This window comes from Capsicum annuum, chromosome 2 (genome assembly GCF_002878395.1).
Source record: "Capsicum annuum cultivar UCD-10X-F1 chromosome 2, UCD10Xv1.1, whole genome shotgun sequence".
Lineage (NCBI taxonomy): Eukaryota > Viridiplantae > Streptophyta > Magnoliopsida > Solanales > Solanaceae > Capsicum > Capsicum annuum.
The window spans coordinates 108235496-108301036 of record NC_061112.1 but is presented as its reverse complement, the minus strand read 5'-3'; the positions used below and the strand labels follow the sequence as shown (position 1 = coordinate 108301036).

Genomic DNA, 65541 nt, shown 5'->3' with positions numbered 1-65541 from the left:
ATATATATATATATATATATATATATATATATATATATATATATATATATATATATATGGTTGTACAAAAATGTGATATCATGAATCAAATTCAAACGTGCTTTATCTTCAATCAAGATTTTACCGACTTTGTTTCAATATCATAATATTTTAAAAGTAGATAAAACTTACCAATACTTACCCTTATTTTGTGAGTTTCGTGTTGATAATGTGTTTTAAAATTAAGCCAAAAGATGAATAATATGAATAATAAAATAGACAAAAATATTGAAAAGAGAACACAAAAAATGAAAGTTTTTTATTCTTTCAAGTATCAAGTACACAAATCTTTCAAGTATCTATAATATGAATTTTATGCCTCTATTTATAGTATAACACATAGGCATATTGAAAGGTTGTCATAAACATGACATTAATCATGAAGGTTATGAGGAGGTTAAAAGGTGCAAGAGTTACACCATAAATATGACATTAATCATGAAGGTTATGGGGAGGTTAAAGGTGTAAGAGTTACACCCCATAATGATGTATGAAGTAGTGGATGAGTAAATTCTTGGAGTAATGGATATCCACAAAAATATAAATTATTATATTTTATAATATGGGCAAGTTACTTCCAAATGTATGTTAATATAAAGTTTAACTAATTTCCGCCATTAGTGAAAACTTTATTTTATACAAACAGTAATTTTAATAGGTAATAGATAATCACCACATTATTTTCATAAAATCATTTCCTTAATTACTTAGTCCCCCCCCCCCCCCCCCCTTCCGATTTTAAAACTTGCTAATTTTTGTTATACACGTTTTTTTAAAACTTTTCATCGATTCGAAAAAGATAATTATTATACCCATTTTTATCTCAAAAAATTCTACTACCGATAATTTTACAGTGAATTAAAATCATACTTATAAAATTTTTTTAGTCCCAACTTATTTAATGATGTTTGAATTTCGAGAGTTAAATGATTTAATTTTTTGTTATGATTTTTCTGCATGTCCGTTAAAAAGTGATATATTAAAAAGGGTAGACTGGTGCATTAAAGCTACCGCTATGCGCGGTGTTCGGGGAAGGACCCCACCACAAGGGCGTATCGTACGCAGTCTTACCTTGCATTTCTACTAGAGGCTGTTTTCAAGGCTTGAACCCGTGACCTCCTGATCACATGGTATCAACTTTACCAGTTACTCTAAGGCTCCCCTTCGCATTCCTCATCGATGCCGGCGTCGCATGAGCCCGGCCTGCCCGTAAGGGCGCGGACGGGTTCAAGGCGAGTGCGACCATCGATAAAAAGTGATATATTGTACCGTCAAAATTAAACGGGTTTAATTTTTATTATAACTTTTATAGTCTCAATTGTGCGGTCAAACTTAAAAGTTTGAATCTCAAAAAGTAAAAAGTCTCATAAAAATTGAAACATTGAGAATAGTTTATTATAGAATGGTGATATATTATTTATGTTTATTTTGGTGATTGCTTCTAAAATTGACGCTACTAATTGATCCAAATTAGATGGTGTTGAACAACAATAAATTAGAAATCGACTACCAATAAAAGCAAGATATGATTGATCCTTCTTGATTTTAATAACAAGGTCATAATGCTATAAAAAAAAATTAAAAATTGATTGTAAAAATATAGAGTCCAAGTTTTCTTCCACAACTATTTTTTTTATTTATAATTTTAAGATCAAAAGTTAAAATAATTGAACTTACTTATAATAGTTTCACTTGCGGTGAATACTAGTTAAACTCTATTATATATGAATAAAAATTGTGTATATTTTATGTGGACTCTACGTTAATATACAAAAACGATATAGCATATTTTTGGCTATATATTAATTTGATGAGTGGGTATACTGGGTAAAGTTCCAATTAATAAATTACTATCAAAAGATAAAATTTTATTCTTCTTGCTAGGAAAATAATGAAATTAATATGATTTCTTGGATGCCATTATATTATTTTATTTTTATTTTTTGTGGGGGTGAAATTTGGGTCCATCCTAATTTGCTCCCCAAAAGTTGCACACTCACTCATCTAATAATTCAATTTCCAACTTATCAATAAGAGAGGAATGGTGTAGGGGTCTGGTTTTGTACTCTTTCTTCATTCTATCATGAAGGGAAAAAAAAATACTCACTGTATAATTTACTCAAGTATATTAGTGTAGTGTGATTCTTTTTTGCTTCTCATGTTTAGTGACAAGATATTCATTATTCAACATTGCATTTTGTTTTTGGTCTTTTCATGAAAAAGCAAAAAGATCATGACATTTTAATTGAGGATCCAAAAGAGTGGCTCACTATCTCTCGAATTTAAATATCTTATTTCACCTTACCTATTTTTTTGTACTAGAGATAACATATTATAACAATAATACAAAGCATTACAACACTTGACTTAATCTATTAAACTTGTGGCTACTTTATTTCAATAATGAGAATCCACTTTTGGTTCAGATATGAATAGATTGATCATCAGAAAATTGTATTCAAGAATTGACATTAAAATTTAAATCTTTGGACTGAAAAGGATAAATGATTTAATGTCCTCTAATGCCTACAGAAAAAGCAAGAGAACTACAAGAATATATTTGTTAGGTTATCTGTCCAATGTCAGTACTCATATTGGAGCCTAACGAAGTCAAGTTTGCATTGAAAGTTTCACATGAAATGCTTTCTAACAAGGTCGATTTCAATTAATACATGGAATAATGTTAATTGGTTGTAATTAAGGATTGTGGTGGATTAAGTATCGATTGAACAAAAGTCGTAAAAAAATGATAATTGGTCCATTATCTAGCTAGTCCCAATTATGTCATATACATGTTTATAGATGTCGAAAAAAAGATCATTTTAGATGACAAAGATTAGGGTTTATAAATATAACTCTCCGAGCAGATATCTAAGCTATGGAATCAAGGAATTCTTTTAATTATCAACTAACTCAAGTCGTGGTTGTTGCAGATTCAGTTTCGCTAAGGAGAAACTCACAAATTCAATTTCACTGAGGAGAAACTCATAAGTCTCTTACACTACTATCAACTAACTCAAGTCGTGGTCGCTGCAGATTCGTTTTCGTTAAAGAAAAACTCACAAATCCAATATCACTAAGGAGAAACTCATAAGTTTCTTACACTAGTATTTCTGATTTAAACTGTCTGATTCTTGGATCGAGTCATGCCTCTTTGAAATTACATCCCTATCTCTCGTTGTCGGTCGGGGCGGTGATAAGCTTGCTTCGTCAGAAGCTCATTCCCCCCAAATACCACAGTAAATATCTTTCACACTTAATCAATTTGAAATCCTAAGAATGAAGCACCTATTCTACCCTTACACTTCATACGCAACTCTCAATTATTTGAATCCCAAAATAAATACCGAATATGGTTAATAATAATAATAATAAAAATCTTAATTGGGAGGAAATGCAAAAAAGCACTTTATCTTTTTTCACCTCTATTCTCTCTCTCTAGCACACTTGTCCATTGATATGCTACATCCATTATACCCCTTTACAATGCCTATCATCTATCTATCTATCCCCAATTGTTGCTGGTAGACCTACCTTTTTTGACAAAATTTTCCAATTTCTAGAAGTAGTACAGTAGTCATTAAAACACACAAAAAAAAATAAAACACACACTACCACATCCTTACCACCACACATCACGATGTGGTGTAGTGGAAGAGATTGTTTCTTTTTTAATTAGAGTTCTCGAATTTAAATTTTGGATATAAAAAAAATCTTTGATAGGAAACTTTTGTTTCAATAAGCCCTATTCGATGTGAATCTAAATTAGTCGGACCCCAATACAAACATCGAATATCGTATAAAAAAACAAAAAAAAACACTCTCTCTCTAATTCTCTGTCAAGCAGCTGTCACTATCTTTTCATTATCTACTCATCTTTTATCACTTTCACTTCTTTATGTATCTTTCAATTATCAAATCATTGATCACTCTCCACCCCTCCTAACTTATACTTTCTCCGTTTTAAAATAAGTTAATTGTTGTGGTATTTATTAGTGTTTCAAAATAAGTGAATTATTGAATTATTTTTAAATTTACGCTTATGATTTGACAACTAATTAACTTTTAAAAAGGTATTACAAGATCAACTTTTTTTTTGGGGGGTAAAAATGAAAAGTTGTGTTAAATTTATATCTTTAATGTTTTTTCTTAATTTGTATGCTAAAATCCAACAATTCATTTATTATGAAACGAAGGAAGTACTACTATAATAATAATAATAACCCTCATAAAGTTTTCTAAAGATTTTATTATTATCTTTATATGATTAAACTATGGTATGGATCATCTAACTGAGGAAATCCAACAACCATATTATTTTATTTGTTTTTTGTTCCTTTATCTTTTTGTCTTGCAAAAATTTAATTTTGTAAGTGACGACTTTTATATTAAAAGATGTAGAGGTCGTCTTTCCTTTAATAACAAATGATTAGCGAAATAAAAAGAAAATAAACTTATTGCAAAATATTGCCTTTTGACCACGTAAACAATGACATTTTACTAGATCTTTTTACTTGGAATACAATCGTCATTAGATGAAAGTATTTTTTTTTTTTTTAAAGGAATATATTAAATAATTGGAGTGGGTTCATGGGTCAGATTAAATAAGATGATTGTGTTTTTTTTCAAAAACTAAAAAAAGTTTATTAAGTATCATGTTATTATTAGTAAGTATACTTGATGTACTATAGTAATAGTAAAATGATTTTTGCGTTACAAAATACAAAATAGGTAATTTTATTATACTCTTTTAATAATTGGGTGGCTTTGCTATTTTGTAGTAAAATAATTTTATTACACTATTTTCAATAGTTGAGTAGTTATATAATTAACTATTCATACAATTCCTTCTTTATCGTTGATATCATCACTTCGTTATCACGGTAGGAAAAACAAATACAAAAACAAAGGGTCAAAAATACATGTTAAATATTACAAATAGTTTAAATTTGCGCTCCTTTCATCTATTGCTCTTAACATTAAATTTTGAGTTTAAAATGTCTCTCCTTCCATTTATTGGACCATAATTGTCTTTTATGATTTACAATGCTTCTTTCCATAGCGAAATTATTAGATGACATATGTATGACTTTAATTAACTAGGTCGCACAATTTATTGGTGCACGCATATATCAGATCCAACCTAGCTAAATTATTTTTCGGTAATTACTGGAGATGAGTTTCTAAGAATCCGCCATGGTTAAATGATGAAAAAGTTTGTTAGAACATAAATATGAGAATGAGATTGAAGCTTGTTTGTTTGCACTAATTCTGAGCCAAAAATCACAACTTCAAACGATGTTGTCTTTTAAATCCACTAAATCTCAAAACATGAAACGTCAAAGGAACTAAGTTCCTATTTAATCAAGTCTCGCATGTGTCATCTCATAATTCTATCAAACAAAAAAGCATTTTCATCCCGACTGTTAGTTTAATGTTAAGGATAGTTGAGGTCACATAGGTGAAAGAAGGGTATTTTTAATTCGAAAATAAATTTTAAGAGTAATTGAGATCCAATAAGTAAAAGAATAAGGGCAAACTTAAGTTATTCCGCATACATTATAAACAAAACATTAACTAATTGCTTGTGTTATCTAATTCTGGTAAGATTTACACTCGATTCATCGTTTTTATATGTACAACTAGTGTGCTTGCTTGTGTCTCCTTGGTAGTCTCATTAATGTTTAAAAATTGGGCGTAGAATAATGATGATGATCATGAACTACATGTACATGTCTGTAAGCAAAAGATAGTTGTAGTACATTCTTGATTACAATTTAGAACTTCACTTTTGTTTCCACAAACTCTACAAAGCCAAAATTTAAAAAAAAAAAAAAACAAGAATGGCACCATGTAACAAAATTATTCGATTCATAGTGTCACTTGACCATCATCATAATAACGGCGGCTTGAAATGAACTCTTATCATTCGACCTTTCCTTTGACCCCACCCATAGTGAGAACTTCATGTATCAGACTGCCCACTTGCTCATCAATCATCATGTGCATGCTCTTGAGTTGAAGTAAATATCTCAAATGTCAAGCCAGAATCACCCAACTTCTCTTTCAAGAATTCATCAAAACTTTTAGCCAAAGAAATAGTAAGATGATTAGCCCAATCTCCCATTTGTCCTTTCCTAAAAAAAGAGCTATATTTCACATTCATAAATTCTCCACTTGGGTCCTTGTTAACTTCCAAATTCTTAAGATATTCAAAGCTACAAATCCTTACAATATCTTCAATCATTCCATTTTCCTCTTCCTCTTTTGAAAAACTACATCCCAAAAACTCAGCAATTTTCTTAACATACAATAATGTGTCACCTTTTATATCTTCATATTTCAAAAACAACACCTTCTTAGGGTCCTTTAAACTTGCATACCAATAGCCTAACATATGTTTCCAAAAGGGTCCAAAAGGGTGTATTCCCTTGATGAACATTTCTAATGCTTCTTCAATTGTTGAGGGCTCATTTTCACCCTCAAAATTATTTTCAAGAACGAAAAATCGCGTAGAAATAAATTGGTCTAGAGGATTTCTACATAAATATATAATCTTACTGTGGGATTGTTGAATTGAACTAGGAAGAGCATCATAAGGTGAGTGAGTTGCAAATATTTTTGGAAAAATTATTGAACTTTGAGGAGGAGTTTTGTACATGATATCAAAGTCGAAACGAATTAATTCATGAGGATTAGAAGTAAGTAATTGGCTTTTTTGATGATGATCATGATGATTAATAATGCTAAAAATGAGAGCTTTTAACCAAGTAGTACCTGATTTTGGCAAGGTTGCTAAGATAATGAAGTCAATAATATTCTCATAATCTGATTGGAATTGTTTTTCAATGGAAACTAAAGGTAGAACCAATCTTGTTGGACACCAAAAGCCTTTGTACTTGTGGAGCAAACGACCATCCCAATTCTTTGTTTGTGTCAATTTCTCAAGTAATTCTTCTTCAACCTTTGGTTGATCATCAATAGAAGTTGTTGCAATAAAGATGGTTTCTAAATTTTCTACTTTTTTCATTTGTAATTTTGACTAGAGAAAGAACTTCCAAAAGTTACAATAGAGGGAGGGATTAGTGTAAGTTTAAAAGCAATTAAATGATAAGATTTATTAGAGGAAATTGTCATAAAAATTAGATCACTTACAATTTGAACGAAAAAAAATAATCTTTGAGAATCTGTCGTAAAAAAATATAAATCTAAAAATAAATTTATCTAAAAATAAATTTGCAAAAAGAATAGAATAACCAATGATTAATAGTATGATCCAATAAAAAAAAGACAAGACTCTATAATTGTTTTTAGACAAAAACCAATGATTGATCGGCCATTATAAAATACTGTAGTATAAACAACTTCCTTGGAATTTACAATATTTTCTTTTTTCTTTTTTGTCTACACTTTCAAAAGTTAAATCTAGCCATTCTGGGACTATGCTCCATGATCCCCACCCCCCCACCCCTCCCCGCCCCTCATATAATTGTCATACTCCCTCTTTGATACCTTTGATGGGAATTTATCAAATTTGCATTTTGGTTTAGATTTTAGAACATATATCACAATTCACAAGTATCACACCATATTGAGAGCTTAGATGCAAGGACCAAATTAGTAGTTTGTTATTTTATTATCACTAATCAGTTTGGGGAGGTGGGCTTAGTAGTTAGCGGAGAGGTGGGGTTGGGGGGAGGGTGGGGGGTGGGGTGTTACTGTTTGGCTACAAATACAGAAAAATAAAGGTAGTATTCTTTCTTGAAACTTAGGGAGGAAAGTTTGATGTTACATTATATGATCTCACTAACTATATAATTTCATCACGGGGAAGTGTATGAAATGTGGACCAATTCAAAACTTTGCGTTTATGGGTTTCTCATCTTAAAAAAGAGGGGTTATTCTAAAAAAAAATAGACCCAAATTAGGGTGACTTTCAAATTTTAGCTTCAAATAAAAAGGTTTTGTTAAAATAGTCTTAACTTGTTAACTCATATTTTTTTGGACGAAATTATCCCTACTCCAATAAATTCGCTGTTAAATTTCTTTCTTCCGCTTTTTCTTTCAAATTCACAGAATCGACTTTAGCCGTAAGGTTTCTTCAGGTATGAGTTTCATCATCAAAATTCATTGTGGTAATTTTAGCTTATTGATTCATTGTAGTAATTTTAGCTCGTTATATAATTAACACATTGATTTGATTTTTTGGGAGGCGAACGTAAGCTGAAGTTGGGATATGCTGTTGTTGTAGTAACATATTTACCATTGAGGAATTGTGTCAAACATGTTGTGGGGAGTTTATTATTGCGGTTATAATTATGTTTGAGTAGTTGTGGGGGGTTGGTCTTTGAGGAAAAAGCCGTTAATATGAGAGTTAACGTTGATCGCAACATTTTTTGGAAAGGCCAAACATATAACGTCAAGATGGTACAAGAAATTAGTTTCAAGTATTTCAAACTAGTGGTATAATTAGCATTAGAAGATGATGAGGAATTGTTAGAAGATGATGAGAAATTGTACAGGTTGTGGGGAGTTTGTTATTGTGATTATAATTGTGTTTGAGTAGTTGCGGGAGTTTGGTCTTGGAGGAAAAAACTGTTAATATGGGAGTTAACGTTGATCACAATATTTTTTGGGAAGACCAAACGTATAAGGTCAAGGTGGTACAAAAATAAGTTTGATTGTTTCTATAGCTCGAACACAAACTACAAAGCTACCTTTCTTGCAAGCTTCTTTAGTTGTCTCAGTTTGTTGGACAACCTTGCATTTCTCTCATGCCAAACTGCACATATAAATTCAGTATGTATCAGTTTTCATTCTTGGGATATGTGTCTCTTGCCTTTAATTCTCTGCTTAATCCAATCATACATTGCAACTCATGTAGCAGATAGTGGTTGAGTACTATTTAGCCAGCAAAGCAACCTCTTGTATACTGTATTTGTATAGTTACATTCCATGAACAAATGATCTCTTGTTTCATTCACTTGCTTGCACAAAATACACACAAAGTCAATCTGAATATTCCACTTCACTAATCTATCAGTGGTCACACAATGCTTCACTCATCTAATAAACTTGCAAGGAAAGCCCAAGTCAATCAGGATCTGCTTCAAATAGGGTCAATCTACAGTATCATAAGCCTTTTGTATATCCACTTTTAACATACATCTGACTGAGATAATTTTTTCCACTTAAGCTTTAACCAATTCATGAACAATCATAATATTAATAACTCATTTTCTATCTCGGATGAATTCAACCTATGTTTTAGAGATTAAAGAAGCATTAACTTATTGATTCTAAGAGAGAACACCTTAGCTATTAGCTTGTATAACATAGAGCAACGGGTAATGGGTTTAAACTCTCTAATGGTAGTAGAATTTGGCACTTTAGGTAACAAGGTTACTATTGTACAGTTCACTGCATTATACAACTTTTCATTGTTAAAAAAAATCCTTCATTGTTGAACACGCATCATATTTAATCACTGGCTAAGCTTTTTTACAAAAATAAGGCATTGTAGATATCAACACCTAGAGCTTTATCATCTCCTATATAACAGAGGCTATTATAGATTTCCTTATCAGTGACTGAACGACGTAATTTAACTTGTTGCTGATGACATAAAGAGGGGTCATTCTTCATAAATTTTTTTGTTAACTGCGGTAGTATTGGTTAGTCACACTCCATTAAGATTGGTAAAAAGTAATAATCGCATGCTTAATATCCTCAGGATCCGCCCATTTAACATAATTCAAAGAAATAAGCTCCACTATCTGCTTCTTGTTACCTTTTTTCTTTTATAACTTCACTAAAATACATGGGGTTTGAATCACCTAACTTATACACAAAACCCTGAATTTTTATTGTAACATGCTTTCTTCAATATTGCTCCATTTCTCAAGAATAGTCAGTACATCATTCTCTTTCAAGACCATACTATCATAGTATCGAGTTGATAAACTATGTTGTATCACTTGCAATCTATCTCTGAAGTAAACAACCCTCTCAAAATTACCCCTATAGTGTGTGTTATTCAGTAGTTTCAAGTGCAATTTTAGCATCTTCAGATTCTGTCATACATTTCAAGTTATGCCCCATAGGCAAAAGTTGACACTGCGTTAGTCTGTAATGATTTGGCAGATGACCTATAACTCTTGCCCCAGAGGCAAGACTTAGACAGCTATGCCCCATGGACAAGAGTTGACATTGCCTTAGTCTGTAATGATTTGACAGTTGTCCTATAACTCTTTACCTAGAGGCAAGACTTAGACAGTTATGCTCCATGGGCAATAGTTGACTATGCCTTACTCTTTAATGATTTTACTTGTTGAAGATATATATTCTAAATTAAATTGTTACTAATCTTTTGTTGTTTCATTTTTCACAAGGGTTGTGCTTGAAATGGATGAAAAAGAAATCAGTATTGAGAAATACAATATGGGACAATCAATTGAAAGTATCAATAGAAATAATGAGCTAATGGTTATTGAACCAATATTGGAGGCTGAAATAGCTGAAGAAATGGGGCAACCATCCAAGATTAAGATGGTACGATAAAAAGAGAGGATAATTGATGTCGAGACTACTCTCTTGAGACACAATGCCTCTTTGAATGAGGTAAATGTCAAGTCGATCTTCATTGACAAACTAAATATGGTGACGTGCATGTCAAACATTGTAATTACACACAACATCCAATTTAAGGTTATCAAATCAAGCACAAAAAGATATTCACTGTGATGTTTGGACGACAACTGCATATGACAGTTTCATGCCTTGAAGATTGTCGATTCTTTACTCTTTTAGGTTACTACATATGAAAAGGCTCACAGTTGCTTGGTTGATTTCATAATGTCTGACCACAGGAATGTGACATCAAAGGTCATATGTGACTACATACTAGAGCTGGTGTGTGACTCTAGTAATATAATCACACCAAACTTTGTGGTAGATGAAATGAGAAGGAAATATAGAATAATCAAATCTTACAACAAAGGATGGCGAGCGATACAACATGCTTATACGGTGATAAGAGGAACGACGGAAGAGAACTACAACATATTGCCATCGTATCTTCACATGATGAAAGAAAACAACCCAAGCATGTACACAAACATAAAGAGGGATGATGAGAACAGGTATAAATACTATACTGTTCAAATTAAAAATTTTTGTCCAAGAGGCAAAAGTTTATTCTTTAAATTCACTGGTTAGATTATTAATATATATGCAACTCTTGCCTCATGGGCAAGACTTAGTTTAGAATAGGTACAGATGTTATACTGTTGAGATTGAAAACTTTTGTCCAAGAGGCAAAATTTTATTCTTTAATTGCAGTGATTAGATTAGTAACATATCCTCATGGGCAAGACTTAGTTTAGAATAGGTATAAATACTATACTATTGAAATTAAAAACTTTTGCCCAAGAGGCAAAAGTTAATTCTTTAGTTGCACTAATTAGATTATTAACATATATGCAACTCTTGCCTCATGGGTAAGACTTAGTTTAGAACAGGTATAAATACTATACTGTTCAAATTGAAAATTTTTGTCCAAGAGGCAAAAGTTTATTCTTTAAATGCACTGGTTAGATTATTAACATATATGCAACTCTTGCCTCATAGGCAAGACTTAGTTTAGAATAGGTACAAATATTATACTGTTGAAATTGAAAACTTTTGCCCAAGAGGTAAAAGTTTATTCTTTAGTTGCACTGATTAGATTATTAACATATATGCAACTCTTGCCTCATGGGCAAGACTTAGTTTAAAAAATTATTGTACGGTGATTATAAACATCAAATGCAAATTGTTACTAATATTCTTTTGCTCAACATAGGTTTCAGTATGCATTTTTTGCTTATGGCATTTCAATCATTGGATGGACCAACTGTAAACCGGTAATAATGATAGATGCAATATTTTTGAAGTCAAAATATCGTGGTGTCCTCATGATCGCAGTGTTAAAGGACAGAAACAACAATATATTTTCTTTGGCTTTTGGAATTGCAGAAAATAATGAGTCTTATAACTGGTTCTTCAATCAGTTAAGAAATGCAATTGGGGTACGTAAACAATTGTCTATTCTATCAAATCGTCACCCAGCCATTGCAAATGTCTATCCAGAGTGTCAGCACGGGATATGCATCGATCACATGGAGAAGAATTTAAGAAAAAGATACTTCTCAGATATGGTTCTATCACTCTTCTACAACGCAGCAACAATATAAAAACACACTGAATTTTATACTTTTATGGGTGAGATAGAAAAAGTCAACAAAGTTGCTACGGAGTACTTGAAAGAAGAAAAACCAGAAAGATGGGCTCATTCATTTCATACCAACAGAAGGTACAATATACTTACGACTAACAACGTGGAGTCCATGAATGCGATACTGAGAAAAGTAAGGCAACTGTCAATACTGAAATTGATAAATTACATTGAGAACAAGTTATAAAGATGATTTTATGAAAGAAAAATGAAAGCGCAAGGCAACTTTCATGACATCACACGTTGGGTGGAAGTGGAGGTGATTGACAAGATTCAAGTTGTCTTGAAATTAAAAGTAAGTAATTGATATTGTATTTTGATAATAGAGAAATATACAAAAAAATTAGTAGATAATTGAGAAGAATAACCTCCACATGCTATTAAATATATGATCTTTATAAAAGGATAACCTCCACAACTGACTTGATTGTGCTCATTGGTTGTATTTGATTTGTAATTGGATGTTGTATGCTTGATTGTAGCTATTTTTTGGTTGCCTCAAGATTTATCCTCTATGTATGGTTGATTGCTCTATATGAATGATTCTGCTCATATACTAGATGTTTCACTATCATAGTTGATTCTACTCATAGGTTAGATGCAATATCTGTTTTATCTCAATTTATTTGTAGCTGATTCTCATGCTCATATGTTGGAAGCATCATTATTGGCTCTGTATAATTGGTTCTGCTCCTGTAAATAGATGACTAAATCACTCTTCTCTTTTCTTCTCTTAATCATATTTTATAGCTTTCAAGATTGTAACAAATATAAGTTGTCATTTATTTATCATTTTATTTACAAGTAGACCCTATTGATGCAATAAGATTTGTTGTAAGAGAAGAAAGTATTGAATATATTGTAGACCTGAAGAGTAGGACTTGTCATTGCTTGGTATTACAAACATATGGGATACCATGCACTTATGCAATTACAGCGACAAACAGTAGACATATGAACAAGTCTAGCTATTGTTCTCATTGGTTCTCAAGAAAATCTTGGCTACAAACATACCAGGGAGAAATCCTACCAGTTAGAAGCACAATATCATAGATTATTCTAGATAGCATAAAGAATCTGATCACAAAACCCCCAGATACGAAGGTTATGCTTGGGAGAAGACAAACAACCAGATATCTTTGCAGAACAGAATCTTCAAGAAATAATTATAGATGTTCAAGATGCAAAAGAACCAAGCACAACAGATCAAATTGTCACTACATTCCTATCCCTCATCTGTATGCAAGAGTGTACAAAAAGAAAAAATAAAAAAACATGATTAGTTTTACTTTTCATCCGAGAAGTTGGATCAAAATAACAGTTATAATAGGATTTTTTGATCCCCTATTTTAGTTAGTAATAAGTAATTTTGACTTTCATTCACGAATGTCTTCTTATTTATTTAAAGTTTTAACTTGTGGTGAAGTATTTAACTCAGTACCTTCTTATTGATTATTTATAAAAATTACTTAGCATGTTAAATTTTTTCATATATTGATGTGTAAAAATATATCATATTAACAGAATTCGGGGAAGGACCACACTCCCAAGAGATGTGATGTAAATAATTTCATGGGATACACTTTAAAATTTGCCTTGAAGGCAAGATGCAGAACAAGTTATGCCTCATGGACAAGAGCTGACACTAGATTATTCTGTAATGATTTGGTAGATGATCTACAACACTCGCCCTAGAGGCAAGACTTAAGCCCCAAAGAAATAATTTATGCCCTATGGGCAAGAGTTGACACTAGTTTAGTGTGTAATAACTTGACAGATGATCTACAACACGTGCCCTAGAGGCAAAAATTAATACAACAAACGAACAAATTATGCCCCATGGCCAAGCGTTGATACTAGATTAGTGTGTAATGATTTGGTAGATAATCTATAAGTCTTGCCCAAGAGGCAAGACTTTTAGACCCCAAAGGAGCAAGTTATGCCCCATGAACAAGAGTTGACACTAACATAAGCTATAATGATTTGGCAGATGATCTATAACTCTTACCCTAGAGGTAAGACTTAGACATCAAAGGTAGTTCAACTCATAATTTTTCAAAGAACATTCTTCCCCTACCATACAAAATATGTTTATAAAAATATTGCAATCTTACAACCATATGAGAATCAATCTTCTAGACTAAAAACTAAAATACTATAAGTCAAGAATAAAAGCAATAAATCTTAAAAATTACCAAAAGAAAAGCACGAGAGAGTATTCAATTGTGAGTAGGAAAAAAAATGATACCAATCAACAAAGCAAACATCTAACCAAATAAATAAAAGTGGAGAACCAACTACCGAGGAGGAGTAGATGACCCTTAGATTACAAGGGCTAAACTGTTTCTTATTTTATGCCATTTAATCGAGGATAAATGTGATTGAAAAGTTCACAATGATCAAAATACTCATGTAACAGCCGCACACAAGTAATGATAAGACAATCCCCATAGAAACAAGTTATACCTCATGGGCATGAATTGGCCCTGCCACATTGTCTACTAATTTAGAAGATACTCAATAACTCTTGCCTCAGGGTCAAGACTTACCACAAGGAAAAGAAAAAAAATATTCTTCGATAATAAAACATAAATATATAAGGATACCAACAAATGAATCAGTAGCGATTCTATATTGTATACTTTACGTTATCGCATAAAAAAAAGTTGATTCAATTTTAAAAGACTATTTGAGCTTTACATAATCACATAAAAATAGCTAAAAATCCTTCATGTACTGTGATTTTCAATAACTACTACTCCTTGTGCATCCTCTTTCTCTTTTTCTTTCCAAATAATCTGTCAGCTTTTTTTGTACTGTTGTCTTTTATACCATCTTATAGTTTTCGCTTTTCATAATCCCACAACAAATCTCCATACCTCATGCGAACATAACCAATGTCAATCTCTTTTGGAATATCTCTACCATGAATAAAATATTCAGCAAAGGCACAAACAAATGCTCCACAATTATTGTTATACAAAAGAAATATATTATGTGAATATATGGAAAACAACAAAAAAAGAAGTGAAATAAACATTTAAAAGGGAATGCAATAAGATACCATTGAGTTTGTTGTAAAGTGTCATTTTCAGATTTGTCAATGCCCTTCTCAAGATAGAAATTAACCTTTTGCAGAAAATACAGTATCAATATTTGATAAGGTAACATCACTTTTGGAACAACTTTATCACTGCGCCTGATACGGTTGGACTCGTATACATATATGCATCAATCAGTAAAGTCAAAAACTCCCAAAATCTAGTGTCCAAGTTTAGATTTTTCTTGTGAAACATAAATTGAAAATAACACATAATCAACCTTGTTCCACGGTACGTTTGCATCACAATATAAGCCTCTGATATACTCCTCAACCTCGTGTTCTCAGGGATGACAATTTTTTTTTCATTTTTCACAAAGTCTTGATAAAGAGCATCGATCTTATTTCTAAATACAAAATCAGTTGTAGTGAACTTCACAACATTATTAGGTTCATATTTCGCCTTCTTCCTCATGTAGTAGAATATTGTATCTAAATGCTGAGACAAAATAAAAAGAACACTGAATAAGGGCATTACAACACATTCATTACATAAAGAAGTAACCAAAGTAAGATGATCAAATCCGAAATTTAGGAAATTTTGTTCCTTCTTTTAGTATATTTAACGAATTTAAGTTATATACACAGATTACGGAAAACTTATAGTCAATTTATGGATTATAGCAATAATAATAGTACATCCAGTGTAATCCCAATAAAATACATGGACTATTGTAAGTTATCATGTCATTCTCAAGTATATAATATAAACTCTACTATGAAGAGCTACTTGTTATAGGTCAATTTAACTCGACTTTGTTTAATGTGAACCAAAACTTGGAGGCTGTTTTGTTTAAATCTAGGTGGATTAAAATCAGGACAATTTATCCTACCTTCTATATAGGACAAGTTATCCAGTATGTTATATTGATTCTATACTGATTTTAAATAATACCTCAAACCTATGCTACTCGGACTCTTTAAAAATTTCAATCGGTGAGTGCCGAATTCTTCAAAAATAGTGTATTTTTGAAGAATACGACACGAGTGCGGCATCGAAAGTAAAGAATCTATGCAACTTAGTCTACAACTAAAAATGGGATAACCTATGAACCAAAGGACCCTTGGAATTTTTGTCCACACGTAAATGGCTTGTGGATGCCCTGTCTTGTTAAATTCTTTTGCAATGTTTGCTTTCTGCTTTTATGGACTGCAATAGTTTATAGTTGGTAGGGCTATTGTATAATGTTTTCTAGACTAACTTGTGTAGTTTCTTTAAAAAAAAAATAGGACTGCTCCAGCACTAGTTGTGGGTTGGCCTCCAGTTCGTTCATTTAGGAAGAATTTTGCAAGTAGCAGCTCTGTGAAACCTGCTGCTGAGTCATCACAAAATGTAGTCCCAACTAAGAGTGTCAACAAAAAACCAATGAAAATTTGTTAGAAAGGTTTATTTTCTAAGATCAACATGGGTGATTTGAAGTCATTAAATGCCATTTCAGTCTATACATGGGGAAACCTCTTGGCATTGTGGAATAGGAAGTCTATTTGTCCATACACATTGTGATAGTTTATGTAGTCATTCATAAGCTCTGTATCACTGGAAGGGTCATTACTCCAATGTTCGTGCAAAACCCAAAACAACCTTCATCTATATATTATGCGTAAGAACAAGTGTGTACTGACAATACATAATACTCCTGTTCTCATCTATTCAAATAGAACAACAAACACTTTTTCATGACAGATTTGTTAGATTCAGAAATGTATATATAATATCAAGAATGACCTAATGGAAGATGTAACTGGTGTTTCCAAAAGAGAGACACAGAAAACAACAATTTCAATGGGCTCAAATGAAAGGCAAAAAGTAACTCGTTCTGGCGTAGGAAATCTCGTACTGCAACAAACAAAACTAGTGTCATGAGCCTTAATTGACTCTAAACACTTCAAATCAGAACTTCTCCACACTTTCAAACTCTTACCCCAAGAACCAGAATAAATGTAACCATTACAAACAACCAAACAAGAAATACTGTCAGTGTTCAACCTACTAGAAGAAAGGGGGGTGGGACAAAACAAAAGGACAATCCAAAAGCACATTAACCGCGAATAATCACATATGATATAAAGAACAATAAGGTTAAATAGAACAGCCAGACAGACATTACAAATATAGATTAGGATAGCAAATGATAATACAGTGTTATTCAAAGGTCGACCACAAGTTGCAAGTGAATAAAATCACTTCTTCGAATCCACAGCACAAGAGCCAAACATTAAACATTCGAGAAACACATCTTTTCCTTTAATGTATATATTTTTGGCACTTAAAATACATGAAAAATGAATAAAATCAGAATATATGTATTACCATAAGTACAAAAATGACAAAATGAAAAGCTTAAAGATAGTAAACCTACCATTTCAACGTATTCAATCCACACTCGATGAACGCTCAAAAATCAGTGTTCAAGCTCAACAGATTATCAAATGCTTCAATGTCACAGATGAAAGGATGCTTTTGATATATATGCTAAAATCATAACAAAATAAAATAGATTTTTTACCTCCCACAACAATGTTGTAACATGCAACAGCACAAGTCTGAATAATAGCATTCTCCTATTTAGTAAACGGAGTAGATGTAAAATTATTATTTTTTATAATCTTTGTCCATGACTGCAAGATCACATAAGCAAGAAGAGCAGCCGAGACATTGAGATTTGGAACCATTCCAGTAGTGAGATTAAGCTTTGTCACTTTCACACTATAAATAATTTCAATCAACACACTCACCACAATTCCCCAAAAAGTAGTCTGTTTAGTCCATGGAGGAATTCTCTCCACTTCTTCAGCATGATCTCTCATTTCTTTCGTTTCTTCTCTTTCAATCTCTATTGATTCTACACCAACTCTACTCATTTCCATGTACCATATTTAATCACTACAAATCAAAAACAACAACAACAACAATCATGAAATAGAAGGATAGAGTGTGCACAGACCTTACTATAACAAAGAAGAAAAAACATAATGGACTTAAAAAGATTGAAAAGAGTACCAAAAAATGTAAAAAAGATCACCCTTTTTTCTTTGCTGGATAGAGTTCTTGAAAATCGTGCCTAACAGATATTGAATAAATGGATTTGACAGTTGTTCGTACTGAGTTATTACGATCTCATCAATAACGATAATAATCAACAGTGAATAAATACTATGAAATTCAACAAGATTTGCAGAGAGAGAGAGAGAAAATGAATCCCCCTTGGATCCAATATTACAAAAAAGAAGAATAATGTAAAGAACATGAAGCTAGAGGCTTATAAGCTTAATGGCCGGAGGAAATGATCAACAAGCACAAATAGCCAAGCTAGAATCTTATAGAGATGATTTCTGACCAAAATAAAAAAGAACAAAAGAAATAAAGTAACACACTAACGCCTTTGACAGCACAGTATCTGGGATGCACATAAAAATATGCACAAAACAAGAAAATAAGTTGTAACTGGCCTAACGCAGACACTTTGAAGCTTATTTGAAAAATAGTCCTAATCGTACCTCATTATAAGCTAATTTCTCAAGTCATTTCACTTTACAAAGTTAGAACAAAGTGGTTACATTAAAGTGTTAAACAAACTTAACAGAAAAACCTAATTATTGGCATATTTGACTTCAACATTCATCACTTGTACATAATATTACTAAGTTAGTAGATGATCTATAAATCTTGACATAGACGCAAAGACTGAGCCCCCATAGAAACAAGTAATGCCTCATGAGCAAGAATTGGTCCTGCAACATTGTCTATTAATTAAACAGATGCTCAATAACTCTTGCTCTAGAGGCAAGATTTATCCCATAAAGAAACAACTGCCCCTATGGATAAGAGTGGACACTACTTTGTTCTGTAATGATTTGATAGATCCTCTGTAATTCTTGCCCTAGAGGTAAGAATTAACTTACAATAAATCTATTTAAAGAAAGATAGACTGACAGAGAATTTTTTAGACATTGATATAAAATACATGTAAATGATAAACTGAATTTAGTAGAAACTTACATAAAAAATGATGTCAATTAAGTTTGAAGGCAAAAGTCTGAAGAATTGGAAGCAACATCCACTGAGAGACGCTTTATTTCTTCATCAGAAGCAACATCCATTTTTTTCTATTAATCGAGTTTGAAGATTTGAGAGGTGTTCGATGAAGAGAAAGAGAAGCAAGAGAAAGAGTATTTGAGAAAATGAGGAAAAAAAGATGAACACCGAGAAGAGTATTTCATAAAATCTGAAAAAAAAAAAAAGAGAAATAATAAAAATTCAAAATAAAGGTTAAAGACAAATAAATTTTAAAAAAGAGAAAAAATGAAGAAATAGATAATGGTCGAGAAAAAAGAGAAAAAAATAAAGGTTGAGACAAATAAATTAAAACATGAAAATAAAATTAAAGAAAAAATAAAAAGCAAAAATAATAAAAAATACAATAATAAATTTAAAGAAAAAAATTAAAAACTAAAAAAAGTAGAATAATAAAAGTAAAGAAAAAAATAAAAAAGTGAAAATAATAAAAAATAAAATTTGAGAGATAAATGAGTATGAAAAGTTTAAAAATATATTTGAGGTGTAGAGGGCAAAATAATACTTTTAGTATATTAAAAAGTAAGGAAGACTATTCTTCAAAGACATTCTTATTTGACGTCAAATATCTAAAGCCACAAATATTTGGGTTTATAACATGCAATTTCCTGGAAAAGAAAGAGCTCATTGGTTTTAGATAAATCATTATACATATTTTTTAATAGGGATGTGAAAAAATCTGTTTAACTGATAAACTGAATCAATAAAAATGTTATTGATTTATTGATAGCGGATTATTAGGTTAACAATTTTTAAGTGATTTTATAATTTTTTTATTGGGCTATTGGTTCGGTTTCTAGTTTTAAAGTTTTAGTTATTGGTTAAACCAATAATCCAACAAGATTATATTAAAATTATATTTTTATTATTGATTATTTAATAGTGACTCTGATTTTAAATATATACCCTATTATTTTTTGTATTTTATGTTGTCTTAGTGCTTGTAATTTGTGTAGACTTTATGCATGAAGATAGTGTTGAACAAAAAAAAAAAAAAAGAGAAAGCAAAAAAAAATAAAAAATTAGAGGAACATTTTCTTATTGGTTAAAATCGAAAATCGAATAATTAAGAATCAAAATAATTAACCGAAAATCGATTACAAATATCTTATTGATTTGATTATCAGTTTACCATGTTTACAAATCGAAAATTGATTAATCAAACTAGTAATACTCAAAACTGAATCAATCAGTCGACATGCATCCGTACATTTTTAAAATAGAAATATTAAGTTTTAGCCAAAATTATTGGATTTTTTTTAATATGTAATCGAAACTCTAGCTTTAACCGAGTATGAAATAATATATTTCCTTTTAAACGTCATTAGTGAGATATAAGAAGTTTTGGGATTTTAAATTGTACCTTAGGTATAGAATGTGTAAAAATGATTATTGATTGTAAGGTTTTGATTTTTCTTCTATAAACTTTTTGCTTTCTAGACAAGTCAAAGATTCCCTTCCATCCAACTTTTATGTGACCCTAAATATATCTATTTTTATATTTGTTGTACATAAATAGCAAGTTGGAGGAACTATTGAAATAATAATGGCAAGTGTAATTTTCTGCAGAAGACGTCATATCAAACACTATATATATATATATATTGTTTGTAAAATAATACTAGTATCAAACATTTTTCAAACATCTCAACATTAAAAGACTATCACATAAATTTATTTGAAAAAGCAAAATTCTTTTCCCTTCGCACATTTTGGCAAAATATCTCATAGAATGTATCACCGTCGCTTTAGGCCTAGGTCCACACAAATGTCTTTCGGGCCATGCCACATCAAGTGTCAAAAGTGCGTGCACCATATAAACTAGAATTGTGCATTATGAAGTTCTTTATTTTTTTTCTCCCACTCTGACACCTATAAACTTGACAAAGGGAACACCGACACTGACACCATATTTGTCATGACACGTATAGTTCATTTTGGGCTTAGACCCGCACAAATTTGTACTTCGGTCTAGGCCACATCTAGCCCAAAAAATGCACTAACCATATAAACATGAGCTATACTTTATAAAATTCATTACATTTATCTTCTAATTCATATGTGAAATTCGCCTAAAGTATCACCTGCACCTCATCTTCATAAGTTTACTTTGCTAGTCAGTTTGAATCACCCACATCAGCCGGCCCTCCATCACGGCATCACACAACCTGTTTTTTAGCTGATGCATATTGCCTAATCCAATGTGTTTCCTATATATGAATATTGATGACTTTAATTTTACCTCTTAAAAGAGTTATGTCACCAACCCTAACCAGAAACTCTTTTAAGTAGACCAACCTATCCTGGGATTATAGTCATGAAATTATAATTCCTGAACTAATTTATACCATAAAAAATGGTATAAAATAATCTCATATTGGATGGGATAAAATGAGATATCCCAAGACTAAAATTGGTACCAGATTTATACCATGTTTGGTTGATGATATAAATTAGTCCTGAAATAAATTTATATCTTCAATCAAACATGATATAAATTTAGTACCAAACTTAACCATGGAATATCCCATGTACCAGACGATTTAGAGTTTAGTATTCAGGTACAACATTGGCATCATGCTCTCATGGGTGTTCAAGTTATTATATAGAGCAACTTGACATCAAACAGGTCATCTGATTTATCATGTTACAAGAAGTTGTTTCTTTTCAAGACATCTTTTTCAATTTTCCATGATCTTTAAATTCAAGATTGATTTACTTATATGCAAAAGACTAATGCAGTAAAGGGGATACATAACAGTGTACAGAAAACTTTCACAACTTACATCTCATATTATTAGACAATTTTACACACTATAAAACTGCAGACTCACAAGGCATTAAAAGGTGTAGCAACAACAAACGGCAAATGTAGCAGCAGCTCTTGTTCAACTCCTCACCTTAGAAAAGAACTAGCACAACTACATCTCTGATTATTAGATAATTTTACACTGTAAAAAGCCAAAATATTGAGACAGTACCAACGGTAGCAACTCCACATACTTCTTTAACAGGGGAACAAGATGACCCAACTTCGAAAATGCATGCCAAGATTATGAAGCGTTCCTACTTAGAGAACTTCTCTCGATCATGTGGAGAGGAATAGTCAATATTTGGACCCTGGGGAATGATTCCAAAAGGATTGATGGTGGGATGGCTCCCATAGTAATGCTTTTTGATGTGTTCCATGTTGACGGTACTGCTCATGCCGGGTATTTGAAAAATGTCTTTGGTGTAATTAAACAGATTTGGATATTCACGAAGTAGCTTCTTATTGCACTTGAAGTGGACAACATAGACCTGTAACAATCAAGCACCACATCGATCAATACATGAACATGGAAGGGAAGGGATGAAAGCCCTACATCAGTTCATTTGGCCACAGTAAAGTATTTGTCCCATACTCATGCAATGATGAAATTAAATTTTCACTAACCAACTTCATAGGGAGACAACTTTACTGTTGCTCCAAGGCTCTCTTTCTCAATGGTCATTCTGAATGTTCCTTTTTAAACTTTTTTTTTGGAAAAGAGGTATGTTTGACTATGCTCTCTCTATCGTAGTCATCAATCTTACATCATGAGTAATCTCCTTTTGTCCTGTTGTCAGTAGTACCAACAGAAAAATGCAAGAACTTGAAAGAAATAAACTAAAGATTTCTCTTTTCCGTCCTCTTCCCCCGAGAAATTAAGAATTGAAAGGCAACACAGATAACAAGGAGAGCATCTTAAGCATGTATAAATTCTTCTAAGACAATTCTCTCATCATTTATCCCACGTATGTGTCAGTCATTTCTTATTCTTATCCACTGTTGTATCCGTAACTATATCCATTCACTGATGTTGTGGATTGTTAGCGATAAATCCTGCCACAATAATAATATTTGTGGTAATACAGGCAATAAATACGAAAACAACAATAACACGGTTAATCAACAAGAGCGATAATGACACCAAGACTTTTACACCAACAATAACACTACCGCTTGTTTGGTAAGCAACATAGAGTTTTATTTCAGACATTGTCTGATAGACTGCTTCTCTACTTCTTCGGAGGTAGCAGTATGGACTGCGTACATCTACCCTCCCCCGACCCCACTTTGTGAGAATACACCGGGTATGTTGTTGTTGTTGTATTGTCTGATAGAAAATTTAATGTACTTGATCTGACATATTTTGATATTTATCGTCCAATGGAGGTAGAATCGATGGGCGGTAACAAATATTTTGTTACTTTTATTGATGATGCTTCACGGAATTTGTGGGTTTATATCTTGAAAACCAAAGATCAGGTATTTCAAGTGTTCCAGAAGTTTCATGCTCCGGTGGAAAGAGAGATGGGTCGAAAGCTAAAGCGTCTTCATACTGACAATGGAGGTGAGCACACTTCAAGGGAATTTGAAGAGTATTGTTCAAGTCATGGGATCAGACATGAGAAGACAATTCCTAGAACCCCACAATACGATGGTGTAGCTGAGCGAATGAATCGCACCATTGTTGAGAAGCATGCTCAGAATGGCTAAACTGATACGATAAAAACTTGGGTCGTACCTAAAAACAGTCCACAAACTAGATTAACAAAAACTTGGGTCGTACCTAAAAATTCTCTTATTGGGTTTCCATGTAAAAATCTTGGTGTCATTATTGCTCTTGTTATTCTTGTTGATTAATCGTGTTATTGTTGTTTCCGTATTTATTGTTATTGTCAATATTGCTTTTCACTGAAGATGGGCTTGGACGAGGAGGAGAAAAAGAGATTTTAGGAGGTTTTGAATGAGGTGGTGAGAAGCGTGCCTAGTTCTGAGAAGATTGTCATTGGAAGGAATTTCAATGGGCACATCGGGTTTTGGCGAGGCTATGATGATGTACATGGAGGCTTTAGTTTCGGGGATAGAAATGATGAGGGAGCTGCTCTTTTGGATTTTGCGAGGGCCTTTAGGTTGGTGGTAGTGAACTTGATTTTTTCGAAGAAGGAGGACCACCTGATTACCTTGCGGAGTGCGGTAACCAAGACCCAGATTGACTTTTTGCTGCTTAGGAAGGGGGATAGAACGTTGTGTCAGGACAGTAAGGCCATTCCTGATGAGAATCTTTCGACCCAACATACGCTTCTGGTGATGGATGGACTTGGATATCAAGAAGGGCAAGAAAAGGAGGGGTGGGGAGGATCGACTCAAAATTAAGTGGGGTTGCTCGACTCCGGTTAGTGCTTTGGAGATGGGGGAGAAGTTGACGGCGATGGGGGTGTGGGAGTGTAGGGGGACGTTGATAGTATGTGGAATAGGGCTGCCAGTTGCATTAAGGAGACAGCTAGAGAGACGTTGAGTGTCTCAAGGGGCTGGCCCGGCTAGCATCGGGGGGACTGGTGGTGGAATGAAAAAGTTAAAAAGAAGGCGGAGCCTAAAAATGTGGCTTATGCTAAGTTGGCTGAGAATAAGGATGAAGAGGAAAAACGGGAAAACAGGGAGGAGTACAAGCTAGCGAGGAAGTAAGCTAAGTTAGCGGTTACGGCAGCTAAGACGACAACTTTTGAGAGGTTATATGCAGGTTTAGAGGAGAGAGGCGCGAAGAAGAGGTTGTATAGGCTGTGGCTAAGGCTAGGGAGCAGAAGGTCCCTGACCTTGACCAAGTGAAGTGATGACAAAGTATTGGTGGAGGACATTCACATTAAGAAACGGTGACTGTCGTATTTCCATAGGCTCTTAAATGATGAGGGGGACAATGACATTGTGTTATGGGAGCTGGAACACTCTGAGGGGTGTAATGATTCTGGTTATTGTAGACGTATAAAGGTGGAGGAGGTCTTTGAGGCTACTCGTAGGATGCGTAGGTGTAAGGCGACGGGGCCTGACGAGATCTCGGTGGATTTTTGAAAGTATTCAAGCATGAGGTGGCTGATCGATCTGTTTAATGGGATTTCCAGGACTGCGAAGATGCCTGAGGCTTGGAGATGGAGTACGATGATTGCTCTATACAAGAACAAGGGTGACATTCAGAGTTGCAACAACTACAGGGGCATTACGTTGTTGAGTCACACTATGAAGATGTGGGAGAGAGTGGTTGAGGGGAGTTTGAGGAGGAGCATGTCTATTTCGGAGAACCAGTTCGAATTTATGCCCGATCGCTTAACGACAGAGGCAATTCACTTTGTGCGGAAACTAGTGGAGATGTATAGGGAGAGAAAGAGGGACTTACACATGGTATTCATAGACCTGGAGAAGGCGTACGACAAAGTTCCTAGGGAGGTGCTTTGAAGATGCTTGGAGGCTAGATGGGCCCTTGTGGTGTACAACAGAGCGATTAAGGACATGTGCGAGGGAGCAAAGACTCGAGTGAGGACAGTGGGAGGGGATTCAGAGCATTTTCCTGTTTTGACAGGGTTGCACCAGGGATCAACTCTTAGTCCGTTTCTTTTTGCCCTAGTGATGGATGTTTTGACGCGGCATATTCAAGGGGAGGTGCCTTGGTGTATGCTATTTGCGGATGATGTAGTTTTGATTGACGAGACCCGGAGAGGTGTTAAGGATAAATTTGGAGGTTTGGAGATAAATCCTGAAGTCGAACGGGTTTGGGTCAAGCAGGACCAAGATGGAGTACTTGGAATGTACGTTCAGAGACGTGACACAGAAGGACGAGGTGGTAGTGAAGTTGGATTCGCAGGTTGTTTGTAGAAGGGATGGTTTTACGTATCTTGGATCTATGATCCAGGGAAATAGGAAAGTGGAGAGATTGATGAGGATGTCATGCACCGTATTGGGGTGGAGTGGATGAAATGGAGGCTTGTCTTGAGAGTTTTATGTGATAAGAAGGTGCCTCCTAAGCTTAAAAGTAAAGTCTATAGAGTGGCGGTCCATCCGGCCATGTATGGAATGGAGTGTTGACCAGTCAAGAACTCTCACACCTAAAAGTTGAAGGTGGCGGAAATAAGAATGTTGCATTGGATGTGTGGACTTACTAGGGGAGATAGAGTTAGGAATGAGGTTATTCGAGCGAAAGTGGGAGTGGTTTCGGTGGAGGATAAGATGCGGGAAGCGTGGTTGGGATGGTTTGGGCATGCAAGGAGGAGGGGCACGGATGCCCCGGTTCGGAGGTGCGAAAGATTAGCTTTGGATGGTTTCAGGTGGGGTAAAGGTAAGCCGAAGAAATACTGAAGGGAGGTGATTATACATGACATGGAGCAGTTACAATTTACTGAGGACATGACCCTAGATAGGAAAGAGTGGAGAACACGAATTAGGTTAGAAGGTTAGTACGTGGGGGTGAGTCGTAGCCAGTTGTGCTTTGGGGTGGCCTTGCTAGTTGTGTAGTATTTTTCTTATAGGATGGAGTCTCTAGTTAGGTGGGTTGGGGGAGGTGGGTGCTTGCGGTTTGATAATGTATCGTACTAATTTGTGGGTGCCTTATTTCTATTATTTCATCTTGTCTCATGTTTTATTACGACCTTATTTACTGTCTCTGTGTCTTGAACCGGGGGTCTATCAGAAACAACCTCTATACTTCATTGGAGGTAGAGGTATGGACTGTGTATATTTACCCTCCCCAGACCCCACTAGATGGGAAATCATTGGGTATGTTGTTGTTATTGTTGTATTACCGCAAATATTATTATTGCGGCAGGGTTTATCCCTAATATCTTAGCTCTTAAAGGTTTAACATTCAGTCCATTATTGACAAAGAAATAACAATATAAAACAAAGAGAGTCTCAATACTATTCTATATGACTTGTCTTTCACTTTATTATATGTACTCTTCTTATCATACAAAACTCTAGTCTCAATCTTCTATTTCGATCTCCCAGTAGCATGCCATTCTCTTTAAAGACCGAGCCTAGCTTTCTGAATTGTCTGCATATAGACACTGGAGTCCCATCTAATCTCACTTCACTTTCATCACTATTATGGGGCCTACACTTGCAGCATACATATTCTTACTGCTACTTATCCTAAAACATTATTCTCGAGACTAATTCTCCGTACTCCTTAGTTCCATCACCTTCAAATAGACTCAATAGCTAATATTGTCAATTTAATACTATCCTCTGTAAATAGCATATACCAATGCAACCTCCATATTATTAGTTTACTCTTCCATAATTTGGAAAAAACTAAGTATGAGCTCAATACTATCCCTGGTGGACTTGGGAGTTAGGGCTATGATAAACTATGGTAATCTCAATATGAACGATGAATAATGCGACAGAACCTGATCTAAGAGTTTAAATACTTCAGTATAAGACTAAGTTAATTGCAGCTCTCATTTTTTTCTTAGTTTACGAGTCAGAGTCATCCTCTCACTTAGCTAGGTCATTTTGAAGTGGTAAGGTGTTCATGTTTGGAAATCTTGGATCCTCTCTTAGTGTATGCTAGATTCAATTTTCAAGGGATGAGAGATCCATTATCAGACCAAAGTAAGCAGGTTTGCCATGCGAGGAGATCAACTGGTTTTGATCATATAAATGGACTTCTGAGTTGGTTCAGACTTTTGGGAGAGTAAATATTGATGTGATCTGCTCACCATGAAGGACTGATCTCCACACTAACAAGTTTGGTAGTTGCAGTAGAAAGGAGGGTTCAATATCCATGAGCATAAATTCAAAGGATTAATTCCTAATCTCCAAGTATTTAGATCTTTTATTCTGCATTTTCTTTTTGGTGGAAATAAATGTCTGTTCGAAGATCAATACTTCAAAGGCAACTACCAATTCCTTCCTTAGTTTATGAGTCACCCTCCTACTTGCTAGGTAATTTGAAGTTGTAACGTAATTGTGAAGAAATATAAGAGAAGAATGTTATTGAATTGTTGTATTTACATTATTACACTAAAATCCCATTCATAGACACTACATTCCAATCCTTTTCCTAGTAGGACACTACATTTCCATCCTTTTTTTCATATGTACCGAGATTGTTATAGATGTAATTAATACGACGACCAATGGGGAACTTGGTGGAGATATCTGCATGAAAATTGGTAAGGACTACTCGCGATGTCTGGGCGACCTTGGTTAAAAAGGAACAAACTGAAAAGATGGTCAGAAAAGTAGGAATATCGCCGGAAAGTTCATAGGTGGTCCGACTCAAGAAAATTGCTAGAAATTGGTATAAAATATATGATTCATCTCGAAATCATAAGACGAGTAGATCTTGAACAAGAAAGACACAGAAAAACTGATCGGAACAGGTTTGTGGTCAGATCTCGCTGGAGGTGACGATCTCCTGGGTGGCGCATGGAAGCGCGTGGGAGGTCGATTCACAGCGACGCTGGTTGGGGTTTGGTCATAGGGACACACTGGACCTCCTGGTGGCGCACAACACTGACGAAAAGTAAAATTATGTAAATTAGATCTGACGAGTCACCTGAAAGATGTACGGTGCTACTAAATCATATCTGAGAAAGTAGTCATTGAAAAGATGCATGGTGCTACGCAAATCAAATATGAGAAAGTAGTCATCGAAAAGATGCATGATACTACGCAGTTAAGATATCAGAAAGTAGTCACCAAAAAGATGCACGGTGGTACTCAAATAAGATAAGAGAAAGTAGTCACTGAAAATATGCATGGTAATATGGAAATCAGCTATGAGAAAATAGTCATCTGAGAGATGTGCGGTGCTAAGCAAATCAAATGTAAGAAGTCACGGAAAGAAGCACGGTGACTGCTTTCTTTGTCCTGGATGCTTCTCAAAACAGTCCTTCTCAGCATGATTATTTTTCATGCAAATAGCATTGCCCCAACGTTTGTCACCATAATCATTGGCCAACTGGTGGCCATATGATTTATCACCGCCCGCCGGCAGAAGCTTTTTTTGATTCTCTACCAAGATCACAGAGGGGCCTAACTCAACCCCAAAAGCTAGCTAACGAGGGGAGGATTGTCCAAGTCCATATAAAGAAACAACTGCCCATCCCTTCTCAGCATGATTATTTTTCAAGCATATCTTATTGCCCTAACTTTTGCTAACATAATAACTGGCCAGAAGGGCGGTTAAATGATTTATAACCTCCTGCCAGCTACGGAAACTTTTTTCTTATTCTCTACCAAGATCGTAGAGGTTCTGATACCATGTGAAGAAATATAAGAAACGAATATTACTGAATTGTTGTAATTACATTATTACACAGACCTTATTTATAGACACTACATTCTCATCCTCTTCCATGTATAACATTACATTACAATCCTTTTCCAAATAGGATTCTATACACTATAACACTATCCCTATTCCTCCTCATATTCTAACAAAAATAATGTTTGTAAATCTTGGGTACTCTCACAGTGACTGAAAGATATAATTCTTAGGAAATCGGAGGTCCATTTTCAGACCAATACAAGGGCAACACACTGAAGGCCTATTTTTCAACAACTACCAAGAGCTTAGCATGACTACTTGACAAACAAAAGCCAGTCTTTCATAGATAAGTTGCAGTTATGAGAAGATCAGCTTGTTTTAGTGGTATCGAAGGACTTCAGGGAAAAGAGTTCAGACTTTAGGGACAGTGAGTATTGATGTGATCTTCACAAAGTAAGGGGAAGACTGTCACATTAATAAATTTTGAAGTTGCAGGAAACAGAAATATCTGAGCTTTAGAATTTCAAGCATCTCAAGGTTAAATTTGAATGATAGCTTTCTGGAGCATTGCCATCCCTTCTAACATCTCAAATTAAACTATGTAGCTCAACTAATTGAACCAATGACACTGCAGTAGTAAGACAAGACAAAAAGCATTTTCCTTCCTAAATATTCCCTCTGAATTTGCCCTTTTGGCAGTATTTCTAATATTTCCAAGACTAAATAATTTAGTTTTGGCAGGTATTGGGCCCCCATAAGGAAACATTCACTTACCTCATCAAACCTAATCAGGGTGACAAACAAACGAATATCTGCTTCAGTCACTTGATCTCCACATAAGTATCTCTGCTTGCTCAATATCTCCTCACATTTGTCCAAAGCTTCGTACAGTTCTTGCACTGCCTGCAAGGACACAAAGGTAATCACTTCTAAGATAGAACTGATTGAATACCTTTAAGTTTTAAGATGTTAAGCAAATGGCTCCTCTGAGTTTTGTAGTTTACTTCTAAAGGTAGTAAAATTTACCTCCTCATAAGGCTTTTGCTTCTTCGCAAAACCACATCGATATACTCCGTTGTTTATTCCATTATATATCCAGTCATTTGTTTCATTGATTTGGGATTGCAAATGAGAAGGATAAAGGTCCAAAGCAGCATTCCCAGCTATATCATTGAATTCACTATTAAACATGCGTATTATTTCTGAACTCTCGTTGTTCACGACTGTCTTCAGTTTCTTATCCCAAAGAACCTATTAGAAATAATAAGACCATCAATCAACGGAAATATGAACAGACTAAGAAAATAAATGTTAATAAAGATTCTATTTCTTGATAAACAATACCGGAACTGTGTATTTTCCAGAATAGTTTGTACTTGAAAGCTCATACAGCTCCCTTATGCTTTTGGCTCCATTAACAGGATCAGGATCGGCTCCTGGCTCCTTGGTGCTTGATGAAGCAAAAACCCATCCCATGTGCTCATCAGTGTCCTTCGTCCTCTCCCAAATAGGTTTAACAGACTGCAAGAAAACACAAAGGAATGAGATTGTTAGGAGTCCAAACTTGTGTCCAAGATACAAGTTTATTCAACTGCTTACTGTGAAATCAATGGCTTGGTCAAGGCCTTTAATCTTCAAGTAGGCCAGGCACCTTGATGCCCATGGGCAAGCATATGATATATAGAGGTGGTACCTCCCAGATTCCACTGGAAAGCGGGAACCAGGGTCCCTTGAGATTATATTACGGAAGGTTGAAGCAGTTCTCTCAAAAGCACCAGTTGCTGACATCTCATCCAGAGCGGAACGAGCCATTTGTATACTGTGCTGGAAAAGACCACTAAGTTCAAAGAGTTAGTATAACCTTTCATCCTCTTTTACCTGAAGCATAATTGAGCAAGACAACACATCTAAAGATGTCATTTTTTTAACAAAGAACTTGAGATTTTAGAGAACTTGAATGAAGCAGTCAGCATATCAAATTGAATAGGATTAGCATGTGCTTGATATTCCTATTAGTTCAGAGAAATATACCAATATGCAAAAAATACACAATACAGTCAACATTTCATTAGATTAGTTAGAGCTTGCTTATTGTACTTATCTTTTCTGTTTATTTTTCCAATAAATTGGGTAGGCTAGCAAAATTCCCTCTCATTCTTGCTCAGATACGGATACAAAATTCATAGTGTATATCAAGAACTTATAATCTAGAAAAACACTGTAAATTTAGACTTACAATTCTTCATAAGCTGATTCGAGTTCTCTTTACCTATCTTTATCTCTGGAACCGTGCTCGATTTGCTGAAAAGGGAACCTAGACTCTAACAAAATTAACTACCAGCTAAAACCCTGAATCAGAATCACTAATTACATCCTCTTTTACCAGAAGCCTAATTGAGCATGATACCTCATCTAAAGAAGATGCCATTTTTTCAACAAAGCCGTGATACGTTCACTAATTTTTTTAGAGAAAATACAAACGATGCAGTCAATATATCCAATTGAATGGCACCGACATATGCTCCATCTTCTAGTTAGTACAGAGAAATATACCTACTGTGCAGAAAATACACAACAATCTCTTTTTCGTTAGATTAATTACAGCACTGCTTGTTATATTTCATCTTTTCTGTTTAGCAAAATTCCTTCTCATTTGTGCTCATACATGATTCTTAGTTCATCTCATGAACTTATTAAAAAAAAAGGCAGCCTGGTGCACTAAAGTTACCGCTATGTGGTGTCTGGGGAAGGGCCCCACCACAAGGGTGTATTGTACGCAGCCTTACCTTGCATTTCTGCCAGAGGTTGTTTCCAAGGCTTGAACCCGTGACCTCCTGGTCACATGGCAACAACTTTACTAGTTACTCCAAGGCTCCCTTCTATCTCATGAACTTATAATATGGTAAAACACTACACACTCAGAATCCCAATTCCCTTTACTTATCCTTTTCTCATTGTGAAACCCTGCTCAATTTGCTTAAAGGGCACCAAGAAATTCAAGAAAAGTAAACCCTTTCACACACTAACAAAATAAACTATCAGCTAAAACTCCGAACCAGTATCACGGGAAATCTTAGTAGCTCAGTTGGTTGGTTGGCTACCTAACCTTCCACCTCGTTGGTGAGGATTTGACTCCCCACATTATAATCCCCTTCCCCATTTCCATTTCCCCTACCCCCAATTTTTCTTTTATAAGAAAAGAACCAGAATCACAAGTTACACAAAAGAATATAGAAATCCTGTCTTTTTTCATTTTTCTTGATCACCATGCAAACCCACCTGAGACTAGTAAACCACAAACTCTAGAATTCTATCAAGATCAAGAACTAACCACCTTGTATAAAGAGTTTCAAAATCATAAAACCCACAAACACACAAAAAAAGCACAAACACCCACTTTTCCCATAAATCCAAATTACACAAAAGAACATAAAAAATCCTATCTTTTTTCATTTTTCTTGATCACCATGCAAACCCATCTGAGATCACCAATCCACAAACTCAATTATTCCATTAAGATCAAGAATTAATCATCTTGTATAGAGAGTATCAAAATCACAAAACCCTCAAACACACACACACACACACACACCAACTTTTCCCATAACTCCAATCATCAACACATTAAAAATTGCATAAAAACACATTCACCCCATGTAGGGGTGGTTAGAAAAAGATTTAACAAGTGGAATTAAGTTGGTTACCTTGAAAGAAAGCTGTTGCAATCCACAAGTGTGTGTCAGTGTTTGTGCTTGGATTGATCTGTTTATAAAAGGAAAATTCATACTACTTAAGTACATACTAGTTACTAATACCCGTGAAAGCCGTCCAACAAATATTTTTTGAAAATTTATTTTAATTATTAGTATGATTTATAATATTTATTTACAGATTTTATAAAAATATATAGCAAATTATTTTTTTTAGATATTTTAATTTGTTAACAATTATAATTTATAATACTTTTTATGCAAATTTTAAATATTTAAATGATCATAATAATTAATTATAGGTTATATAATAAAGTTACGATTGAAATAGCGAAACACACATATCTTAATGACTCACAATAACTAATTAGATGTGATATATCAAAATTATTATAAAAAATATTTGTGAAAATCTTTTAAATGATCATAATAATTAATTAGGAGTGATACAGTAAAATCACAAGTGAAACAACAAAGTAGATATGTCTAATTAAAAGTGATATAACAAAATTACTGTATAAAAATATTTGGGTGAAGCAGCTGAAATAGACTTATTATAAATATCTATTTTAATTTTTTATAAAATATTATTAATTTTATAATATATAAATAAAATTATAATAATTAATTAAAGATAATATAATAAAATGACGAAAAAAATAACTTATGAAGCAAGCAGGCAGAAAAAACAATCATGTTGACGACTTTTTCCTCTTATTAGATATAAAATATAAATAATAATAATAATATAATATATAATTATTAGATATAATAATATAATATATATAGAGGAAAAATGATCAAATAAAAATTGCAAAGTAATACCTGTGTTAGTCTATTTTATTTGCTACTCGTATTATCGTTGATAGTTGAATACTTTGAATCTTGAAAAGAGCACCTATAGTCACCATTTTTGTCTCTATACATAAAGTGGGAACTTATGTTGTTTTTTTTTTTTTTCTATTCTCTTTGTTGGTGACATAATTTCACCATCATATTTATTTAATTTTAATTTGATACGAACTAAAAAAAAATTAAGGTGTTAAATTAGAGGTACATAAAGATATAAAAATATTCCGTCATCGGTCTTAAACATGTATATAAAAGTTAAAATTTAAAAGTTAATAAAAATAATAATATATTCTTTTTAATTGAATTAAAAAAGGTAAAATAAATAAATTAAAACACACAAATGTATATATTGAATCAAGGATTGGGAATATTGATCTTTTGTCAAAACGAGTGTATACAATTGCACATTATAGTATTTTGTTTCATATTTAAAATTTTATTTTGAGAAGTAAGTTAATCATATATTTCAATTTATTGTATCTGCATGTTAATCAGGATTGTAGATTTTATATCTGATGCTATAAAATAGATTGCACATTATCCATCTTTGATCTAGTTACGATTTGAATAATATTTGAACGGCTACTATTTCTAAACAGAAAAAATATTTTGAAGAATTAGTAGGACTTAGACTTGAAATATTAGGGAGTTTTGAAATTCGTATTGAGAAAAATGATTAATTTATTAGCAAACTCGAAATCATGAAGAATTTCTTTCTTTATTTGACTTTGGTCAAAGTTGATGGCAAATTAGTTGGTGATAAATAATGATGTTAGGCAAATGTATGTGATGATGTAAAGGGCATTGTGTTGAACTTGTTTATTTAAGTTTGGAACAATAATGGAGTATGTTTTAAGTTGGAGCATAAGGTATGGAATCCCAAAGTTCTATTTTGCTATATACTTAACTCATCGGTTGTTCCGAAAATTTACTTAAACTCCTCAACTTAAATATGTACCTATCAGATCCTTAACCCCCATCCAAATTTGATCAAATCAGGCCTTTTTTACCTATATGGCACTCCACGTGTATTTTACTCAATGGGGAGCGCGTGAGGAATGATTTTTTGACTAAATTACGAATTAAAACGTGTCAAGTAGCACTGAGGTCCCAAAAAATTATTAATAAAATAATTTTTTTAAAAAAAGGCTCCCCACCCCCATTCGATACCCCCTCGCCCCTCTTCATCTTCTTCCTCATTTTATTTCTTAAACTTAATTCTCCTCCCATTTTTTCTACTTTTTCTCCTTTTTTATTCTTAGTTTTGAATTTATATTTGAATTTGATTTGAAATTTTTTGTTCTTAATTCGATCTTATTCTTAATTCTTTCCCGCCATTAGTTTGCCGGAAAAGATGAAAGTTTACCGGAAAAAATGAAAGCTTGCCGGAAAAATGTAAATATATTGCGTATATTATGATAAGGATAGAATCAATAGAATATAATAAAATCTTCTTCATGTCATAAAAGAGATAATTAAATTGAAACAAATACATTTTCTATCAAAAAAAGGATAATTAAATTGAAACAAATACTTTTAGAAAATGTCAAATACTTTGAAATGGGGAGAATAGTAATCAATTATACTTTAAAAATATAAATTTGAGTATATTATGATAAGGATAGAATCAAAAGAATATAATAAAATCTTCTCCATGTCATAAAATGGATAATTAAATTGAAACAAATACATTTTCTGTCAAAAAAGGGACAATTAAATTGAAACAAATACTTTTAGAAAATGTCAAATACTTTGAAATGGGGAGAATAGTAATCAATGTCAACCTCAAACGAGATGAAATTTAATTAGAAAATGTCAAATACTTTGAAATGGGGAGAATAGTAATCAATGTCAACCTCAAACGAGATGAAATTTAATTAGAAATAAGTTGATAAAGTTACATTTAATTTTCTAAAAGTGACTAGTTTATTAAAGATATCTGAATAATTGCATTCATACTCCGCAATCCTGTTTAATCTCACTTCACCTTTGTCCAAAATCCTAATTCATGTTCAAGCATCTCAAGAGTGTATATCAACAATGTTGGCCACATTGCAATCAAATTTCACAATTCACATGCACACACCTCTTTATGACATTACATTACAACCTTTACACTCCCACAAAGCTTTGTGACCCAATGGTGCCTAATAACTTCATCAAAGATCAAGCCTCCCCTCGTCGAAAAAGTGATACGTGATGTTCTTAACAGTATCGAAAAGGAAGAAAGAAATGAACAAAGATAAAGCAATACAGCTGCCACGCATTTTAGAGTGAGCTCAAAATAGGCATTTTCCAGATAGTCGAGTTTAGGAGCCTGAGTAGCATAACCATCAGCCTACCTAGGAACAACCGCATATGACCTTCATGACAGCATGTCAACAACAGCAACATTTATACGCAGTGCCATCTTTTATATACACTCCTAGTACCTTTTGCTAGCATTTTTCCCAGTACCATGATTGAGAGGCTCAACAAGTCGGAACCTTTTTCATTTATGGCATACAATTGATAGTCGCCACTCTTGGTAAACTTTATTGTTCAAAAATTCAGTTAGAAACAGAGCGAACTCAAGATTGCATTGTCAGTTCAGCAATGGAGGCAAAGATTGAGATGTCATGAGCATGCTAAGGAGTGTTGGACTAGAAATATTTCATGTATTGACACGTGGGATGACAGTTTGATGTAGCCTGTAATGCATACCACCTCTGTAAACAAAAATGTGCATGTCACTCTGTAAAGTCTGATCTCAAGAATCAGCAACGATGACACCATGATCTTGTGGAAGAGGTTTATGCATCAAAATATAAATGACGAGAAACCAAAACCACCTTCTGTACAAGCAGCTATTTCGTGATGACTTGTGCTACGGTCCTGGATCTCCTTCCATTACATATGACTTGACAGCTGCATAGTGAGCAAGCCAACAACTTCTTCTATTAAGAAGAAAGGACATAATAAGGTGATTGGTATTTGCTGTTAAATAACTGTCCCCACCAACCCCCCCCCCCCCCCCCCATATAACAGTTTCTGACAAGTTTTGTCCCCTCCCAATCTTGTGTGAACAATGATTATGTGACTATCAAAGGAAAAGAAAGACACCTGATTTTCTTACTACGAACATTTTTGTAGTTGTCAACTTCCTTAATATGAAGGGATGTTTATTGGAGCTTGTCTCTCGAGCAAATTATCACAGTAAATTCATCGAAAGAGTTTCATTCTACAACTTGCCTTGAAGAATCTTCCTCAGCTTGGCCATCTGCTTCAGACAAGATCTACAAGATCAAAAATAAAGACACACTACAAATTAGTTCATGTCTGTTGGAGCTAGGTTTCATTTCTTTAACCACAACCCAGCTGGGCCAAAATTGCAGCATACTGGTATGTCCAACTTTTCAACATTTTATTGTTTACGATACAAGTTGGAGTACTCAATAATAAGAAAAAGTTAGTCTCATCATACTGCTCATGAAATGGTTGCAAATCTGCATCCTGGATGAGCATAATTATATGTCCAACTTTTCTACTTTTTTTTGTACTCCAACTTTTGTTAGGGTCTCTCTCTCACTAGCCCCTCTCTCTCTCTAATGGCTCTCTCTCTCACTAGCCCCTCTCTCTCTCTCTCGCCTCGCCCCGGTCCACGGCCTTCGGCGCCGTCGCCGACCGTCGGCGCCGACCCGACCCGACCACCGCCGTCGCCGGTCTCCGGCTCCGTCGCCGACCTACGGCGCCGACCCGACTGCCGGTCACCGACGTACCCTCTCTCTCTTCCGCGCCCCGGTCTGCGGCCCCGTCGCCGTCGCCGACCCCCGGCCCCGACCCCCGTCGCCGAACGCCGGTTCCCCTCCCGCTGTACCCCCCACCCCCACCCCCCCTCCTCCGGCGCCGTTACAACAGTGCAACAGCCGAAGCTCGGTCTTCAGCCGCAACCGCCGCTCCATCGCCAGCAGCCGCAGATCCATCTCAGCAGCGATCCCCCGGTAGCAGGTCGACGCGGGGCTTGGTTGCCGACTTGGTCTACAAGTGAAATCTGGTGACTTCTAACCTTTGCTTATTTCATTCTTCATTCTGCATTCTTTCATTCTTCGTATTATACTAGTAATTGAGTATAGTTTGGTTGCTGGAATATTTCTTTGAATTTGTGTGAGCCTTGTATTACTTGCTGCTGCTTTACTATTACCATCGTTTATGTCTTTATATCTTTATATTCTCTTATACTTTCGCCTAGTTGTGGCTGTGGGCAGTAATGGGTGGATAGGGTCATGTTCGAGAGGGTTGGGGCGGGGGGCAGTGGTGGGGGCGGGGGATGAGGAAAGGGCGGGAGTGGGAGGGAGGCCAAGGTTTGGCCGCGGGGGGAGTAGTGGAGGGCGTGCGGGTAGTGACGGTAGGCTGAGGGTTGGGTCTTGGAATATAGGGACCCTGCAGGGCAAGGCCATAGAGCTTGTGAAGACCCTTAGGAAGAGAAGGATCAACATTGCGTGTGTTCAGGAGACCAAGTGGGTAGGGTCTAAGGCTAGGGATGTGGATGGTTACAAGCTGTGGTACTCTGGGAGCGAGAGGCGTAGGAATGGAGTTGGCATCTTAGTGGATGAAGAGCTTAGAGGTCAGGTAGTAGAGGTGAAGAGGATCAACGATAGGTTGATGACTATTAAGTTGGTCATTCGGGGGTTTACCCTGAACGTGTGTAGTGCCTATGCACCGCAAGTGGGATCGGAGGGGGAGGAGAAGATGCGGTTTTGGGAGGCTTTGGAGGAGGTGGTGAGAGGCGTGCCTAGCTCGGAGAAGATTGTTGTAGCAGGAGATTTCAACGGGCACATCGGGGCGCTACCGGGAGGCTTTGGTGATGTGCATGGTGGTTTTGGTTTTGGGGAGAGAAATAAGGAGGGGGCTACCCTATTGGAGTTTGCGAGGTCCTTTGGGCTGGTGGTGGTGAACTCGGGCTTCCCGAAGAAGGACGAGCACCTGATCACCTTTCGAAGCGCGGTAGCCAGGACTCAGATTGACTTTTTGTTGCTTAGGAAAAGGGATAGGGCGTGGTGTAAGGACTGTAAGGTCATCCCGAGTGAGAACCTTTCGACCCAACATAGGCTCTTGGTTATGGATTTGGGTATAAAGAAGAATAGAAAGAGGAGGAGTAGGGAGTGTAGACCTAGAATTAAGTGGGGCGGCTTGACGCCAGTGAATGCGTGGGAGATAGGGGAGAAGTTGGCAGGAATGGGGGTGTGGGAGTGTAGGGGAGACGTGGATAGTATGTGGGATAGGGCGGCTAGGTGCATCAGGGAGAATGCAAGTGAGGTGTTGGGGGTTTCTAGGGGCCGGGCCGGGCACCATCAGGGGAATTGGTGGTGGAATGAAGAGGTGGAGAAGAAAGTGGGGACCAAGAAAGGGGCGTATGCCAAGTTGGTGGAGAGTAAGGACGAAGAGGAGAAGCGGGTAAACAGGAAAGAGTACAAGCTAGCGAGGAAGGAGGCTAAGTCAGCAGTCACGGCAGCTAAGACGGCCGCCTTTGAGAGCCTGTATGCAGGGTTACAGGGGAAGGGAGGGGAGAAAAAGTTGTTTAGACTCGCTAAGGCTAGGGAGAGGAAGGGTCGTGACCTCGATCAGGTGAGGTGTATTAAGGGGGAGGACGGTAGAGTGTTGGTGGAAGACGGCCACATTAGGCATAGATGGCAGTCGTACTTTCATAGGCTCTTGAATGACGAAGGGGATAGAGCTATTGTGTTAGGGGAACTGGAGCACTCAGAGGAGTGTCGGCATTTTAGCTATTGTAGACGTTTTAAGGTAGAAGAGGTTAGACAGGCTGTTCGCAGAATGCGAAGGGGTAGGGCGACGGGGCCGGATGAGATACCGGTCGAGTTTTGGAAGTTCGTTGGAGAGGCTGGTCTTAGGTGGTTGACGGGATTGTTTAATGAAATCTTCAAGACGGCAAAGATGCCCGAGGCTTGGAGGTGGAGCACCATGATACCTCTCTATAAGAATAAGGGGGACATCCAGAGTTGCAACAACTATAGGGGGATTAAGTTATTGAGTCACTCTATGAAGATCTGGGAGAGAGTGGTCGAGGTGAGGCTGAGACGGATAGTGTCTATTTCAGAAAACCAGTTTGGATTTATGCCTGGCCGCTCGACGACGGAGGCAATTCACCTGGTACGGAGGTTGGTGGAACAGTATAGGGAGAGGAAGAAGGACCTGCACATGGTGTTTATCGACCTGGAGAAGGCCTACGACAAAGTCCCCAGGGAGGTGCTTTGGAGATGCTTGGAGGTGAGGGGAGTACCGCTGGCATATATCAGAGCAATCAAGGATATGTATGATGGAGCGAAAACTAAGGTGAGGACGGCGGGAGGAGACTCAGAACATTTCACGGTCCGGACAGGGTTGCATCAGGGATCTACTCTTAGTCCCTTTTTGTTTGCAGTGGTGATGGATGTGTTGACGCGGCGTATTCAAGGGGAGGTGCCGTGGTGTATGCTTTTTGCAGACGATGTAGTTCTGATAGATGAGACTCGAGGGGGTGTGAGTGACAAATTAGAGGTGTGGAGGCAAACCCTTGAGTCTAAAGGGTTCAGGGTGAGCAGAAGTAAGACAGAGTATGTGGAATGCAAGTTTAATGACGTGAGGCGGGAGAATGAGGTAGTAGTGAAGCTGGAATCACAGAAGGTAGGTAAGAGGGAGAGTTTCAAGTATCTCGGGTCCGTGATCCAGAGTAACAGTGAGATTGACGAGGATGTCTCGCACCGTATTGGGGCGGGATGGATGAAGTGGAAGCTCGCGTCGGGGGTGCTGTGTGATAAGAAGGTGCCGCCTAAGCTTAAAGGCAAATTCTACAGGGCGGTAGTCCGTCCGGCCATGTTGTATGGAGCGGAGTGTTGGCCAGTGAAGAACTCCCACATCCAAAAGATGAGGGTGGCAGAAATGCGGATGTTGCGCTGGATGTGTGGGCTGACTAGAGGGGATAGAGTTCGGAATGAGAACATCCGGGAGAAGGTTGGTGTGACACCAGTGGAGTGCAAGATGCGGGAAGCCCGATTGAGATGGTTCGGACATGTGAAGAGGAGTGGCATGGATGCCCCGGTCCGTAGGTGTGAGAGGCTAGCGTTGGATGGTTTTAAGCGGGGAAGGGGTAGGCCGAAGAAGTACTGGGGTGAGGTGATTAGGCGAGACATGGAGCAGTTACAGCTCACCGAGGACATGACCCTAGATAGAAAGGTCTGGAGGACGCGAATCAGGGCAGAGGACTAGGGCCAGCCTGAGTCGCTAGTGTAGGGAACTACGTGGTGGGGGTTTATTCCTGTTAGGAGTCCGTGTCCCATGTTTTATTATGAATCTGTGTGTTTTCCTTTGTTTTAGATTACTTATGGGTGCCGTATTTATGTTATGTAATCTTGTAACCTTGTGCTGTGCTTTACTATGTGTTTGTGTGGTACCGCGTGTCTTGAGCCGAGGGTCTATCGGAAACAACCTTTCTACTTCTTCAGAGGTAGAGGTATGGACTGCGTACATCCTACCCCCCCAGGCCCCACCAGGTGGGAATACACTGGGTTTGTTGTTGTTGTTGTTGTGACTATACAGGTTGGAGTACTCAATAATAAGAAAAAGTTAGTCGCATCATACTGCTCATGAAATGGTTACGAATCTGCATCCTGGACGAGGATGCTCTATGGAGTTAAGTTTTGAAGGGAGAACTGTGGTATGATCAACAAATGGGATTCAATGCTATATCAGGACCACATGAGCGGGGTATTGGAGGCATATTAGGAGCCTGTGGTGGAAGTAGTGGAAAAATCTGTTTTAAGAGTGACCAATGGAAGAAGAATCTCACTTTGGCATGACATTTTAATAGGAATTGCTCCTCTAAAAGACCCATTTCTCACTTTGGCATGACATTTTAATAGGAATCGCTCCTCTAAAAGACCCATTTCCTGAAATCAACCATCTGACACACAACAGAGAGAGCAAACAGTTTCAATCCAAACTGGGGAAGGATGGCATATTACACTCAGACGGAACATTAATGACTGGGAATTAACATAAAGACACTTTCCATGAAACCCTGTTAGAGATCAATCATGGCAGAAAATGTGCAAACACAGAATTGACCTTATGGAAACTAACACGGAAAACAAGAGCTACTTATATGGTGCTTCCCCTTTCATGTAGTTACACATGAAGTGTGTGTTTGTTTTGAAGTAAAAGTACACTCTGCACTTAGGACCGAATTCAATGGTGTACTTTTCTCACCTTTTGGTGCAAATCAGAATATGCAAATGAGGATGACAAGTTGCTGTGCTAGTATGTTCCTGTAAATGTTCAGGATCCTCTTAGAGCTGCTCTCATTTTAATGAAATGTTACTACTGATAAAAGAGAAATATAGTTTAATCTAACTATGTCTTTTCTTAAACAAACCAAACGTGCTTTCTCAAAAAAAAAAAAAAAAAAAAAAAAAAAAAACGTGATTTAAGAAAAAACAAAAATGACTTAAAAAAAAAAAAAAAAAAAAAAAAAAAAAAAAGAACGTGATTTAAGGAACATCAAAATTGACTTAAAAGAAAGCAACATTAAATCCAACAGCGTACACTGCAAACGAGGCTCCTCTCCATCAGACTAACTATATTATTAACATGACAAGACATAAGAAGGAAGAGTAGAGGTCACCAATCCACAGACAGATAATTTCCACATTGCTCAAACAATGTAGACTTCTGAGAGAGCTACACACTTTTGTCAAATCAGTAAACGAGCTCAGCACTTGCTTTTTACTTTTGGCATTGCCCGAGTAAAGCAGTAGCGTGACAATGATCAAGATGCAAATATCATCATTGCTGAATTCAGTATACTGAAAATGAAAAACTAGAAGTTTGAAATGACAAGTAAAAGCGAAGATTGGTAATGTTAAATCCCAGTGTCATAGTAAAAAGGTGAAAAGGTCTTCTTCTTCTTTTTCTTTCCATAAGCATACTCAATGAGAATGGAAGAGCAGAAACTTGCTCAAAACAGACTTGTTTAGTCTCTCCATCAGAATGGATCGACATACTTTCTTAATCAGTTCATTCCAAATTACTTGACCTCATTCTGTCAATGACTGAGCACCAATCTCCAACAAGTGATGACACAAACTAATGTGCCCTTCATCGTGAATGAATGACATGTTGTGGAGTAGGGAGGGTAAACTGCCTAATTTTCAAGTTGAATTTTAAAAGCGATTCATTTTTACAAAAAGAAGATAGCATATGGAAAACCTAAATGAGGTATACTACGAAACCACACTTAGATAATAGAAGAACTCGATTTGTTTGAAAAAATAACAAACTATTATTTCCTATGTAATTCTATTTTTTTATTCATTTGATATTTTCCCAGCAAACTACATTTTTACACTGCAGACCCTAATCATTTATACATAATTTTACACAACTAAATGAGAACAATATATTCAGAAGATCTGTTTCTCTAAACATTGTGTTGATGAAGTTAGATTATCAAATTGGGATGGTAGATGAGTAGAGCAAAATGTTAATTTTCTTTGGGCTACCATTAAAGAGACTATTGCACTTAGTAATGTTCTGAAATTTATATAATAAACAAAACCATTTTAAGTTTATACAAAAATAAAGCAAGAGAGCTACCTGTGGCTTTTCACAATAGCTTAGGAATACCAATATTCAAGAAATACCCAATTTAAAAGATAGAACTGGAAACTAGAAGAATCAAGAAATCAAGGAACTAAAATGATACCACGTGATGGATGGTGGGAGGATCTTTTCTTTCTAGACTCTCTAACTTCTTGCTGTTGTGTTGAATTAATCTAATCTGAGATAGATTAGTGCAGAAAATTGATCCTCATTTATGGGAATTACAGAGGGATTGTAACCTTAAGAGGATAAGGCAATCATAATAATTTGCTACTTGCACACCCGTCATAGCCTTTTCGTTGTTGTTCAGCAAGTCACAAAGATCACTCTACCTTAGATTCTCCTGGGTAAGTGAAAATCAAGCTTAATAAGCTGAATATAAACAAAATCAAGCAAAATAAAAGCCTTATACTTACGAAAAGAGCGCAACTAATTGGGCACCCACATAAAGCAAGGCACCCAAGAATTTGGTTAGTAGCACACCCATACCGATCTTAGCTTTCTGGACAGCGAAAACAAGTGAGATAACAGGCATACGTATCTTACCAAAGTCTTTCATTATCCTCTCATTCACACTGGAGACAAGGTTATAGTTATTGCTTTCATAGCACGCCGACATAAATGCTGCAAGAGTTACTCGATCTACACTCTGCTGTTTGTCCAACAGTTTATGGAAAAATAGAGCTGCTACATCCACATTCTTTTCGCTGCAAAGCTTCCTGACGAGGGTAGATACGGTTCGAATCCAAAGTTTTTTCTCTAATCTATCTAAGAGGCCCATCGCAATGGTTGGTTCATTGTTCTTGCAATGCTCATAAGCTACAGTCAACCGTGTAACTTCACATGGGGGAATCCCTTTATCAATCATTGAATTGTACAGTTCTCTAGCCTCATCCAACTTTGACTCCTTACAAAGCCCACTAATCAAAGCACCATAAGTAAGGTTATCAGGTAGACAACCATATTCTCCCATTCTCTGGAAGTACTTCTTGGCCATGGCCACATTTTTATCTCTACAATATCCGCATATCATGGAAGTACATGTCTCTTTGGTAGGTATCAAACCTAAAATTACAGCTTCCTCAAAGAGCTTTTCACTGTCTTTCATTTTCTTTTGTCTACACAAGGAAGCAATTAATGTGGTGTATGTATGCATATCAGGGCTGATACCAGCTTTAACCATCTTACTGAAAAGGGAAAAAGCTTGTCCGTTATCTCCTAGCTTGCAGCTCTGAGATATGAGAATGGTGTAAGTCACTAAATCTGGCGAAATTCCACTTCGCATACCTTTCCTCAGCATCTTATAAGCCTCCTGAACCCTTCCCTTCTTACATAGGCCATCAATGACCGCGTTATACGTAAAAATGTTTGGTGACAAACCTTTTTCATCCATCAGATGCAAGAATTTATACGCAACATCAAAGTTTCCTACTTTACAGTACCCATCAATGAGAGCAGTGTAGGTGTTGGCATTAGGGACCAACTCTTGTTCTTGCATTCTGCTCAGAAGCATCTCTGCACGGTTCAATTTCTCCTGTTTGCAGTATCCAGCTATCATGGCTGTATATGTATGCACATTAGGCTTGTAATTGTCACTCTTCACAAGTTTTAGGAATAGTCTAAAAGCTTTATCCATCCATCCCTTCTTACAAAGACCATCAATCAATACGGTATGAGTGAAAACATTTGGTTTCAAACCTTTCCTAACCATTTCCTCTAACAACTCAAACGCATGCTTAATTTTCCCTTTCTTACACAATCCATTTATCAAACATGTATAATTTATAACGTTTGGAGCCAACCCCAATACAATCAGTTTATTAAACATCCACAATGCTCTATTAACAGGCCCCTTTTCACAAAATACACTCGTGATCAAAGTACACGTCGCGTTATCAACAAGAAACCCCCTTTCTAACATTGCACTCAGCCACCTATCAGCTTCTACAACTCTTCCCATCCTACAATAAGCAACAACCATCGACTCAAAACAGAGCGAATCAGGACACACCCCTCTTTCACACATTTCACCAAACACCTTCTCAGCCATCTCAACCTCCCCTATCTCATTAACAACACTAACAACAGAATTCAAACTCCCAGCATTCAAAACCAAACCTTGATTCTGCATCTCGAAAACCATATCAACAGCCTCTTTTAACATCCCAATTTCACAAAAATTCCTCAACATAAAATGCATAACTTGATGGGCTCTCTCAAAGTTTCCATTTTTAATCAAATAAATAGCTAAAACAATATAAAGCCTCATAAAGTACCTATATTTAACATACCCAATAGCCCAATAAAAGAAACTCAATGCCAACATGGACCCTCCTTCATCTGCAAGAGAGGCAACAACAGTTATAGCTTGTTCTTGAGTCAAATCCTCAGAATTTATAGGCAATTTCAAGTTGGGGTGTGTTGATCTGAAATGGGTATTTTCTTGAATTCTACAATATGATTCAGACACTAAAGAACAGACCATTTTGACAACTGAATTAGAATGTGAAGAAGATGAAGGCAATGTGTTTGTTGTAAAAGAATGGAATTGGGTATGGTGAGGAGAAGGGTTATTATTATTAAGGAGGGGATTGAGGAGGGAAGGTGTGAAATGGTGAAGTCTGTAGAAACGATGGAAGGTAAAGGAAATCATGAAAATGGTTTATACAGATTGTTATACATCAACAACAGAGGTACAGGGGAAGTACAAACAACTGCGCCAAAAATGGAGATTACGACAAGGCGGGATACATTTTCTTGACGGTGTCATACGTGATTAGGTAGCAATTTTGATTTTCTTTTTAAAAAGAATAATCTTATTTGAGAAAATGATAAAAAATCCCTCCAACCTTTTAAAACAGAAATTACAACACCTCTAAAAACTCACACTCACATATGTATTGGAAAGTGATTACTACGCGTGTGTCATGTAATGCTACACAATATTACACCTAATATTCTATTTTTATTATAAAAAAATTAATTATTTTTCCTTTTCTTTTAATATTTTCATTTTCTATTTCCTTTCCTATTTCTGTTTCTCTTTTCTCTTTCTCTTCTCTTTAAATTCCTCAGCTTTCATTTTTCCAATGACCGGAGAGGCACCAAGATGGTGAAGAAGGTGGCCGCAAACAAATATTATGTGAATTTCAAGTCTTAGAATGCGAATCGATCTAAACCGATCAAAGAAGATGAGACACTAATGTCCCCAGCAAATGCTGAGTTTGCTGAAAGTTTTGTGAATGTGCCACATCAAAGTCATGGTAAGGGTGAAATCATATGATCCATGATATTTTCCTTGTTATCAAAAATTAACATTGTGGAACTTTAATTTATTTATTTTGATATTATTATGTTCATGACTTTAGGCTCTCTTGGGTACACACTTGTTTCAAGAATGTCTTGTTAAACACAAATCAAACAATTTATTAAAGTCAACATGTTCATAAAAAGTTTTGCACAAGTAAATTGATTTATTATACAACAATACAAATAAAAAGTGGCATTTGTCCTTTAATTTTTTTGTGGATTTTATGTTTAGACATATCCATGAATTGAAACAGAGAAATATGAAGAAGAAAATGAATTGGAGATGAGGAATTAATCTTGAATACCATTGATGAGTTCTTGAACCTTTTTGTTTTGAGAAAGAGAAGAAAAAAAAAGAAAATATATAAGGCAACAAAACCTGTTTTGAACCTTTTTGCAGAAGATTATGAATCTAAAGTTTCAATTTTAGAATGGAGGTTACTATTTAAAGTTTTGAGAAGGGAGACAATAAAATCTAAATTTCAAGCTTTGAAAATGCCAAAGAAAAAAGAAGAAGATGAAAGATTTAATGGCTAAGAAATGGGAATTTTTAAAAAAGAAAATGAAAAAAAAATTAAACTTACACGTGGGTTAAAAAATGCAGATTTGTGTATTTTAGGCAAGCTCCACGCGCCTAAGGGGTGTGTATACACCTTCTTGGACAGGTCAGCATTTCAGGGTCACAAAATATAAAAATAAAAGGTTCAGGGGGGTAATAGGTCCCCCGCAAAGTATAAGTGTGTAGTTGGAATTTGGGGTAAAGGTTGGGGGATTTTTTGACCATTTTCTCATCTTATTTAAGTCTTGAACCAACAAATAAAGTTGTTTTTATACATCACGAGTTCAAGTGATGTGGATAATCTTAAGGCTGCTATAATAAATTCATAATTATAGAATTGTTATAAAATATAAAAGAATAAAGAAGAAGGGTCGGAAATCTGGTTGTTTCTGGTGATGAAAAGAGCTTTTATCTTATGTTCAATTTATGAAAACCCAAAATGTTTATTTATAGGGAAAACTAACCTTAACTTTGTAACCATAAATAGACATATAATATATGGTAAAGTAGGTATTCACTATATATGGTAAAGTAGACATTCACTATATATGACAATACATTTATAACACTCCCCTTGAATATCTAATTGACAGATAATACGCATATAGGCTGCCTCATTAAAAACCTTACAAGGAAAATCCAGTGGGACAAAACCTCGTAAGGAAAAAAGAGTACAACACATATTAACTCCCCCTAATGATAACATCCTTGAACCTTTGCATTCCGATCTTGTGCACCATCTTCTTGAAAGTTGCAGTTGGAGGAGACTTGGTGAATAAATCAACCACATTGTCACTTGAACGAATCTGTTGTACGCTAATATCACCATTCTTTTGGAGCTCATGTGTATAGAAAAGCTTTTATGAATCCTCCCTTAAGTTGTGCTATGCATGTTGCATTATCTTCATATAAAGTCGTGGGTACTTTGTCACATTTCAAATCATATTTTTCTCGAATGAGATGCATTATGGACCTCAACCACACACATTTTCGACTTGCTTCATGAATAGCTATAATCTTAGCATGGTTCGATGAAGTGGCTAGATGGACTAGTTTGTATATCTCCAAGATATGACAGTATCCCCATATGTGAACACATTGCATGTTTAAGACCAAGATTTATGTGGGTTAAATAAATGCCCAGCATTTGCATAATCAACAAGATCAGGACTGCAATCTTTAAAATAAAATAAGATTATATGTTTGATCTCATTTCGATGTCTCTTAGTAGGAGCAAAACTATATATACCTTGCTAACAAATTGACCGAAAAAAACTATGCCATGCCTTCTAGTATTTGCAAGATACGTTAGTGCACCAATTGAACTAAGATATGGTACTTCATAACCAAAGAGTTCCTCATTCTTTTCTTGAGCTCGGAATGAATTACCTTGTTTGGTATCATTTTTAACTTATGTATAACTAATGACACTCTATTGTGTATTGAGGTATGTATTAGTAATACACACCATTTCTTATGTATTAGTAATATAAAGACTTTAAATATATATATTAACTTATTAAATGATAAATTTACCCCTGTTTTTCATCTTTTTCTGCTCTCCGTTAATCTTTAGAGAGCTCTCCATCATAGGATAATCTTGCTCCTGCTGCATCCTCAAGTTATAAAAGGAATTTGTGAAATTTATGGCTTTAATATTTTTATTATTTGATTCAGCAATCTACAATATTTGCTAGGATCTAGCTAATGCCAATTGATACGTAGAGAGCCCAACTTGAAAAGACGGAGGATATTTTTGTAAATGAGTATTAATTTATTCAAATAATTTATTGCACATTATTTCTAATACATCACACCAAATGTATAAAAAATAATGCCAGCATAAATAATACCAGCATAACTAATACAAACATTATTAATGCAAACACTACTAATATAACTTATTCAACAGTATTCTTATACATTCTACCAAGCGATCCATAAGAGAATGTACTAAATAAGGTACTAATAATACACAAGTCTAATACATGTATTGTATTTTTGTAATATACTATTAAGGATCATTTAATATGGCGTATAATAATCAGATGCGAATTTAGGATTTAAAGTTTGTGGGTTCTTTGAGCAAAATAAAATATGGATTAGAACCTAGAACCAAAAGGCCTACAAAGTTTTAGGAAGCTCTTTCTCTACCACTAGGTCAATGATATGATTCATTTATGGATTCCTAATTTATAGAATACATACACAAGTTCCTGAACTTTTTAATTTTTTCCGTATTGACACCTCAATTAGGCCATGTACCTATTGAACCCTTTTATCATTCACAAACCATGTCAATTAAGCACAATCTCAGACAAGGCGTGACATGTATATTACACTCTTCATTAGGAGAGTGAGAAGTCACAATTAATCAAAATATTTAAACATAAAAAATCCCAACAAATAAAAAAAATAGATTAAAGGAATAAAAAAAAGAAGAAGATATCTATCATCTTCTTCTCCATTGTATCTTGTCAAGCCTCCACCATCTTCCTCTTCTATAAGTCTTTAAACATAGCATTTTATACCTTCAAATTGCATCTGAAATCATTGGTATTTTTTGTATACAATAAAATTCAATTAATGGCTTCTTTTGATTGGTTCTTCAATGACCTATTATTGATTCCTTAAAATCCAAAATTCATTATTTTTTTCATCTGAAATCGTTGTTGGGTATTGTTTTGGTGGAGAAATAAAGAGTGAAGGTGGAGTTTTTTTTTTCTCACTAAAAATTATGTTTGAGAAGTGAGAAAAAATTTTCAAAAAAGCAAAAAAAAGTTGAAAGAAATGCTTCAATGGTGAAAAAAGAGAAATAAAATATAGAGATAAGTGAAGAAGAAGAAGATACAAAGAATATTTTTTTTTTTTTACTCTTTTGTGCTCAATCAATGGGGAAAAGGGGTGTTCGGAAGGGAAGGGTTGTTGCAGTGGGGGTTGGGTGTATTTGGTTTTTTTTTTTTTTTTTTTTTATAATTTAGATTTAATTATATTAAAAAATTATTTTTATGATTATTTTAAGTTAAAATTCCATGTGTCATTATTTGATTTGCCACTTTGCCACATCATTAGCGTGTGTATTACACACATTTTATATTTTTTGCCACATCTACAAATTGCGGTTAATTGACACGATGGACATGCCTCTGAGTTTGTTGGGTGTTCACCCTGTGTTTCATGTGTTTATGTTAAAGAAGTTTCATGGTGATGGTAACTACAAAATTCGTTGAGATTCGGTCTTGTTAGATCAAACCTCTCTTATGAAGAGAAACCTGTTGCTATTCTTGCTAGAGATGTCCGTAAGTTGAGGACTAAGAAGATTGCGTCTGTAGAGGTTCAGTGGAAGAAGAACCGTCCTATTGAGGAGGCCACTTGGGAGACCGAAGCAGACATGCGCAACAAGTCCCACATATTTTTACGGATTTAGGTAATTCCTTGTTTCCCTTCTTATTTTATGTTTGCTCGTTCGGGAATGAACGGTTGTTTAATTGGTATCTAATGTAACGACCCTGCAAAATATTTTATAAATTTGTCTTATTTTAACCATCCTCTTAGTGGTTGGACGTGATTCATGGCTTAAGGAAATGGGTAGTGTCGATTCTTGAGTTCTAATAAAGTTAAACCCGATCATGGTCATCCATTGATCGAGACGACCTTGGATTAGTGTCGTAATAATTTTTTTATAGGTTCAAAATGTAATTTTATTAAATTTACATATTTGGGTTATTGTCGTGGAAACTTCGAATAAGTTTTGAGAAATTATCTGAAGTTTGGGTTATTTTAGACTATTAATTAAATTAGTGAGTAATCAGAATAAATTTACAGACTCATAAACTACCCGATAACACATCCTGCACTAGGTTAATTAACTCCTCCAGATCACAATAACACAGTTGGCTACAATGCAATTTATACCAAGAAGCCTTGAAGGGGATCTTTTTCTCAAACTAACTTGAGGTTAGTGTATAGTGTTTATTTCGTGATTTTGGTTTTGTGCTTGCAGTTTTATAATCATATTGTGGGTATTTGATTGTTGAGGGTAAAGTGGTAGTGTGAGTGTTGGCAGTGACCAACAACAGTTAAACTTTGATACTTTTTATAATTCTTAGCTTGAAAACCATCTCAAGGATGTTAGAACTTGCTTTGAATTACAAATCTATTTTTTTGTACACGTGGTATTTTTATGATTTTCACTTCCTATCACGTGAAAAATTGAATAAGCTTTCCATCGATACCAATTTCATAAAATCCGATGTCAGATGAGGAAGTTATGGCTGAAATACAGAAGACAGTAAAACAGCCCAGGTACGACGGTGTGGTCAATGGACCGTCGAGCATGACCATCGCACTGATGCAGTGGACCTATTTCCTGCCCAGGTACGACGGTAGCAGTCGACGGACCGTCGGAAGCTACCGTCGCACACAACCAGTGGGACCAACTTCTGCCCAGGTCCGACGGTAAGGGCCGACGGACCATCGGAAGCCACCGTCACACCCTACGTTCAGTATTTCCAGGTCTTTTTAACATGAGTATTTTGGTCATTTAGCACCCGCCTATATAAACCCAATTATACACGATTTTAGCCTTGTGGTTCATTACAATTTCACAAACAAGATTAGGGTTTCTTTCTAACCTTAATCCCCAAGAACAAAATCCAATCTTCTTCAAGAACTAAGGGATTTCCAATTCTTCAAGTTCAAAAACATCATCCTAGGTATGCATAGTGTTCATTCATGTACTCCTTTCATCCATGAAGTCCAAGAATCCCTTTTCTAAAACTCAAGTTATGGATTTTATTTATGTTTTCATGATTTGGTTGCTCATGTTCATGTTGATAAATGTGAAATTAGATTCTACTCCATGATTGTTGATAATTGTTGTGTGGGTTAATTAGTATAGCCATAGATTCAAGCCACCCTAAGATTTAAATCCTTGAATAATGAAATTAGGATTGAATAATGATGTTTACATGTACCATGCCTGCAATATGTTTGATTAAATGCCTAGATAAGGGAAAATTGCCTAACTAGCATGATATCATGAAATCCCCATGAATGTACAAGCTTATGCCTATTAGATGTTTGATGAAATGCTTCAATTAATGTGTCATGGTGATTATTATGTATTCAATTAAGTCATGCATTGTCACTTTCCTCCCATCGAGTCCTGGGGGTACTTGTACCCAAAACATTAGATGTGTGCCTTGAGCCATGTCATATTTTCACGATGCTCTCAGTCAACCTATGAATGCGTAGACTAAAGATAGTCTTAGGACTCAGGAAAAAAAATCTCCATGATCTCATGAACTCAGTCAATTATCAGATATCAGTAATATTCTGTCAGTTAACGAAAATTTAGTAATTTAGCTCATGTCTAGTTCAGTTAAATTATGTTCAGTTTTTATTCAGATGGGAGTAGAAATTAGCACCGAGTGAACCCAAGGATGGGGACACACACTATCAGATAAGGGTGTGATCCTTAGCAGTCATCCTTGCATTCCAAAACTATGTAGCCAGCATAGGTTGAGACATCAACACTGTCGATAAGGGTTGATGAAGTAGATTAGCACTGTCAGGAAAAGACCCCACCATTCTTGTATAAGGGATACTATCAGATGAGGGTCACCCACAGCTTGTCCTTACCAGTGGCGCGGTATTGACACCCTCTCACCCAACTCAGCCATAATGGCATATCAGTGGCATGTCGGTTAAATAACTATTTCCCATAGTTTCATGTTACAAAATTAGGACTGTCAGCCATAGTCAATCAGTTTAAGTAATAGAACTTAGATAGTTCTTCAAATTTTAGGACTGTCAAATATAGTCAACTTAGATATAGTACGAAACACAGATAGTTCCATCAGATTTAGGACTATCAGCTACAGTCACCCATGTTATCAGTTGTATGTAGATACAATCTTTCATGTCAGTTATTAGCATGCCATGTTATCAGTATTCAGATTCAGTTCTCATGTTATCACAGGGTCAGTTACGGTTACGTATTCATGTATGTATTGTCACGTTCATGTTAGACAGTCAGTTAGCATTAATCATGCATGTGAACCCTTGCATATAGCCTACCTCACATGTATACTCAGTACATTTCATTGTACTGACACATTTGCGCTATGATGCTTTCTTTTATGTTACATCATAGGTTCAGAGACACGAGTTCCAGATCAGCATTAGATTCCAGTCTCAGTATTCAGAGCTAGAAGTGAATCCTCATACTTTGAGGACATGATTATTTTTCTATTATCTCATTGATTAGTTTATTAGTTGGAGTTAGTTGGGAACATGTCCCATCAACCCCTTATTCAAATTATTCAGACAGTAGAGGATTTTAGACTAGATGCAGACTATCATGTTTCAGTATTTTCAATTTGTTTTGGGTATTCCATTACCCCACTCAGATGTCATATATTTCAGATTATGTTCAGATTGAACCTAACGGCCTTTTAGTGCATATTTCTGCATTTTCATGTAATATTATGCAGTGTATATGTACTGATATCAGTCAAGGGTTAGCTTGTGGTCCTTCGGGGTCATGAGCACTGTGTAGCATTCCGGTTCAACAAATCGAGGCATTACAAACTTGGTATTAGAGCCTAAGGTTCAATAGAGTCCTAGAAAGTCTGAAAGTCGCATCTAGTAGAGTCTTGAACAGGGGTATGTTGCGCGCCATATTTATGTGCAAGAGGCTATAAGATGTTTTAAGAACAGTTTCTCCTCTTTTAGTATTCATATTGTGCCTGTAAGCATAATCACAAGTCAGTCTCTTAGTATAATCCACTTCTTCTCTTTATTTCAGAATATACCTCCAAAGAGAAAAAATCAGTCAGCCCCTCAGCCCGAAGAACTTTTGGGTGATCATGTTTCTCATGCAGAGTTCAGGACTACATTTACCACTCTTGCTCAGTCAGTAGTAACCCATAATGTGCGACCAACTGTCGTTCCAGCCAACCCAGTGGTCAACTCAACCGCAGCCAGGATTCAAGACTTCACCTGAATGAATCCTCCAACCTTCCTTGGGTCTAAGGTAGATAAAGACCCTCAGGAATTCATTAATCAAGTTTAGAAAGTGACAGACATCATGGGGGTGACTACTGTTGAAAGTGCTGAGCTAGCTGCATACCATTTGCAGGATGTGGCTCATGATTGGTTCAAACAGTAGAAGATTGAGAGGTCAGATGATGCAGGTCCTATCGTGTGGGAGGGGTTTGTCATGACATTCTTAGACAGATTCTTTCCCCAAGAGCTTAGAGAAGCCAAGGTTCTAAAGTCCATCAACCTCAGGCAGGGTAATATGATGGTGAAAGATTATTCTCTAATGTTTACTCAATTAGCCAGATATGCCCTTCATGTAGTTGCAGACGGTAGAGCCAAGATGAGTAAGTTCGCTTCAGGGGTAAATGATAGCATAGTTAATGAGTGCAGATCCGCTATGCTAAATGGTGACATAACTTTATCCAGATTTATGCCCATGCTCAGCAGATAGAGAAGCAGAAGATTAAGAAGAGGGAAAAATATAATAAGAAAGCTAGGACAGGTAGCTTTAATTTTAGTCAGCCAAAATCAAATAGAGGCAATCATTCTCAGTTTTGTACTAAGTCATCAGCTCCAGCTCCCTCTATAGCCAGTGCTCCAGTTCCTAAGTTCAGAGAGAGAAATAGAGATAAAGAGCCAGGCTCTAAGACCCAGGGAAGTGTTAATAGTGCTCGAACTAATCCTCTTTGTCAGACTTGTGGTAAGAACCACAAGGGTGCTTGTAGAGCTGGCAGTGATGTTTGTTTTGGTTGTCGCAAGCTAGGCCACAGAGTCAGAGACTGCCCTCAGTCAGGTTATCAGAGTCATCTCCGCTCCTCAACTCTGTCCAATTGCTTGAATCAACAGGGTGCCACCTCTAGTACTACTAGCGAGCAACGCCCAAATTGCCTTTATGATCTTCAGAATTGACAAAATCAGGAAAATTCTCCTGATGTAGTTACTGGTACGTTATAGATTTTTTATGTGCATGTTTACGCTTTGCTAGATCCAGGACCTTCTTTGTCTTTTGTTACTCCTTATATAGCAGTTGATTTTGGAATTAGTCCTAAAATTCTAGCAGATCCCTTCTCAGTCTCTACCCAGTGGGTAAAACTATCATAGCTCGACGGGTATACAGGAACTGCCCGATTATGATATTTTAGAAAGTCACTTCAGCACACAGTCGACTGTAGAAATAGAATAGTCCAATTTTAGTGTCCGAATGAACTCGTCCTTGAGTGGAAGGGTAATACTTTAGCGTTCAGAGGTCAGCTTGCTTTCTACCTTCGGGCAAGAAAAATGATATCAAAGGGATGTGCCTATCATATTGTTCATGTTAGAGATTCTAGTTCTAAGACTTCTAGTCTTTAATAAGTTCCAGTGGTAAATGAATATTCAGATGTCTTTCCCGAGGATCTTCCAGGAATTCCTCCTGAAAGAGAAATAGACTTCAGCACTGATCTTCTTTCAGGTACTCAACCTATCTCTATTATGTCATACAGAATGGCACCAACAGAACTCATAGAACTAAAAGATCAGTTGATGGATCTCTTAGATAAGGGATTCATCAGACCCAGCATTTCCCCGTGGGGTGCACCAGTCTTATTCGTATGGAAAAAGATGATTCTCTCAAAATGTGTATAGACTACCATCAACTCAATACGGTCACGATCAAGAACAAGTATCATCTACCTAGAATCGATGACTTGTTTGACCAACTTCAGGGTGCCAGTTATTTCTCTAAGATAGACCTCAGATTCGGCTATCATCAGCTCAAAGTTAGAGAATGTGACATTCTAAAAATAGCATTTCGTACTCGGTATGGTCACTTCAAAGTCTTAGTCATGTCATTTGGTCTTACCAATGCCCCAGCTGTTTTCATGGACTTGATGAATCGGGTGTTCAAGCAGTAATTGGACATGTTCGTCATAGTCTTCATAGAACATTCTGGTTTATTCCCGCACTGAGCACGATCATGTAGACCATCTCAGAATAGTACTTCAGACTCTCAGAGATCATCAGTTATTCACAAAATTTAGTAAGTGCAAATTTTGGCTAAGGTCAGTAGCATTTCTTGGTCATATCATTTCTGGTGATGGCATTAGAGTAGATCCTCAAAAGATCTAAGCGGTAAAAAACTGGCCCAGACCTATCTTTCCGTCAGATATCAGGAGTTTCTTGGGTCAGGCTGGCTATTACAGATGGTTTGTTGAAGGATTTTCTTCTATTGCATCCCCTATGTCCAGATTGACTCTGAAGAAAGTTAAGTTTCAGTGGTCAGATCCTTGCGAGAAGAGTTTTCTGGAGTTGAAGACTCAACTCACCTCAGCTCCAGTCTTAACTCTTCTAGATGGTTCAGATGGGTTCGTAGTATATTGTGATGCATCCAGAGCACGTTTGGGTTGTGTTCTCATGCAGTATGGTAAGGTTGTAGCCTACGCCTCCAGACAATTAAATCCCCATAAGAAGAATTATCCTAGTCATGATCTTGAGTTAGCAGTCGTAGTATTTGCCTTGAAAATTTGGAGGCATTATCTCTATGGAGTTCATATAGATGTCTTCACCGATCATAAGAGCCTTCAATATGTCTTTTCTCAGAAAGATCTCAATCTTCATCATAGAAGGTGGTTAGATCTCTTGAAAGATTATGACATGAGTGTCCTTTATCACCCGGGCAAGGCCAATGTAGTGGTCGACGCTTTCAGTAGGCTATCCATGGGTAGTGTTTCTCATGTTGAGGACAGTAAGAAGGAGTTAGTTTAGGAAGTTCTTCAGCTTTCCAGACTAGGTGTTCGCTTAGTCGATTCTTCATAGGGTGGTGTATGTATTCAGAGTAGTTCAGAATTATCTCTAGTTTCTGAGGTGAAAGAAAAGCAAGATAGGGATCCCAGCCTTGTCAAGTTGAAAGAATTAGTTCAGAATTAGAAAATAGAGGTTTTCTACCAAAGGGGAGATAGTGTTTTTCGTTGTCAGGGTCGTCTCTGTATTCCAGATGTAGATGGCATAAGGCAACGAATTCTTGTAGAAGTGCATGGTGCGCGTTACTCTATTCATCTAGGGGCCATAAAGATGTACCGCGACTTACGGGAAATCTATTGGTGGAGTGGGATAAAGAGAGATGTTGCAGAGTTTGTGGCTAAGTACCCTACATGTCAGTAGGTTAAGATAGAGCATCAGAAGCCTAGTGGGTCCATGCAGGAGTTTAGCATTCCTACTTAGAAGTGGGAAGTTGTGGACATGGATTTCGTGATGGGTTTGCCTCGAACTTGTCATCAGCATGATTCAGTTTGGGTTGTTGTAGACAGATTGACCAAATCAACTCATTTTCTTTCAGTTCATACCTCTTATTCAGTCGAGGATTATGCTAAAATCTACATCAAAGAGTTGTTCAGATTGCACGGTGTTTCGTTATCTATTATCTCAGACAGAGGTACCCAGTTCAACTCTTAATTTTGGAGAGCATTCCAAAAGGGTCTTGGTACCCAAGTTCATTTCAGTACAACCTTTCATCCTTGGACAAATAGTTAAGCAGACAGGACCATTCAGACTTTTGAAGATATGCTAAGGGCGTGTGCAATTGATTTCAAGGGAAGTTGGGATGACTACTTGCCTTTGATTGAGTTTGCATACAACAACACCTATTATTCCAGTATTCAGATGGCTCCATTCAAAGCTCTCTACGGTAGGAGATGCAGATCTCCAATTGGTTGATTCAAAGTTAGTGAGGCCTTAGTTATAGGTCGTGACTTAGTATTCGATGCCTTAGAGAAAATCCAGATGATCAGAGAAAGACTTCGGGCTTCTCAGAGCCGACAGAAGTCTTATGCAGATGTTTGTAGGAAAGATCTCGAATTTGAGATCGGTGATCATGTCTATCTAAAGATCTCTCCTATGAAGGGAGTGAAAAGATTAGGCAAGAAGGGAAAACTCAGTCCCCGATATATCGGTCCCTTCAAGATTCTCAGTCAATTCGGCAAGGTAGCTTATGAGCTCGAATTACCTTCAGATCTAACTTCAGTTCATCCAGTATTTCATGTCTCTTTGCTCAAGCAATGCATAGGTTACCCGTCAGTCATAGTCCCTATTCAGAGCATTGATGTTCAGAACAGCCTCTCTTATGAAGAGATTCCATTCGAAATCTTAGACTATCAAACTCGTAGATTGAGGAACAAAGAAATCTCTTTAGTTAAAGTTCTTTAGCAAAACTAGTCCATCGAGGGAGCTACTTGGGAAGTAGAAGCAGACATGCGTACCAAGTATCCTCACCTCTTCTCCACCAACTCAGATCAATCTAACGGTAACAGTTCTCCTTAAGATTACTCAGTTTCAAGATCAGTGTTCATCACGAACTTGATATTTAGTTTCATGCTCATGTTTCCATTATAAACTTGGTATCAAGTACCATTGCATATTCAGTCATACACTAATGTATCAGTCAGTTATGTAATTATGCATCAGACATACATTCTTATTGTGAGAACCTTGGTTCTTTAGAACACTAATTTATGCATTCATGAATCAGTTATACATGCATCAGATATATATGTTCAGTATGTTAGGTTCAGCTTGTCAGTCATGAGATCATATTCCAGTTATTCATGTTCAGTTTATTGTTTCCCCTCTTAGTCAGTCTCATTTGAGGACGAATATTCTCAAGGGGGAGATATTGTAATACTCATGTCTTTTCTTAGCTTGAAAACCATCTCAAGGATGTTAGAACTTGCTTTGAATTACAAATCTATTTTTTTACAAATGGTATTTTTATGATTTTCACTTCCTATCACGTGGGAAATTGAATAAACTTTCCATCGATACTAATTTCATAAAAATCCGGTGTCAGATGAGGAAGTTATGGCTGAAATACAGAAGGCAGTAAAATAGCCCAGGTACGACGGTGTGGTCAACGGACCGTCGAACAAGCGATGGACCGTCAAACAAGTGACAAACCATTGAGCATGACCGCCGCACTGAGGCAGTAGACCTATTTTCTTCCCAGTACGATGGTAGCAGTCGATGGATCGTCCCAGGTCCGATGGACCATCGGAAGACACCGTTGCACACAACCCATGGGAATAACTTCTGCCCAGGTCCGACGGTAGGGCCTGATGGACCGTCGGAAGCCACCATCATACCCTACGTTCAGTGTTTGCAGGTCATTTTAATAGGGGTATTTTGTTCATTTAGCACCCGCTTATATATACCTAATTATACACGATTTTAGCCATTTGGTTCATTACAATTTCACAAACAAGATTAGGGTTTCTCTCTAACCTTAATCCCAAAGAACAAAATCCAATCTTCTTCAAGAACTAAGGGATTTCCAATTCTTCAAGTTCAAGTACATCATCCCAGGTATGCATAGTGTTTATTCATGGACTCCTTTCATTCATGAAGTCCAAGAATCCCTTTTCTAAAACTCAAGTTATGGATTTTCTTTATGTTTTCATGATTTGGCTGCTCATGTTCATGTTGATAAATGTGAAATTGGATTCTACTCCATGATTGTTGATAATTGCTATGTGGGTTAATTACTATAGCCATAGATTCATGCCACCCTAAGATTTAAACCCTTGAATGATGAAATTAGGATTGAACAATGATGTTTACATGTACCATGCTTGTAATATGTTTGATTAAATGCCTAGATAAGGGAAAATTGCCTAACTAGCATGATATCATGAAATCCCCATGAATGTACAAGCTTATGCCTATTAGATGTTTGATGAAATGCTTCAATTAATATGTCAGGGCAATTATTATGTATTCAAGTAAGTCATGCGTTGTCACTTTCCTCCCATCGAGTCCTGGGGGTACTTGTACCCAAAACATTAGATGTGTGCCTTGAGCCATGTCATATTTTCATGATGCTCTCAGTCAACCTATGAATGCGTAGACTAAAGATAGTCTTAGGACTCAGGAAAAAAAATCTCCATGATCTCATGAACTCAGTCAGTTGTTAGATATCAGTAATGTTTTGTCAGTTAACGAAAATTCAGTAATTTAGCTCTTGTTTAGTTTAATTAAATTATGTTCAGTATCTATTCATATGGGAGTAGAAATTAGCACTGAGTGAACCTAAAGATGGGAACACACACTATCAGATGAGGATGTGATCCTTAGCAATCATCCTTGCATTCCAAAACTATGTAGCCAGCATAGGTTGAGACATCAACACTGACGATGAGGGTTGATGAGATGGATTAACACTGTCAGGCAAGGGCCCCACCATTCTCGTACAGGGGACACTATCAGATTTTAGTCACCCACAGCTTGTCCTTACCAGTGGAGCGGCAATGACACCCTTCCAATTGGGATTACAGATTGGACCCCAACTCAGTCATAATGGAGTATCAGGGGCATGCCAGTTAGAGAACTACTTCCCATAGTTTTATGTTACAAAATCAGGACTGTCAGCCACAGTCAATCAGTTTCAGTAATAGAACTTAGATAGTTCTTCAGATTTTAAGACTGTCAAATACAGTCAACTCAAATACAGTACGGAACTTAGATAGTTCCATCAGATTCAGGACTATGAGCTACAGTCACCCATTTATCAGTTGTATATAGATACAGTCTTTTATTCTATCAGTCATATTAGTTATTATCATGTCATGTTATCAGTGTTTTGATTCAGTCCTCATGTTATCACAGTGTCAGTTACAGTTATGTATTTATGTATGCATTCTCACATTCATGTTAGACAGTCAGTTTGCATTAATCATGTATATAAACCCTTTTATATAGCCTACCTCACATGTATACTCAGTACATTCCATTGTACTGACATATTTGTGCTATGGTGCTTTCTTTTATTTTACACCATAGGTTCAGAGACACGAGTTCTAGATCAGCAGTAGATTCCAGTCTCAGCATTCAGAGATAGAAGTGAATCCTCATCCTTCGAGGACATGATTATTTTTTTATTATCTCATTGATTAGTTTATTAGTTGGAGTTAGTTGGGGACATGTTCCATCAACTTCTTATTCAGATTATTCAGGCAGTAGAAACTTTTAGACTAGATACAGACTATGATGTTTTTGTATTTTCAGTTTATTTTGGGTATTCCATTACCCCACTCAGATATCATATATTTTAAATTATGTTCAGATTGAACCTTATGGCCTTTCAGTGCATGTTTTCGTATTTTTATGTCATATTATGCAGTGTACAGGTACAAATATCAGTCATGAGTTAGCTTGTGGTTTTTCAGGGCCATGAGCACCGTGTAGCATTCCGGTTCAGCAAATTGGGGCGTTACAAACTTGGTATCAGATCCTAAGGTTTAATAGAGTTCTAGGAAGTCTAAAAGCCGCATCTAGTAGAGTCTTGTATATGGGTGTGCTGTGCGCCACATTTATGTGCAAGAGGCTATAAGATATTTTAAGAATAGTTTCCCCTCTTTCAGTATTCATGTCGTGCCTTTGAGCATAATCATAAGTCAGTCTCTCAGTCTAATCCGCTTCTTCTTTTTATTTCAGAATATGCCTCCTAAGAGAAGAAATCAGTCAGCCCCTCAGCCCGAAGAACCTTTGGGCGATCATGTTTCTCATGCAGAGTTTAGGACCGTATTTATCACTCTTGCTCAGTCAGTAGTTGCCCATAATGTGCGACCAGCTGTCATTCCGACCAACCCAGTGGTCAACTCAGCCACCGCTAGGATTCGAGATTTCACCCGAATGAATTCTTCAACCTTCCTCAGGTCTAAGGTAGATGAAGACCCTCAGGAATTCATTGATCAAGTTAAGAAAGTGACAGACATCATGGGGTGACTACTGTTGAGAGTGTTGATCTAGCTGCATTCCAGTTGTAGGATGTGGCTCATGCTTGGTTCAAACAGTTGAAATCTGAGAGGTCAGATGATGCAGGTTCTATAGAGTGGGAGGGGTTTGTCACAACATTCTTAGACAGATTCTTTCCCCAAAAGCTTAGAGAAGCCAAGGTGCTAGAATTCATCAACCTCAGGCAGGGTCATATGATGGTGAAAGAGTATTCTCTTAAGTTTACTCAATTAGCCAGATATGCCCTTTATGTTGTTGTAGATGGTAGAGCCAAGATAAGTAAGTTCGCTTCAGAGTTAAATAATAGCGTGGTTAATGAGTGAAGATCCACTATGCTAAATGATGACATGACTTTAGCCAGACTTATGACCCATGCTCAGCAGATAGAGGAGCAAAAGATTAAGCAGAGGGGAAAATATAATAAGAAAGCTAGGACAGGTAGCTTCAATTTTAGTCAGCCTAAATTAGAGCGAGGCAATCATTCTCGATTTCTTCCTAAGTCATCAGTTCCAGCTCCCTCTACAACTAGTGCTCCAGTTCCTAAGTTCAGAGAGGGAAACAGAGATAGAGCGCCAGGCTCTAAGACCAAGGGCAGTGTTAATAGTGCCCGAACTAATCCCCTTTGTCATACTTATGGTAAGAGCCACAAAGGAGCTTGTAGAGCTGGCAGCGATGTTTGTTTCAGTTATGGCAAGCCAAGACACAGAGTTAGAGTCTGCCCTCAGTCGGGTTATCAGAGTCATCTCTGCTCCTCAGCTCTATTCGATCGCCCGAATCAGCAGGGTGCCACCTCCAATACTACTAGAGGGCAACGCTCAAATTGCCTTTATGCTCTCCAGACTCGACAAGATCAGGAAAATTCTCCTGATGTAGTTACTGGTACGTTGAATATCTTTCATGGTCATGTTTAAGCTTTGCTAGATCCAGGAGCTTCTTTGCTTTTGTTACTCCTTATATAGTAATTGATTTCGGAATCAGTCCCAAAATTCTAGCAGAGCCCTTCTCAGTCTTTAACCTAGTGGGTAAATCTATCATAGCCTGATGGGTATACAGGAATTGCCCGATTATGATATTTCAGAAAATTACTTCAGCAGACTTAGTCAAATTAGAGATGACTAATTTTGATGTCACACTTGGTATGGAATGACTTTATTCCTGCTATGCCATAGTCGATTGCAGAAATAGAATAGTCTAGTTTCAGTTTCCAAATAAACCCGTCCTTGAGTGGAAGGGTAATACTTTAGCGTTTAGAGGTCAACTTGTTTTCTAACTTCGGGCAAGGAAAATGATATCAAAGGGATGTGCCTATCATTTTGTTCATGTTAGAGATTCTAGTTCTGAGACTCCTAGTCTTGAATCATTCCTAGTTGTAAATTAATATTCAAATGCCTTTCCCAAAGATCTTTCAGGAATTCTTCCCAAAAGGGAAATAGACTTCGGCATTGAACTCCTTCCAGGTACCCAGCCTATCTCTATTCCACCAAACAGAATGACACCAGCAGAACTTAGAGATCTAAACGAAGTTGAAGTATCTCTTAGATAAGGGATTCTTTAGACCCAGCATTTCCTCATAGGGTGCACCAGCCTTATTCGTGCGTAAGAAAAATAGTTTTCTCAGAATATGTATAGACTACCGTCAACTCAATAAGGTCACGGTCAAGAACAAGTATCCTCTTCCCAAAATCGATGACTTGTTTGACTAACTTCAAGGTGCCAATTATTTCTCTAAGATAGACCTCAGATCCGGCTATTATCAGCTTAGAGTTAGAGAATATGACATTCCAAAAATAGCTTTCCGTACTTGGTATGGTCACTTCAAATTCTTAATCATGTCATTTGGTCTTACCAATGCCCCAGTCACTTTCATGGACTTGATAAATCGTTTATTCAAGCAGTACTTGGACATGTTCATCATAGTCTTCATAGATAACATTCTGGTCTATTCCCGCACTGAGCGCGATCATGCAAACTATCTTAGAATAGTACTTCAGACTCTCAGAGACCATCAATTATTCACCAAATTTAGTAAGTTCAAATTTTGGATAAGGTCAGTAGCATTCCTTGGTCATATCATTTTCGGTGATGGCATTAGAGTAGATCCTCAAAAGACCGAAGCGGTAAGAAAATGGCCCAAACCTGTCTTTCCATCAGATATCAGGATTTTCTTGGGTCTGGCTGGCTATTACAGATGGTTTGTTAAAGGATTTTATTCTATTGCATTCCCTATGTTCAGATTGACTCAGAAAAGAGTCAAGTTTCAATGGTCAGATACTTGCGAGAAGAGTTTTTAGGAGTTTAAGACTCGACTCACCTTAGCTCCAGTCTTAGCTCTTCTAGATGGTTCAGATGGGTTCATAGTGTATTATGATACGTCCAGAGTAGGTTTGGGTTGTGTCCTCATGCAGCATGGTAAGGTGATAGCCTACACCTCCAGACAATTAAAGCCCCATGAGAAGAAGTATCCTACTCATGATCTTGAGTTAGAAGCCGTAGTATTTGCCTTGAAAATTTGGAGGCATTATCTCTATGGAGTTCATGTAGATGTATGTCTTTTCTCAGAAAGATCTCAATCATCATTAGAGAAGGTGGTTAGTGCTCTTGAAAGATTATTACATGAGTGTCCTTTATCACTCGAGCAAGGCTAATGTAGTGGTCGACGCTCTCAGTAGGCTATCCATAGGTATTGTTTCTCATATTGAGAACAGTAAGAAGGAGTTAGTTCAGGAAGTTCTTCAGCTTGCCAGACTAGGCGTTCGCTTAGTCGATTCTTCATAGGGTGGTGTATGTGTTCAGAGTAGTTTAGAATCATCTCTAGTTTTCGAGGTGAAAGAAAAGCAAGATAGGAATCCCAGCCTTGTCAAGTTGAAAGAATCAGTTTAGAATTAGAAAATAGAGGTTTTCTCCCAAGGAGGAGATAGTGTTTTTCATTTCAGGGTCGTCTCTGTGTTCCAGATGTAGATGGCATAAGGCAACAAATTCTTGTAGAAATGCATGGTGCGCGTTACTCTATTCATCCAGGGGCTACAAAAATGTACCGTGACTTGCGAGAAATCTATTGGTGGAGTGGGATGAAGAGAGATATTGCAAAGTTTGTGGATAAGTGCCCTACATGTCA

The 65541-nt window shown here is 36.2% G+C and overlaps 3 protein-coding genes across 20 annotated transcripts; all 3 read right to left on the bottom strand.

The window, feature by feature from the left end:
- Positions 1-6031: 6031 nt before the first annotated feature.
- Positions 6032-7069, bottom strand: LOC107857968 (cytosolic sulfotransferase 15). The gene has a single exon (XM_016702723.1). The coding sequence runs from the start codon at positions 7067-7069 to the stop codon at positions 6032-6034; it is 1038 nt and encodes a 345-aa protein (XP_016558209.1).
- A 15182-nt stretch (positions 7070-22251) lies between these two features.
- LOC107858940 (glutathionyl-hydroquinone reductase YqjG) lies at positions 22252-33438 on the bottom strand. Of its 3 annotated transcripts, none has more exons than XM_016703758.2 (6): positions 33263-33438; positions 31158-31382; positions 30903-31079; positions 30585-30809; positions 30333-30461; positions 22252-22788 (listed from the first exon to the last, which is right to left on the bottom strand). In XM_016703758.2, exons 1-6 carry the CDS (start codon positions 33356-33358, stop codon positions 22555-22557), a joined length of 1086 nt encoding a protein of 361 aa, XP_016559244.1. In that variant the 5' UTR covers positions 33359-33438; the 3' UTR covers positions 22252-22554. The 3 variants fall into 3 exon arrangements, with proteins under 3 accessions (XP_016559244.1, XP_016559245.1, XP_016559246.1); XM_016703759.2 differs by having other exon boundaries at positions 31158-31395; positions 33263-33417; XM_016703760.2 differs by having other exon boundaries at positions 31158-31377; positions 33263-33386.
- Positions 33439-35962: 2524 nt separating this feature from the next.
- On the bottom strand, positions 35963-46611 carry LOC107858938 (pentatricopeptide repeat-containing protein At4g19890). 16 transcript variants are annotated; one of them, XM_016703750.2, is made up of 5 exons: positions 44170-46610; positions 43857-44096; positions 42362-42420; positions 37223-37395; positions 35963-37056 (listed from the first exon to the last, which is right to left on the bottom strand). In XM_016703750.2, exons 1-2 carry the CDS (start codon positions 46404-46406, stop codon positions 44087-44089), a joined length of 2247 nt encoding a protein of 748 aa, XP_016559236.1. In that variant the 5' UTR covers positions 46407-46610; the 3' UTR covers positions 35963-37056; positions 37223-37395; positions 42362-42420; positions 43857-44086. The 16 variants fall into 16 exon arrangements, with proteins under 16 accessions (XP_016559236.1, XP_016559241.1, XP_047262402.1 ...); XM_016703755.2 differs by lacking the exon at positions 42362-42420 and having other exon boundaries at positions 35963-36828; positions 36952-37056; XM_047406446.1 differs by lacking the exon at positions 42362-42420 and having other exon boundaries at positions 35963-36828; positions 36952-37053.
- Between the last annotated feature and the right edge of the window lie 18930 nt (positions 46612-65541).

Bases quoted from the DNA above. Each gene is read 5' to 3' on its own strand.
- LOC107857968 (XM_016702723.1), bottom strand. From the start codon at position 7,069: ATGAAAAAAGTAGAAAATTTAGAAACCATCTTTATTGCAACAACTTCT.
- LOC107858940 (XM_016703758.2), bottom strand. From the start codon at position 33,358: ATGTACTTAAGTAGTATGAATTTTCCTTTTATAAACAGATCAATCCAA. The intron at 30,810-30,902 runs GTATTGTTTATC...TATTTCTAATAG, and splicing joins CTGGAAAATACACAGTTCCG to GTTCTTTGGGATAAGAAACT. The intron at 22,789-30,332 runs GTAAGTGAATGT...TGATTGTTACAG, and splicing joins CCCTGATTAGGTTTGATGAG to GTCTATGTTGTCCACTTCAA.
- LOC107858938 (XM_016703748.2), bottom strand. From the start codon at position 46,406: ATGATTTCCTTTACCTTCCATCGTTTCTACAGACTTCACCATTTCACA.